Here is a 60,948-nt window from a genome sequence, read left to right as displayed (position 1 = left end):
AAAAAAAAAAAAAAAAGCTGGCAGGTAAGCAAGGGCTAATGGAATTTGTGAGAAACACAGGGACTCTGGCAAAATAGAATGGAGTAAGGACTTTGAACTTCTCCAGTCCTCGGGAGAGTGGCTTCTGTTCACCAGAGGGCAGCACCATGACCAGCAGGTTGGGAGTGAAGGGAATTTCGAGAGGAGCTTCTGTGAGGAAGAGTTGAAGAGAGAGAAAGGGGACGAGGGAAAAGAAGACAGATGCAGGCGGGCCTGGGCAGAGCGGGAGAGGATGACGGAAAGAGAAGACGAATGGAAGAAAGTATGTCCTGTAAGAAGGCTGACTAGTTCACACACCCTCTGTCTATCTGTCACACTTCATGACTGCAAACCTTCTAGGTCCTTTGTCAACAGCCAGGCTGAAGTGGGTAAGGCTCGGGACAGGCACAGTGGAGAGAACTATTTACAAAATGAAGACCTAAAGCAACCTCGCGTGGGCCCGTTCCTAGAGTTTAGTCTTCCTGTCACTGGAGAATAAAGTCACTCAAAGTGACTGAAAAGTCCTGGGACTTTCCATAGAATAATAGCATCTGGTACCCACGTGAGCCAGGGCAGCTGTGACAGCAGAGGATGCAGGATGCAGCCCTCATCCAATTGCCATTGTCCTTCAACTCCATCCTCAGTCTCAGCCTCCGTTTATGTTCCTACCTGAGCCGCAGTGTTCAAGACCAGTGGGCACTTCCTGAGTGGCCATCTCATCCCAGAAGGGGTAGCAAGCTCTCGGCGGGTGATAAGTGGACTGGAAACCACAGGCCATTCGAGGATCTTCGTAAGAGCTGAGAGGTCCCTGCCTCTGTGATCAGGAAAAAAAGGAAATACATTAAGATTCCCTAATGGAACAGCAACTTCATGTCATCCATAAGTAAGACTCATCCACAGATGATAACAGAATAGAACCAACTATTGATCACTACCTCCCATCCAAAAAAAAAAAAAAGACACAGGGAATAGGAAGGGTTTCTGACTTAGACGATGTATACATTTATTTTCATCCGTTTCCCCAAGCATTTGAAGAATTTTTTAATTTTCAAATAAGGACCCATGGTTAATAGCAAGGCAGAATCTTGGTCATCTTTACACAATCCTGGAATTTTTTCTTTTTTATGTAACCTTACTCTATAAAAATACCATGAAAGGATATTCCTACGAGACATTCCATTATCATAGAACCAATAAGTGACAAATGCCAAAGGAAAAAAAAAATGGACCTAAATGATACAAATCACTCCTTTTTCAGTTAATCAATGTGCATAGGTTTTAACAATATTGATTGGTAGACTGGAATTCTCAGTTTTTCCCAACATTTGGGTACTTGTGCAACTCTTATCAGTTTTATAGAATCCACAAAATATACTCTCCACCCAGTACTCTCTAAGTAGGACAAATACACTATGTGGGAGACCATGATTTGAAGTGTTTAAGACCCTATTCTTTGAAGCCACATATACATGGATTCAAATCCTGGCTCCATCACTCGCTGATGGGGGCCTGGGCCTGTTCCTTTATCTAAACCTCAGTTTACTCAGTTATAAGATGGAAATAATAATACCTACCCCATAAGGTAGGAGGATTGAATGAAATAATATGTGTAAGAAAATAATACATAAAGCAAAACAAAATATGAAATACATGTCATAAAATTATGTATTCCTACATTAAATGCATGTAATAAGGAGTGTACATGGAGCCTAATATAAAGTAGGTATTAATATGAGACCCTTAACATTCCTGGGATTAAGCAAGAAGGTTAACAATTAAGACACTAAAGAAGGAGCAAATTCATGGAAAGAAGATTTCCTAAGAATAGGAGTCTAGTCTACACTGGCCCACCCTCAACTTTCTTTTCTTCTTTTTTATTCTTTCTCTCTCCTGTTTGGCCCCTCCACCTCCATAAAGACCCCAGTTAAGAAAATGGAACTTTGCTAGACTCTGATGTGATTAAAACTACCAACGTTAAGGTGCTAATTAATGAATGTAACCCCTCAGGTGGAATTCTCATCCCTGAAGAGTAGCTTGCTAACCCGCAGTCAGAGCCTCTAATTGGAGAACCCCTTACATCCTCTCTCCCCTTGAGCGGCAGCCCTATTACGTTAGAGTCAATCATTCACTGTCTACACTCTCTTCCCCATTTTGCAATCATCCATTCGCTTAAGCTCAGTAAAAATAGCATAAGAGGGTATATCGGCACAGAGAAAAATGGCAGTCAAGACCAAAATGTAAAAGGAGGTTCTGTGCACATTAATTTACGTGATATTTTTCATAATATTCATAAAATCATTCAGACTATGGCTGGATGAAGTTTACTTCGGGGCTGCTCCTCTTCCAGGTGGGTTAAAGGTGCTGAGAATGGAATAAAACCCTGGGGACTGAACGGAGTCACATTGAGTTCTTGTCTATCAAAGGCTAACGTCCTTGGCTTCCGCTACCAGGAGGCCCTGGTGAGAGCCACAGGAATACAAACAGAGCAATGGCAGTCCTGCCGTTTGTGTTTGGGACCGAGATTTAGGGAAAACATCAGAAAGAACGCTCAGCTGAGCTCCGGTCAGAAAACGTCTCCTTAATTCCGGCATAAAGCCATATTGCTGACATTGTATTTTAATACTGTAAGCCTGAAGCAGCTACATTAAGATTTTCTTTTCGGATCCCCAACAATCCTTTGCAACAGAATCAATTTCAAGCACATTTCCTAGATGAGCTGTGTGCTCTCAGTGTCTACCCCCATTTTTTCATATAGAGTATTTCTCAAAATTCAGTGTCAAGTATCAGAGTTGTAGGAATAGGGTCTCGCGCGAGGAAATTTTGTACTTAAATGGCATAAAGGAGCACTCTAAGTGACCTGGCCCTGTCTTCTCTGGGAGCAGTGTGTGCATGGCTTGCCTAAACCACAAAGTCCTTGTAAGAAGGCAGTAGGTGGTACCAGTAGGATCCTTGTAGACAGGTGGTGGGTGGTTTGGTGCAGGCCCTGCTAGGATGGTGGGGACAAGAGGAGAACTTGAATTCAGGTGAAAAGGTTGAGGCTTTCTCTGCTAAGGAAAGGTCACTGAAGGTGAGGCATGATTCGCAAAGAGGTGTTTAAGGAAAATGATCTGAGAGCGCTGTAGAGGGGAGATAGAGGGTGGGAGTAAGTGGTGGGTTAGGGATAAAGCAATGAGGTTCCAGACCCAGGCGATGACCACGTGACCATACAGCGAGTCAGCACACAGCTTTGACCAACAACCACGTATGGCATCTCCTTGAGTTTCGTGATTGGCATTTTTCGTGGAGTCTCTCCAGCTCCCACAGCAGGCTCTTTGTTGTCGGGGAGGGTTCACTTATTATTTTATACAGGGAAGTCAATTTTTAAGACATCTTTCCTCCTCAGCTGTCCTCAGTGGTGCCAGGGGAACCTATTTTTAAGAAGGAGAAGGAGATAGTGCACCAAGCTTACCATGAGCCACGAACATCTTTGCTCACAGATGCTCCTGGGAGTATCACGACCCTGGTCACCTAGACACCTGCCTGTTTATTAGACATTTCACAAACTGACTGAATACCTATTTCACAGAGTACGAAAATGACATTTTTACTCAAGAGAACCACAGAGCCAGTTCCAATTCATTATGAAACCTTCTCAGTTGAGGAGAAAGAAGCTGCTTATTAAGAAGTCAGAAATCTGGGAAGCAAAGCACCCACCTCCGTGCTTGACAAGGGCACCACCCAAAACAAGTTCAACCTCTTCCTTTCCTGGCTGCTGGAGAATGGAGGTGAGTTCAGGAGATGCAAGCAAGCTTCCTAGCCCCCATCACAGTTTAGGGAACCCATCTGATGGGTCCTCACTCGTTCATCCCACAGGAGATTATTGAAAGGAACTAACGTACGTCGCACACCACCCCATGCCCATCAGTGATCTAAGCATGATGGAGAGATGGTCACGTTTAATCCTCACCATAGCTGTGCAAGATTGGTATTCTTATCTTCATTTTACAGAAGAACAAATTGAGGCTTTCAGAGGGCAAGTAAATTTCCAAAGACCACACAGCTAGTAAAATAATGGGGATAGAATTCTAGTCGAGGTCTACCTGATTTCAGATCGTCTTTTTCTGTATCTGTGCAATGTGAACCTTGTGTGGCTCGGACTGCTCAGGCAGGGAGGCTGCCATCCCATGGTAAGTACTGGATGGATTACGATAATGGACACTTGTGAACAAATCTGTATCACACAACTAGTCTGTGCCAACTATTATGTTAGATGCTAAGAATACGGTATGAGCAATATATGAACTTTACCCTCAGCAGTGCACAGACTAGTAAACAGGAAATTACAGCAAGGAGATGTGACAGGGTTAAGTACCGATGTGTAGGGGGAGGAGAGTGACAGCAGGTAAGACTTCCTAGAGGAAGCAGATTAAGGTAATAACCGAAAAGTCAAGTAAGATTTAGCCTAGAACATGAAGGTCTAGAGAGCAGAAGAAGATGACACACCTAAAGGTGCCAAGGAACGTAGATGGCGATGTAAGGAAGGATCCGAAAGACTCGGCTTGGCGATATAGAGAGATAAAGACTGCTGTTTGGAAGTGACAAGCATGAGGGGAAAGTGTGCTCATGGCAATGAGAACGCTTGCAATGGAGAGCAACTAGCAAGAATGAGAGCTGGAGGGACAGTGTTGAGGGTCAGAAACACCAGACCAGAATTTGGCTGCAGGAGAAAGGCATTAGAGGTTGTATTAAAGCTAGTAAGAGTGACATGGTGACTCAAGATGTCCTAGAAGGACCCATTTGATAGCGCTAAGTCAGATGGACTTAGCAGGATCAGGTGAGGAGGATGACAAGGCAGCCGCAGTGCCTGCAGAGCCAGGTCACAGCCTGAGGCGTAAAGGGAAAAGTCAGTACTACCGATCCTAACTGTATTTATTTATATTAATTTATTTTTTAATCAATTTATTTTTGGCTGCGTTGGGTCTTCGCTGCTGCGTGCAGGCTTTCTCTAGTTGCGGCACGCGGGGGCTACTCTTCGTTGCGGTGAGCGGGCTTCTCACTGTGGTGGCTTCTCTTGTTGCGGAGCACAGGCTCTAGACGCGCGGGCTTCAGTAGTTGTGGCTCATGGGCTCAGTAGTTGTGGCTCGCGGGCTCTAGAACGCAGGCTCAGTAGTTGTGGCGCACGGGCTTAGTTGCTCCGCGGCATGTGGGATCCTCCCGGACCAGGGAATGAACCCCTGTCCCCTGTGTTGTCAGGCGGATTCTTAACCACTGTGCCACCAGGGAAGTCTCCCTACTGCATTTAAATTTTTTAGTTCATTTAGTAATTTTTGCATTCATTTTGAATGTCAAAATTATTGCATTAAGATTTACGTAGCTTGAGTACTGCGTTTGGGGGCCACACTTTGCCCCACTTGAATGCTTCCCCTCAGTGCTGGTGCTGAGCAGTGGCCAGTTACGAAGAGCTGGATTAAGGTCATGAATGCAGAGGTGAAGAGGAAACAAGAAGTGTAAGATACCTTTCAAAGGAAGAGTCAACATGATTTTATGGCTCATAGGAGATGAAGGCAAGGGGGGATCCAAGATCATGCTTAGATTGCTTGCTTTTATGATAGTGAAAATGGTGAGTTTAAGTACGTAAGTAAGGAGGTTGGAAGAATATTTCTCTTTTGGTTGTGTTCAGATGGAGAGATGGCAGAGCAATTTGGTGCAGAGGTCCCTAAGGTGGCAGCATGACAGGAGAAGACAGGAAAGGATACAGTTAGATCTAGAAGTGTAAAGGATCTAGTTAAAGTATAGAGTCAGGGAAAATGGCAGTTAAAAAGAAAAGAGAGGGCTTCCCTGGTGGCGCAGTGGTTGAGAGTCCGCCTGCTGATGCAGGGGACACGGGTTTGTGCCCCGGTCCGAGAAGATCCCACATGCCGCGGAGCAGCTGGGCCAGTGAGCCATGGCCGCTGAGCCTGCGCATCCAGAACCTGTGCTCCGCAACAGGAGAGGCCACAACGGTGAGAGGACCGTGTACCGCAAAAAAAAAAAGAAAAGAGAAAGGATCATAAATGTCTCTACCACACCATCCAGCCATTGCATTTCTGGGTATTTACCCAAAGAAACCAAAAACACTAATTTGAAAAGATATGTGCACCCCAATGTTTACTGCAGCATTATTTACAATTGCCAAGATATAGAAGCAACCTAACTGCGCACTGATGGATGAAGGGATAAAGATGAGATACACACACACACACACACACACACACACACACACACACAGAAATACTACTCGGCCAAGAAAAAGGATAGAATCTTGCCATTTGCAACAACATGAATGGACCTAGACGGTATTGTGCTGAGTGAAATAACTCACACAGAGAAAGACAAATACTGTATGATTCCACTTACATATGGAATCCAAAAAACAAAGCAAATGAACAATAACAAAACAGAAACAGACTCACAGATGCAGAAAACAAACTGGTGGTGGCCAGAGAGGAGGTGGGGTGGAGGGATGAGTGAAATAAGTGAAGGGGATTCAGAGCAGTTATCAGACAAGTAAGTCATGAGACTACAGTGCACAGCATAGGGAATATAGTCAGTAATATTGTAATAAGTTTGTATGGGGACAGACAGTTACTAGACTTATCGTAATGTATAAAAATATTGAATCACTATGTTCACTTGAAATTAATATAATATTAAGTCAATTATATTTCACTTTTGAAAAAATGGATCTATGAAGTTGCCTGTCGTTGGGAGGAAAAGTAAGGGAGAAACAACAAAGAAGGGCCAGTTAAAGACACAGGAGGAAAAGCACAAAAGTGCTCGGTGTGGGAGACACCAAGGGCAGATCTTCAGAACCGTGTGGGTCAGCAAGCGGCTGCTAAGGAGAGGGTGGTATCCACGCAGGCTTGGAGGGCCTGGGTCCCCTGGGTGTCTCAGGAGAGTGTGCACTCCTGCCCTGCTGTGTCACACGCTGTGAGGAGCCTCCCCACCCCATCTCCAGGGACCAGCACTGCTGTCCTTGTCCTCTGACAGGCTTCAGAGGACTCGAGCCTGCAGCCTAAAGGCTTTGCTTTCCGATCCTGGAAAGAAATAGCATAAAAGCCCTGAAGTCTGGAAACTACTAGGACGAGGGACACGCACTTGTCTCTGCTCCAACATGAGCCAGCTGTGACGTCACCTCCACAACCGACCACCGCCCCCCTGCTGCAGTCAGGGCTTCACGTATGGTATTATGTCCCCCTTGTTGCCCTGTCCTGCCGGTTCCCCTCTCCGATGCTTCCACCAGGGACCTCCGTCTCCCCGCCCCACCCACGCGGCCCCCTCCCTGCGGCTACTCTTCACCTACCCCCCAGCCCTGCCAAACCTCCCAGCATTGCCTCTGCCCAGAGGCTTCCTTCCCTCCACCCCCTCCAAAGACCCCCCCAATTGGAAAAGAGGGAACAGGGGAGTAGTTTTTCAACACTACATCGCAAACTGATGGCGGCCGCCTTTCTGTAAGAGTTCGTTTCTGTCTTGAGCCAAGCAGTCTTAAATGTCCAGGCATTTGCTCCGCAAACCCTTCCTGACCCTCCTCGTGTATGTGTCACTCAGAGCACAAACTCTGCAGGAGTGCATCTGTCTTTCCCTTAACCGACTTCAGAATTTTAGGGTTTAGCCTTAGTACCGGGCCGTAAACATATAAGACACATAAATATTTCTAGATCCTGCTGCTTAAAAAAATATACATGCCCAGACGCAAAGCTGAGTTAACACTGAATGGATGAGTACAGGGGTTTGCCATCCGCGGGGATAACTCCGCATCATTCTAGGCCTGGCATAGACGTTCATACCCTCTGGTAGGAAGACAGGAGACTGGAAATCAGGAAGCCTGGGTCTGAGTCCTGCTCTGCCCCTAAGGAGCTGCGTAGCCTCCAGCCCATCTCTTAACCTCCTTAAACCTTTGCTTCCTGAGGAGGTTGGCCCCAGTGATCACCAAGTTCCTTTCCAACTGCAAGTCTCCTTTCTGCTGATCCATCCACATTCTTTCTCCTGATCTTGTAACTGACAACCTTCATTTGATTTAAAAAAAAAACCACCCCAGGGTGGAAAAAAAAAGCCTAGAGAACCGGAAGTTGTCATCATTTAGATTCATGACATACAAGGTCCCCTTGAAATGCATTAACACCTTCATGTCGGTCATGCCGTTCTGCCACCACCTTTCCCATTTTTCAGTAGAGAAAGTAGAGTTAGGAAGTGCCTGCCTAGCTGCTGAACCGCCCAGGGGCTCTCACATGCGAGGCGCCAGTCAGTGCAATAAACGGGGAACTTCTCATCTTAAGACCTTTCACCTCGTTGCAGGCAGTTGCCCTCCCAGGCTGGCCTGACCGACTCCGCAGACCTGTCATCGAGTCTGGGCTTCCTCATCCTCGGAAGATGCTAGACCAGTCAGCACCTCTTTACATTCACGGAGAAGCGCTTTGGCATCGCTGGGGAGGAGTCTGGGGCAGACTGTATCTGGGGCACCTCTGCTTCAGGGGGGCACACGCATTCTGCTCCCTCGAGAAAGGAAAGAGGCAACACGGAAACACCCCTCAGCTCTCCCACCAAGGGGGAGGGGGCGAGGGTGCTGCAGCCACAGGAGAGGCAGGAACAGACAAAATAGGAAACCCTCAAAGGGCGATTTAATTTTAGACTCAAGGCCAGGAAATTCTTTTTAAAACAATAAGAGTGATGGGCTTGGGCCTTGGCGAAAGGGCAGGCCAGACCACTGTAGGTTTCTGAGACAAAAGAGAATCTGAAGCACAGAGAGAACAGAGATGGGAACAGCGGATTCTGCTCTCCATGAAAAGCTGTGTTTGGCCTCCACACGGGCCACGTGGACCACAGCTGAGGCCACCCTGAGACGCCCCCAGGCCTGGGGCTGCAGACCAAGGTGGGGGAGGGGGGCAGTGACTGATGCTGCAGCTTCTCACGCCAGCCTGAGACCACAGCCCCCTCCACTCAAGATATTACTCGGTGGGACCTGCCCCAGTTCTGGGCGCCTGGACTTGACATTCTCTTGCTGAGAGATATGGGGCGTGATGCGTGTCACACGTCAGCTTCCACTCGCTTAGCGGGAAGCCTTCAGACTCCCAGCGACTCCACGGGGTGCCAGCCCCAGGCATCCATCCCAAGTGTGGAGATGGAGGGTGAAGGTGGCTCAGAGCCTCCTGATAGGACATTGGGAGAACCTCCCATGGTGGAAAAACGGGGCAGGAATTTCGATTTGCTCAGCGCTCTACAAAATGGAGCTCTGGGGCTTTTTTGTCCTAAATTCAATTCAGCATGAATAAAGCATATGAATCCATGAATTGTCATAAATTCTCATCCATCTCCACATTTCTTAAGAATGATCAAGATGCGTTTGATGGTAAGGAGTTTCCTAAACCAGGAGCCGGGAGAGCTGGACCATATTCCAGATCATACTTCTAAGCTCAGGCAACTTAATTTAACCTCTCAGGACCTAGATTTCCTGATATTAGGAGATGGCCTCTAGGTTATAGTCTGGCTCTAAAATTCTCCAGTGTGTGCTAACTAAACACAGTATCTTAGAAAATCCCCACTTTCTAAGATGCTGGAAAAATACACATCTCTCTTTTTTCCTTCACATTTTCTGACTCCCACTAAGAGTCACGGCTATAGATCATTCCTTAAACATAATGTTCCAGCAACCTCTCCAGAGGCAAAGCCATCACCACCCCAAGTGACAAGAAAACATTTTCTTTTCCAGTTTCCATTTACATTCTAAATTTCTTTTTCTGTATTCTCATTGCTCTAATCTGGAATACCTGATCCACTGCTCTCCAGGATTCCCAGAGAGAAGGAAAAGGCATGTGTGCTAAGCTTCATAGAAACGAGCACCAGCCCTTCCCAAATTCCCAAGAAGCGCAGGGACTGCACAGACACCCCTGTGAACACATCCTAAGGCATGTGGGGTGGAGGTGAAGAGTGAGAACAGCACTGGCTAAGAAGGGAATTGCTTCCCAAGGAAGCCCAATTAAACTGCAATTACTCAAGATAAGAGAACCAGGTCTGTTTACACAATGGGGTTGTAAACCACCAGCCCATTACAAGAGAACTTTGATCTGGTGGCAGGCGAGCTATTTCTAGTGCAGGGTACTGATGAAGCAAGGAGGTTTCTCAACAAGAATGTCTCCATCTTGACCCCCATAGCCCCATCTTGCTCTGGAAACACCCTTGTATGGGCAATCAGTGGAACCATCTCCACTCCTCCCTGTATGTGGCCATCTCACACGATCAAATAATCCAGAGAAAAATAGAGAAGTGATGGTAAACACAGGGAAAGGGAATTAGCTGAGGTCATGTTTGGGGCTGGTATCACAATGACCTGCTATGGTAAGTTACACTCTGTGCTTATCTTACAGATGAGGACATTGAGGTTCAGAGGGAGTAATGTGCCCAAGGTCACATGGCTGAGGAGTAACAGACCAGAATTTAACTCAGGTCTTTCTGACTCCAAAGCCTAAGTGCCTTCCATGGTACTTGGCCCAGCTGTGTCCCACAGCTGCCTGGCCCAGGATGGAAGGCTCGGAGCCTTCCATGTGGTCTGGCCCCCTGGACAGTTACTTGCCCGGCATATCGCTATATTCCCAAAGGCCTGAGCGCTGAGAGCAGGTGAGTGGGCGGTCGTCTATTCCTTCTCTCTGTACAGTTCAAGGTGCTTCCTAAGCTCACTTGGCTCAGGAGCCATCGATCCTCAAGGACCTCCTCCGCATCCTTCTTGCTGGGGAGGTAGCCAAGGACAAGGACGTGTTTGGTCAAAATGAGGGGCAGCCCATCCTCCAATGCCGGCCCTCCCCCAGCTCTGCGGACTCAGCAGCATGAAGGGGAGGATGACACAGGAGAGGACCAGGGCTTCGAGGGACTTCCAGGGCTCACGGCGGGCTCACTGAGCCAGCATAACAGGAAGGAGCGCTTCCTCCCCTTGGATGAAAGGGTCCCTGACACACAACCCATATAAGTACCTGAAAACGTCACCCCCTCCAACACAATGGCCAGACAACTTCCAGAAGTGTCATTTCCCTGCCACCCCAGCTGTGATATCACTTCTTTCATGAAGGTCTCCCGAGAGGCTGACCTTACAAGGGAGAGAACTTGTGTCCTGCTTTTGACAAAGGGGTCCCGAGGCAGATAATGTGAGTTCTGTGTACAATGGCCAGTACCCGAAGTATGGGATGAATTTTACAACTGTTGCTGTGATTATTTTAAGGCTTCCCCTGGTACGGCAAATGATCGAACCACACTAATGCTACCTCTAACACACAAACAAGGAATCTGAGATTTAGCAGTCTTCAGAGCCTGGAAAATATCCGTGTCCTAGTTTAGAAGATTGTTTCTTGGACAACTAAAGCAGCCTGCTTAGCAGAGCCCCTCATAACATGGATATAGTCTCACTTTTTTTTTCTTTTTTAAGATTTCCCTTTCTAACGCAATAATTACAAGTAAATACACACAGTACCACCCCACCTTCAAACCTGATCTTGTGTGTATTCTAGGGCAGGGCTTCTCAACCTCGGCACTACTGACATTTGAGGCTGGACAATTCTTTGTCATGGGGAACTGGACCGTGCGGTGCAGGATGCCTAGTTGCATCCCTGGCCTCTACCCTCTGGCCAAGAGCACCCGTGCCCGTCAAGTTTTGACAAGCAAAAATATCACCAAATATCCCCTGGGGACAAAATCGCCCCCAGATTGTAAAGCAATTATACTCCAATAAAGATGTTTAAAAAAATCAGCCCCAGATTAAAAACCCACTGTCCTGATGGTTTTCCTCTCACCCTCAAACTTCCCATGCCTGGGACAGTTTCTCTTCTTGGTGGCCCAGGCTAACTAACCCAGAGACCAGGGCGCCGGCCAGGAGGACCTGAATGATCAGATTAAGCACCACTGGTTGAGCTCCAGACAGTGAGGCCCCAACAGAACTGAGAAGACTCAGGTGCCTGGGACGTTAACGTTCTTGTCTGGGAAAGTCAATGAAGCTGTCCTCACTCCTCCACGAAACCTTAGATTGGGATTGAGAGTGTGAGGTTTGCTAGTTTCTCTCATATGCCGATGTCCCAAAGTTATATTCTGTAGACAATGTACAAATTCTTTGACTGTTACAACAGCCGAGCCTAAAGTTGGATGGAGGTTGTCTGTAGGAGCTGGCTCATTGAACTTGAGCTTGTACTCACCAATTTTATTTACCTTTTTTTTTTTTTTTTTTTGCGGTGTGCGGGCCTCTCACTGTTGTGGCCTCTCCCATCGCGGAGCACAGGCTCCGGACGCACAGGCTCAGCGGTCACGGCTCACGGGCCTAGCTGCTCCGCGGCATGTGGGATCTTCCCGGACCGGGGCACGAACCCGTGTCCCCTGCATCGGCAGGCGGACTCTCAACCACTGCGCCACCAGGGAAGCCCTATTTACCTTTTTTTTTTTTTAATTAAAAAGGACGTCAGTGAAGAAGTCAGAGGACTTTTCTGCATGTTCTATGGTTCTGAAAATTTGCCTAACCAGTTCCAGTGATGGAGAAACTGAGGCCCACAGAGAAGTTATGAGCAAAAGTGCTAGAACAATGACATAGAAGTTCTCCCATGTAACTTTCTGCTATTACCCAAGCAACTCTGAAATATGGGAGTGAAAAGGATCCCACGTGCTGATAACGTTTTTCAGGTATGGCTGCTGGGTTTGGGGATAAATGGGTTTTTTGTTGTGAAACCAGTGGAAACCATTCAAAAGGCCTTAAAAATATCCAGGGTATTCAGCCAGGGCTGGGGTCTTCAGTTGAAAATACACACTTAAGAGTTGTTCTTGGTTTTTTTCTAAATCTCATACAATTTCCAGATGCCCTGTCTAGGATAACTTAATATTATACCTGCAATGTATATACTCGTAATAAAATTTATTTCAGTGCCTAAAATAAAATAAATGCAAATTCGCATGACATCGCTTTTTCCGACAGGTTATTCAACTTTTTTAATTGGATTACAATACGGGCAAAAAGAATTAGGCTGGCATTTTTTTTTTTTTAATTCCTGTCCTGTCCCTAGGTTCATCAGAATCATTGTTTTTAGATTCCATACATATGTGTTAGCATACGGTATTTGTTTTTCTCTTTCTGACTGACTTCACTCTGTAGGACAGACTCTAGGTCCATCCACCTCACTACAGATAACTCAATTTTGTTTCTTTTCATGGCTGAGTAGTATTCCGTGGTATATATGTGCCACATCTTCTTTATCCATTCGTCTGTCGATGGACAGTTAGGTTGTTTCCGTGTCCTGGCTAGTGTAAATAGAGCTGCAATGAACATGACTCTTTCTGAATTACGGTTTTCTCAGTGTATATGCATAGGCTGGCTTTTAAATCTACTTTTCCAAGTCAATGACACATTTTGCCCTGAAATCACAATATCCTTGTTTATTTTAACAAACCTCTACAAAATCACCTTTAAGAAAACTTTAGTGTCATTTGTGCTGACCTTAGACGATAACCTTTGTGTGAGAAGCAGAAGGAGCCTTTCCCTGGCAATGCCTCCAGCCCTGTGGACCTCAGCAAGCCTCTTGGCAATTTCTAAGCGGAATGGAACAACTTTTGGTCTGGACTTGTTGTGTGTGTGTGTGTTTTACACATATTTCTGAAGTAAATTGTACTCTAAACGTTTTCCTGATTCTAATTTTTTAATAGTGAATGGCGTTTATATGAAAACAGAAGCCACTTAAAAAAGAAGAAATATGTATTACAGAACAGCCAGTGAAGAAAGATGTGTTAATCATTCCTTGAACATAAAATACCTTTTTAAGTAATTATTTTTTCAATACTACAGAAAATAATTTTCAAACACATCAGATCTTTTGATATACAATTACAGTGAGAGGTCAGGGCAAACTGAAGGGTACCAGTTAAAAGTTCTGCAGAACCTCAGACTGGACAAAGCCTGCAGTCAAAAAAGAGCTCTGGTAGACTGGAGTCTATATAGACCCATAAACGTATTTGGAAGAGTTAACAGTAAACTTATCTGTCCATATCCAGATTAAGTAAAAAAAGTTCAACATTTATGCTGGCTATCTCTATACAAAAACACGCAGAATTTATTATCAATAGTTAATGATTCAATGCTAATATTAAAAGTTCACTTAACATTGGAATCAATGAATGACAGCATTACGGGATCTCTCACACAGTAAATTTATAAGAAATTTAGCTGAATATTTCAACTGGTCAGCACATAGCTTGGGTGAGAGCCTTCTTCCCTAAGAGCAAAAAACCTTTAGTCCAAGTTTAAAGTTCCTTTTACCCCTCTTATTCTAGGACTCAGGAATTTTTCCTACTAATTTGTTGTTGTATTTTATTTCCAGTTTCAAATTCTGTTATTAGAAAGCTTGCATATTTTAGCTTTTATGTATGAGAAGAAAAATAAGTTCAATTATGCTAAGAATAGGTGTAAGGTACCTCAGTGTGTGAAAAACCTTCACCAAATGAACTGAGCTGTGAAAAATCACCTGGCTTTAACCGTTACTCATGTTTGAGTCATATTCTCTGCAACACAAAAATCTTTCTCAGTAAATCTATCAGTCTTGGATGTTTTACTTTATACGGTGATAAAAAGACAGATAATCTCACAATGTAGCCCCTCCAAAAAACTCAAAGCTCATTCCAACTGTGGAGTTGGGTCCCCAGCTGCTTCTGTCTAGGAGATCAGAAAGCAGGAACCGAGGGAGGAGAGGGGACGGCACGGTGGGCAGGGGGAGGGCAGGGAAGGGGTCCCACTTACCACTGCTGCAGGTCGCACTGCTGAGTAGGGGGCAGGGCCACTCACTGCAGACTCCACAAAGTAGCTCATCACGCCGTCAGCACCTGTGTGGGAAAAAGCATTCACTGAGCCACTGGGTGCAGAACATGTGTGGACCAGCGACCAAAGGAGGGCTCGGAGCAGGTCTCCTTAGGAACCATGGCGTTCACTTCTTTGTATTACAGAGAAAGAAATTAAAACGTAGAAAAACAAAGTGGCCAACAGAGAGTAAGGCAGACCCCAGACAGAGCCAGTCCCCTGACTGCAAGGTAGCCTGGATGGTGACGGCTGCTGCAGACAGTAAGCAGTCAGAGTCCATAAAAAGACCCTTTAGGGGGTTTCTGGGCAGGAATGGGTCTTGTGTGTCTTTTTAAAAAACATTTCCATTCCTGTATCTCCCTCCCTCCACCCCAACCAGGTCTGGCCCTCCATACGAAGTGTGGCATTTATCAACTGATGAAGGACGGAATAGAGAAAGGATTGGAGAAAAGAGGGATGGAAAACCTCCATCGAGGAGGCATGTCAACCAGGACCCTGAGACAGATAAACAGAGAGAAGACCCGAAAAGGGGAGTGAATATTATCCATCTTGAAAAAGGAGAAGGGCTAATTAAATGTCTTGTTGAGAGCTACTATCTCCATTCAAAGTCTGAATGACCATCACGTTTGAGGAATGCTCTAGCAGAAGGGACTTTCCAGTTAGCTGTCGGTCATCAGGAAAATCGTTTATATACAAACATTTCTGTTGAGCCAAACGCTCTCTAAGGTACACTAGTTTACACACTTTCATAAGTTCAATATTACACACTAAAAAAATGCCTTTCTTGAATGATTTAGAAGATTAAATTCCTAGATATGTCATTCAGAGGCCAAATTCCTATTGTTAGGGAGTGCATTTGAGTTTCCACTTAGCTACTTTCCACTTTGTATTTGTCTGTCCTTTTCCTTTATTCTTGGGAATAATTAAAGCCACTGACCCCATTTCAAGAACTATAAAGAATACGATATGTCTTATGTTCAATTTACAACTTTGTTCACCATCTTGATACAGCTTGACAGCCAATGAGCGTATATATCTTCTCTCATATGAAATGTATTTAAATAACATAGTTAAGGGACTTCCCTGGTGGTCCAGTGGTTAAGACTCCGTGCTTCCACTGCAGTGGGCATAGGTTTGATCCCTGGTTGGGGAACTAAGATGCCACATGCCACGCGGTGTGGCCAAGGAGAAGAAAAAAAAAAGCTAGACTTCAAAAATAAATAAATAACATAATTAAAGTTCTGCACTACAAAGTTATACTAAGGGCTACCATCACATAGCAACTAATATCATACAGTTGAGAAGTAAGTTAAAAATCTTCTGAAGACGTAAATTATCCCAGAGCTGTGCTTATTGTTTTTAACTAAAACGGCACCTTTTTATGATGTCTTTTCTCCCCAAAGTAGAAGCCGTCAAATTAATATTAATTTTTAAAAAGTAAAATAGCTAAGGGTACCTATGTTTCTCAAGATGTTGTCTTCTAGTTTTTCAGGGACTTGATTGCCAAAAATGGCCCTTAGGAAGAATTCCCAGGTGGCAAAGCGGAAGAGTAGAAAAAGATCAAAGTCTCTAGTCCAAGGACACTGTTCCCATCTGGAGCCGTGGTCCCCTCTTCAGTGCTTCTTTCTAAAAACAGTAAGCAGCTACCAAGTATCAGACCCCGCGCTGGGTAGAGGGCCTGGAGTAAGAAGCAGCCGACCACAGGTCGGTGTGGACACCGCCCATATACTGTACAGAAGCGTTGCTGCTTTTCGTCTTAAATTCAAATTTTAAAGTCCTAATGAGTCATCATTCACCCATCCACCTGCACTTCACAGTTTTGGATCTACTCAGAGATGAGACTTCAAAGTTGACAACATAGATTGTGTCATACTGAGAACGGCATAACCAAGATCTGATTCCCTAGGGAAAAGTTGCTCATCCCTCCAGGGACCCACAGGGCAGCCTAAACCTTTGGGAAATGTCCAGGTGTGGCAGTGCTGCTTTGCGCAACCCATCCAGCCCTCCAATTTCCTCCAAAAAAGCCCCCCCCCCGGGCCCCCTGAGTCATCACAGACCCCAATTATTTATTCAACAGGCACGTCAAAGGCTTCCTTTGCCGGGAACTTGTTAATCATTCAGTAAATAATTACCCTGTGCCTGCTATGTGGGTGCTGGAGATACACAGGTACACGAAGACCCCGCACCTCTTGGACCTTACGTTCTATCAGATCCGGGACAAAGCTGAGACAGACAGATCTCCATCTGCAGGCAGTGGGGAAGACGGGCTCCCACAGAACTAAAATACAAGGTGGTGAGGAGGTTACCAACAATATGGAAGAAAATAAGCAGTCCGTTTTGCCAAAGGCTGGGGAACAGGAAACCATGGAAGACTGCACAGTGCGAGGTGTGACCACATGGCCCTATGGGTCCTCCCTAGACTCTCAGGAGCAGCAGAAGACCTCTACCCATCTGAATTCCTGTTAGACTTACACCTTTGTAAAAGAAAGCACTTTTGGAATCAGCAGCCTTGTCCTGAAGCCCAGCTCTGAGGCAACCAAGAGCAACCTTCCTCCTCCTAACAACTCTCCTCGGAGCTGGGAAAAAGGTTTAGGGGAAACGTGTTTTCTCTTTCGGATGGACAGAGTGAGTGAGGAACCCCGTGGGCCCACATATGGTCCGTCCTGAGCTGGGCTGAATTCTCGAAGCTTCATGCTCTGTGACTGACGCTCCCCTTGGGGAAAAGTCCTTTGCCCGTGGAGGAAGCTGGAAAGAGGGAGTTGCCAGGGCACTCAAGGGTTCTCATCTCAGGAAATAACTCTGGGACAGAAATGGATGACCGCTTCATTATTTTCTGGAGAAAGAAAAAAAGAACCCACCCTGTTTCCACTTGTAGGTGGTGACACAGACCAGCTGCTGTAGATGTAAACCCTTTCAGAAAAACTGTTTGGGTAAAAAAAAAAGTTTTTTGACGTGTTGGCCGAGGAGAATTCCCTCCCACATGACAGCTATTTGGACATCGGCTGGACAGACTTTTTTGTCTTGGCATTATAAACATTTATGCCTAAACACAAAACAACTGTGTGAGTTCAGATTTACTCCCCAGCCTAAAGGCATCCAGAGGCTTGTCTGAATGCAGAAATGGTTTGAACCCTTGGTAACAGAGAGCCGTGAAGAACTGCGTTCATTTCCTTGAATGGGACCAGCAGTGCCGGAGCAGCAGAGTAAAGTTGTCCTCAGTGAGTTTGTGCTTAAGAGGCAGCTGGGCTCCCAGCTGTGGTCCTCCCTGGCCTCCAGGACCCAAGTGGTCCTCCCCGGCCTCCAGGACCCAAGTGGTCCTCCCTGACCTCCAGGACCCAAGTGGTCCTCCATGACCTCCAGAACCCAAGTGGTCCTCCCCGGCCTCCAGGACCCAAGTGGTCCTCCCCAACCTCCAGGACCCAAGTGGTCCTCCCCAACCTCCAGGACCCAAGTGGTCCTCCCCGGCCTCCAGGACCCAAGTGGTCCTCCCCGGCCTCCAGGACCCACTGTAGCTCCATTCCTCACCACCGCACTGATGTCTCCACTCCTCTAACTAGAACTCTGTTGTTTTCCCTGTGTTATGTCTCACGTCCCCGCCCTTCTCCCCCGATCACCTCTGTTAGAAACGCCTTGCTACCCTCCTGCTCCTCAGGACTAACTAACCCCTTCTCCTGAAGCTTTTAGATTCATCTCAGAAGTTTTAGCCACCAGGGATCCTTCTTGAACTGCTGTTCATCCCAGCCTGGGCTGGCTGTCCCTTCTCTGTGCTCCCCACGTGTGTTTCCCTCACTGCGCACAACACACTGTTTTATAAATGCCTGTTTCTACCCGCCTCTCCCACTCAACAACTCAGAGCTACCTGAAGGCAGACACTATGTTTTTTTCATCTTTGTATCTCCAGAATGTAAGACAGACTGAGGGGTATCAAAGAATTTTTTTTTCAATTAGTGAATGAATGAAAGAACAAATAAATTGGTCTCGCAAGACTGAACATGTAAGAGATAGATCAGAAGTAAATGTATTCGATTCTCCAATCAGAGGCTCTGAATAGACTGCAGATCTGGATGGAGATTCACTGGAAGTAATAGGTTTGTTTCGTGATTCCTTTCTAAGTGAGAACTCTTTCCCTTTATTCACTAGCCGTTCAATGTCGCCTCATCCAGAAGCCTTTCAACCACCTCATGTAAACAGCAGCTTCCTGCTCCTGGTCTGACACTCGGCTGCTTCTTTCTTGTGTCCCCGACTCCTACCCCACTAGAAGTTAAGTCTGTCGAGGACAAAGTTTAGTGTATTTCTTCACTCCGAATCCCTAGATCCTAGGCCAGTGTTGATAGGCAGCTGGCAGGCAAATAACTGTTGAATGTGAGAGTGTAAGTTACAAAATTTTTACAAACACCTGAACTCATTTAAGCCCCTTTTTTACGGGGCTGGGGCGAAGACTCGGGCCAAGCTGAGACTGACACTAGTCCACCAGCCACCTCTCCTGTCTATTCTCACCACCCTGGACTTTCAGGATAAAAATAGGCAAACCGGGCAGAGGGAAAAACAGGTAGCGGTTTGGTTTCCGTGGGCATCTCACACCCAGTAAAGCCTTTGGGACTCTGGGGAGATCGCGATTCTTCCTAAAACACATGATCGCCCCCCGGAGACTCCTGCCCCGAACAAGCCCAGGACCCAGGCCAGGATCTACAGGCTGACACTTCCTTCCATCCAGGTCTCTCCAGGGGCGGGGAGGGTGATACACAGAAGGAAGGGAGGGGGGGACTTGGAGGGGTGTTTCAGGCCAAGGCAGCAGAAGAGCAGGGAATCCCAGAGACCAGGCTTAGTGGAAGCTGAATCCAGTTCCTACCAACTCTGCCCCTGCTTGGCTGCCTGTCTAGGCGATAACTGTGACATCACTTAAGGGTTTTTCATTGGGGTTATATGCTCTTCAAAGAAAGACTATGCCTTTAGGTAAACAACCCCATAAACCACACTTCAAAATGTTTTCTTTTGAAAATAATTTTTGCCAAAATATATATATTTATTGAGAAAATTACAAGAAAAATACAGAAAAGTCTATCACGAATGTCAAAATCACCTGAAATTCTACCATCTGGAGATAATTGTACTGATACTTTATTCAACGTTCTGCTGGGTATTTTTTAATGTGTCCGTACACATATACACACGATCAGAATTTTACCTTCACGATATTATTCTCTACCTGCTGTTCTACAATCTGCTTTGTTCACTGACATTTGCATGATGTTACGGATAGTTTTCTATGTCAATAAATATAGTCGTACAACCCAAAGTATCCAGCTGTCGAGGATTCTATTGTATGTATGCATCCTACCTTTCTTAATGAGCCTCTTATTACCATAAAATTTATTTGTTCCCAATTCCTCGTCATTATAAAAGTTCCTAAAATATTTCCTACTCCCATTAAATGACAAAAGTGGTATTTTGGGGACAAAGAATATGTACAGCGTACAGTCTATATTTGAATACATGTTGACAAACTTCCTTCCATGAGAGAGAAGCCAGAATTATAGTACCACCAACAAACCCCTTGTGATTTAAAATTGACCTTGCCCTCTCACCTTTGTGTTAGCCTATAGGTCAAGAATTATGGCTATAACATAGGAAGCCTGCACGCAGGGAATACAAAAGTGCAATAAAGCTGTCACAGAAAATACAGATGATGCATTTTTTTCCTCTTTGCAAGTTGGACTGGAATGCAGGAGAAAAAGAATTCGGTTTCCAATAGGACTAGCCATTCAAAGGACACTTTCTCCGAATGACAGCACCTTTGCCAAACTAAAGACAACAGCGTCACCCACGTCACCGAGGCAACACCTTTCATGTGCAATGGAAAGAGTTTGAATTTCTTCTTTCCAAATGACAGGTAAATCTGTTTTTAAAGACTCAGACTGAGTGTTACCTCTTTCAGGGAGCTTTCCCTAAAACTTCTTGTCAGTTAGATAGACATTCTCAGTCCTCCAGCGGGGGATTCACTTTCACAAGGTACCGACCAAAGTTCAGAGTACTTCCTGCATCTCAGTTTCCGCTCCTGCATCATGAGCTGCTAGAGAGTAGGGACCGTGTGTCTTTAGCTGCCACACCATAGACGCGCAATACTCCTGTTGACTAAATGAAGGAAAGACCTGTACGTGAAGAGTTAGAACGTGAAGAGTTATGTCTCAGTGCTTGAGTTTATCCAAGACAGTGAAGATATCTCTGGGACCAAAAAAAGGGACATCACCTGTGATGACATGTGTCCGTATGCAACCCCAAGGTTAGATTTCTTTAATGTTAACTGCAAGCACGATCATACTTTTCTCTAAACTAACAGACATACCCCATTGACGAGTCGATTGTCTTCCAGTATCTTCTTTCTAATTCTCTCGAGTAGTCCATTTGTAGTTTGCAAATCATTCTAGATCTCTCCCTTGATCTGGCAGTGTAACAAAAGCTACCGAGTCCTGTTCTCCAAGAACTCAAATGTAAGCAGCTTAGATAGCTGAACAATCCTCACTCCCCCAAGGAAACTCTGCGGTTACCATAAGTAGAAAATAAACTGTTAAACAGAATTGAAGATGGTTTCTCTCTCTCTTTCCTAACTCTGTAAGAACCTCATTTTCTTGACTATTCCAACATGACCCTAATAAACATTCCTTCTTATTTCAAGGAGCCGGCACCCACCCATAGAGGCCATGTTCTGATCCATGTGCTATTGGCTTCTGGGTCTTAAAGTCAATCCACCAACTCTTTCACTAAGTTTATGAGGCATCAACTCACAGATCAGTGAACGTGTCAGTCTTGTTTCTCCCCGCCTTTACTGCTAACAATCCCCCAACTCTTACTTGAATAGAGGCTTGAAAATGACTCATGTCCATCTCCTATTTCTCTGAAAACTCTCCTCTCCTAATTAAGCATAACGCTTTCAGGTTCTGTATGAATTGACATAGCTCAACTAACCTTTCTTAGAATACTAAAAATGGACTCTTGTTATTGTAATATGACGAGTCACTCACTAATATCTCCTGAAAGAGACAAAGAATATAAGATGGTTTTAAAATGCTGAACCATAACAATCAGGGGATAAGAGTGCCTCGTAGACTATTTTATGTTTCCTCCTCCTGGAAACAAATCCCTCTTCGTCACTATGCTGGAATGGCGCTGTCAACGCTGGGCAGAATGGTGCTATCTGTCATAAACATCAAGGGAATACATTAAAACCTGTCCAGGAATTTTATGAGCACAATGTCAATCCTAGTCTCTGAAACTTTTCAGAAACTAATGCTCTGTTGTTTCTAATGTGGGAACATCTTTTGGAAAACTAAAGGTAACATTCAATCAGCTGTTTGACTGTAGAAGTGGCCACAGCCTTGTCTTCAAATGCCATTCCTCAGATCCTCTATCGAACCATGAAATTCAGCAAATAACCACCATTGTCCTTCAGACGTACTCCAGGGCCACGCACATAGTAGGCACTCCACAAATAACTAAATAAAAAATTGGGATTTTTATCTAGCTAGCTGGTATTGAAGAGCTGCTCGGCCCTGTATTAGGTGCTATGGTAATTCCAAAAGTGAGAGTAATTCACTTTTCTTCTTTACATAGTTATTTTTCTAGTTGATGAGATGAGAAAAACGATGACCTTGCTACTCAACAGTGGGGTCCTCGCAGACCAGCAGCATGGACAGCACTTGGGAGCTGGTAGAACTACAGAGCTCAGGTTCCACTCCACGTGGTTCATATGCACATTAAAGTCTGAGAAACCCTGATGTAGGTAATGTATTATGGGTACATAAAAGATGAAGAAATGACTTACGGAAGGATGCTAAGGGAAGACTTCAAGAGAAGGTGGCGCTGAAACGGGCCTTGAAAAATGGGTAGCTAGAGGTACGCACAAAGATTCAGAAGCGAGAAAACAGTAGATTAGAGAACAGGGAATAATCCAATAAGCAAATAGATTGTGGGGAAAACGGGACATGAAATTGAAAGATACTTTAGGGCAGATTACCATACCAAAAGCTTGGGCTTTTGTAGTATAGATATAAAAGCATGATTGCTTGAGTTTTAAATAGTAATAATAATACTAATAGTAAAATTAACAATAATACATTAATAAAATTAAAGTTGTAGTATAAAAAATTGGAATTGTTTTCTTACTAAGAAACTAGAAACAAAAAAGAGCAAGCTGGAGGAATGACGTGAAGTATCTTGGCTTCACGAGGGTGGCTATAGCAGAGGTCATGGTATATGAGATTCTTGGCCACGTCGAACCCAGAGAAGACCTGCAAGCTAAATGTCAACTCTTACCCCATGGTGGCTGCCAAAGAAATCCTTCAGGAGCCTAGAAGTTTAAAGAGTTACTTTTCAACTCACAGTGTGTGGAGTTATGTCAGATATAATCTAGAATTTAGATATGGTTCTGGGTCTTAAGAAGCTCTCAACAAAACTGAGAGATGCCCTAAATATAGAGATAGCTATTGAGAGAATGAATGGTGCCAGGAGAGTTTTAATAATGCCCTTTAACATTGAACTAAAGCACACCAGCTGCCTGAACTCTCTCAAATCCAGCGAGCAACTTCTTGCACTATGTCTGATGGTCATTTTTCACAGTGAGGTTTCATTTGTTCTATTGCCCAAACTGTAAGTTTCAAATTTCCCAGCATACTGCTAAACAGCTTCCTGGCATACTTATATAAAGAGGGATTTTGTAAAGTCAATGAATTTGGGAATTGGAAAAATCTCATGAAATCTGCCCATTTTCTTTTTTTCTTTTTTTAACATCTTTATTGGAGTATAATTGCTTTACAATGACGTGTTAGTTTCTGCTTTATAACAAAGTGAATCAGTTATACATATGCATATGTTCCCATATGTCTTCCCTCTTGCACCTCCCTCCCTCCCACCCTCCCTATCCCACCCGTCTAGGTGGTCACAAAGCACCGAGCTGATTTCCCTGTGCCATGCGGCTGCTTCCCACTAGCTATCTATTTTATATTTAGTAGTGTATATATGTCCATGCCACTCTCTCGCTTCGTCCCAGCTTACCCTTCCCCCTCCCCATGCCCTCAAGTCCCTTCTCTAGTAGGTCTGTGTCTTTATTCCCGTCTTACCCCTAGGTTCTTCATGACCTTTTTTTTTTTTTTTCCTTAGATTCCATATATATGTGTTAACTGAGCCCAGAGAGGTTAAGTGTTTAGCAGAATGATAAAGAACTCCAGGTGACAGACTATGCGTTGACTGGGAGTTCCTTACTGAGTGTGGGTCATGGGCAAATTTCTTTATCTCACAAAGTCTTAATTTCCTCAACTCTAAAATGGAGATAATGATACCAACCCTTTCAGAATTATTGAGGAGGGTTAGAGAAAATAAAACCCTTGCATATTACTTTATACATGATAAAATGGTCAATAAATAATGGTTATTATTATTGTTGTTGCTATTTTATCACAGTGCCTGGCATTAGTAAGCATTGACTAATTAACAGTAATAGTGGTTTTTATTTATTATTATTTTACTGCCCAAAGTGGCAGAGGTTATTTATTCAGATATTAGAGCCAGAACCCAGACAGCCTATATCCCTTACCTCTTTTTCTAAAAGACTTGCATTTAAATAATCAAAAAAGGATTCCCTTCCATAATCATAGGTTGAGTAGCCTAATCAAGAAATTCACAGGAGAAAAGCGCCACAATTTCTATTGAATGGCAGTCTGTTTGTACCATTGTTATGCCTAAAACCAAGAAGTAAGCATTCTTCTTACAGTGAGGAGCAAACTCATTGAAAGATTGCGTAGCACATATGGGGAAATATTGCAGCTTCCTGAGATAAACCGGTATCTTTTTGATAGAAATGTGAATCTTTCGTGGAGTAACACTTTGGCAACTAGATATAAATATAAGGAAGTTATAAGCTGCAACGGAAAATATTGCGAGAGGATTTGTTTGTTGGGTTTTGTTTAAATTTGTTTTGGTTTTTTTTCTGCTTTTTCTTTAGAACGGTGCTTCCCAAACTGATTTGCATAGGAATCATGTAGGAATCACCTGAGAATCAGGTTACAAGGCAGAGACTGACCCAGCAGGTCTGAGGTACAGCCAGCCTGACGGTCTGCACTTCCAGCAGGATACCCGGACATGCTCATTTTGAGTAGCGAGGCAGTGCCTGGACTCACTTGGTTAAATTCATGAGTGGTTATAACAAGAAGGTGTTTGGATGGCAGAGGCCACCGAGGAACAGGCAAGAAGAATCCGGGCCACACGCTGAGCAGAGGTTTGATTTTTATCTTAGCTGCGACACAAGCCCAGCCAGGGAGAATGTGCAGCTCAGCACCCGTGCCCGCCTCTCAAGCCACGTGCCAGGTAATGGCTGCATCTGACAAGGCTTCCTGCCTTTCCTAAGAAGCCAGGGTTTGAGTTATTTCACCTCTTATGTCAAGAAACTGGCATCGCTGCTCTTCCCCTACCGAGAGGAAACCTTTTGGATTAAGGATCACTGGAGAGCACCAAAAGGCACTATATTTTTCACAATTTTAAGGGACTTAAATCTTTTGGAAATTCTTTGTACTATGTTTTGCAACTCATTATGCACCTCAAATTATTTCAAAATGAAAAGTTAACACATTTTAAAAATGCACAAAAGACTAAAACCCTGGGAGTTTCTACTTTCCCACATCTCTTGAAAATACGGATTGCATTTCCCTCATTGAGAATATTTTCTTGACATCTTCACTAAAAGTTTGCTGCTCGACTTCATTCTAGTAAGTACTGTCCAAACTGTCCCCTCTGTTTTCTGGATGCAGCACACCAGCACGTGGTCAGCAGGAATATGGAATCTACCCTCTTCTCCGAGAATCAAAATTGATCAAAAAGTATCCTTCCCTCACTGCCCTAGGTAACTTTTTCTTTTCCATCTGCTCTCCCAAAGCATTCACAGACTGCATCACATCACTTAACAATTATCTTTTATTTTTAATCTCTTTTCAGGTAACATCTTGCCTCCTAAAATAAATTATGTTGATTCTTTTTTTAAATGAAACATATTTCTCCTTCTGTGTCTGCAACAGCGCCCCACGAGGCTGGGCACGAGGGAGAAATTCAATCAATATCTGTCCCTTTGAGGGATAGATTTGCTGATCCCGTCAACCTGACCTTGTAGCCTTTCTTCAGAGTCTGTGTCTTTCTAACAATGAATCATTAATCCACAGATTCCCCTTTGGAAAATTGGCCTAAGCCGCAGTCTTCTCCCAGATAAGCAAACCATCACTCTAAGCAGAAAAAGGTAGCCTAAATTTGTGGAAGTGCCTCAAAGCTACTGAGGTTCCTATGAGATATGACTCCAGCCACAGCTCTGAACTCACATGCCTTTGCTTCTAATCAGGTCCCACCACCAACCAAGTCGTTCATGGTACCAAACCTCGGAGTCCTCATCTGCTAGATGGGGATAACAAGACAGCCCACCTCACAGACTTCATTGTAGATTAAAGAAGGAACCCATGCAAAGCACCAAGGGCCCTGAAACATACCAAGTGCTCAGTAAACTTCGGGGATGAGCGTCCTTCCTTGGGTGGAGTGGAGAAGACCAGGTATTATATCCAGAGAATCATCTAGATTAAAAAGTTTGAGTTCCCTAAAGCTACATTTTCAGTAGAGCAGGGACAAAGAAGATGAAGGGCAAAAGAATGAGTTGTCTTCATACCTAAGTTGGCCCAGGATTGAAAGACCTCACAGGATTCCCCTCAAATGCCACTAACTTGCTGTTCACCCCATTTATTTTGCTCAAATACTAAGTACATTTTAATTCCCATAAAGAAGGAAAGAGAGAGACAGAGGAGGGAGAGGAGGGAGAGGAGGGAAGGGGGGAGGGAGAAAGGATGCTCCAGCTCCCTTCTGCTGGTTGATGCAGAAGTGGGAGTTTTGAGTGGGTAATTAGAGAAGGAACATTGCTGTGGAAAACAGATCTGATCACCAATCAATAAAACCATGAGGAATGGCAAACTTTAATCAGTAAGAAATCAAGCAAACACTTTGAGGCAATCAACAAGGGAAACGGCTGTGGCAACTGCTTGTTTCCAGAGCATTTGTTTGCCCTCCAACTCACCCTCCCTGGGCACCTGCACCCACACACCCAATTTGTTACAATGTTACTTCAGACCGTCCCTCAGCCTTATTGGCAGTATTCTATTCTTCAAAGCTCTATGCTATTTACAACTATTCTCTCATCTTCATGAGATAGGTGGAGCACAAATCATTATTCACATTTCTTTCATTATTCACATTTCAGAGATGAAGAAAATAAGGCACAGTCACGTCAGATAACTTGTTCTGGGCTTCCCTGGTGGCGCAGTGGTTGAGAGTCCGCCTGCCGATGCAGGGGACAGGGGTTCGTGCCCCGGTCCGGGAGGATCCCACATGCCGCGGAGCGGCTGGGCCCGTGAGCCATGGCCGCTGAGCCTGCGCGTCCGGAGCCTGTGCTCCGCAGCGGGAGAGGCCCGTACCGAAAAAATAATAACTTGTTCTCAGTTCCAAAGCCAGTCTCTAACAGAACCCAAGCACACTCTACTTTCCTGACTCCAAAGCCAGAGCTGGTGCCAGTTCTGACCCTCATCTCCTTTGAACTCCATTATCATCTGAGGCAGGGAACTGGCCCAGATCCATGCTGTCAACCCGTTCTCCAAGGTCACAGCCGACTCATGTTGAAGGGTTACACCCTGTTACCCACCCTCCCCTAGGCTCTACTCTTGGACCTCTTCGCACCTCTAACAAACTAGCACCTCGGTGTAAGGAGCCGGTAAGGCAAAGATGCCCTCTCTGTAGTCAGGCCCTCAGCTTCCCACGTACATCCTCAGCGGCAGAACCAGGACGGAAGAGGCTGCCTGGCCGCCTGCACTGTTTGTTTTTTCACTACTGAGTTGGCAAGGATGTTGATTTACAATTACAAGCAGCACGCTTCTTCAAATATTAATATTAATAACTACAATGTAGAACACATGAAAAGGTCTTTTCATCTTCAAAGCACTTTGCAGACATTAACTCATTAGCTCTCCCTCCCCTCCCTTCAGAAACAAGACGTAAGGAAGAATCTCCACAGTGATAGTGGCCACCCAGCGCCCTCCCTGCCCGGCCCACGCCTGCAGAAGCAAAGGGGTTTCTCTTTAGATAAAAAGAAGGCAGGTGCTGCCATCCAGAACCATAGTTGTTGAAAGAGTCAGAGCGCCAGGCATTTTACAGATGAAATGGAGCTATCAGAGTTACCGTTTTTAGAACCTGGATTTCCTGTTGTTTAACAAATATCTCTCTTTTCAGTTGCACGGTAATGGTATGAAGTAGGAGGGAAAATGGCCTTGTGATTTGCAAAAAAAAAAAATCTTACCCAAAAGGTAATAAGGAAAACCTGCAATCGAATGCCTTGATCTTGGTAACCCAGCATCTTTTGAATAGTTCGCCTACATGAAATGCAACTTTAAAAGGGGGTAACAGAGATGCTTTAATAGTAGAGGAAAAGCCCCCAACAAAGTGAGATTGCCAGATATAAAATAACCAATGGAGGAGAGCGGCCCTCCACACCCCCTGCTTGTCCATAGTGCTGCCCAAGGATTCAAGCTCTGTGGTGGAGGTAAAAATGACCCTCCTTGACTTTCAGAATCCCCCTGCCTCAGGTACAAGTCCCAAGGGAAAAGTACAGTCCCTTGGAAAACTGTGAGTCACAGGACAGGGAAAAACACCAAAAAGGCTAGTTTGACCTCAAATCCGTAGCAATTTCCTCAAAATAAGGGCAATTAATTAAGCTACTGAGGTTAAAATAAAAATTTAAAAAAATTAAAAAGTAAAACAATGGCTCACTAGGAGTGTAAGAGAAGAAAGGAAATGTCAACATTTAACAACAGCTTTATTTCTTTGGAAGTGCTCCAATATGTGAAGAAAATTCAGTTTCTGACAAGTGCTCGGCGAGTGCCTAAAACGTGCATATGCTTTTGCTCTTACAAAACAGGGGAAAGAGAGAAAAGGTCTTGATTTCAGACTACTCTAACAAGGTTAGGAAGTATTTTTGAAAATGGTTATTAAACAATTGAATTGAAAATACAGAAAAATGTGAAAAGAGAAAGCCGCTTGTATCCTGAAAGTCCCCATCAGTTTACCGGTTAATTCCACCAAATGAAAAAAAAAAAAGGAAAAGGAAAACGGACTGCAAAGTTTTACGCAGAAACTCACACCCCACTTACCACTTTGCCGGAGAAACTGGGTGAAGAGTAGGTCCTGAGTGAGCTTCCCTCAATGTCTGTGGTCTCTTTCCAACTACCTGCGGGAATCCTCTGCTCGGAGGCTAAAGAGGATGCAAAGACCATAATGTTTCTAATAGAGCTGCCTCCTTAAATTAGGGGGTGTGGTCAAGCCCAGAAAAGCTGGAAAAAAGGCAGTGTTCCACTGGCCCCTGACTCCATGGAGGCAGCCACTAGGACAGGCTCTGTGGTCTAGATGGAAAAGCAAATCATGTTACTGGTTAAGGTAACACCGGATCACAGCCTTAATTTATATCATTGAAATTACCCTTCTGTTAAATGTAACTCAGCCACCGAAAGTAGCCGGGAGGGAGACGAGCAAAAGAGAATTCCCTCAGTGGGATAACTCGTGTTTCAGCCTTTGCCATTGCTTTAGATTTACCCTCTACTGAATATTTGAATATTCATGACTCACATTTCTTTGACCTTCTCCTCCGAGCCCTCATTTAACCTAGGTCAGGGGTCAGGAGAGGGCTATAGCCTCAGGGCAGGAAAGACTCAGAGAGCAGACTGTCTACCACCCCATCACCTGCTGGGCTTATCTCTAGTAACCTGGCTTATCTCTAAAAACAATAACGTGATGTGAAGTGTGATGTTTCCTAAGGAAAAAACTTAATTCTAAGGAAGAATTAACTCTCTCAAAAATGAGAGCTGGGGGGCTTCCCTGGTGGCGCAGTGGTTGAGAGTCCGCCTGCAGATGCAGGGGACACGGGTTCGTGCCCCGGTCCGGGAAGATCCCACGTGCCGCGGAGTGGCTGGGCCCGTGAGCCATGGCCGCTGAGCCTGCGCGTCTGGAGCCTGTGCTCTGCAACGGGAGAGGCCACAACAGTGAGAGGCCCGCATACCGCAAAAAACAACAATAACAACAACAAAAAAAAAAATGAGAGCTGAGGATTCTGAAAATTAAGTCTGGCTTTAGGTGATCTCTAAAATAGATTAGTTGTAGTGACTCTGATTCCTAGTCCCTGGTGCAGGAATAAAAGGGCAGAAATATTCATATATTCCTCATTTAGAGAAAATATAAACAATGTGAAAATCTTGTTCTAGGTGAAAATATACAGCACTTTATATCCACATGTTCAGAACCGTGGTAAGAATATTACAGTATAATATCATTTCTCTGAATAGGATTATTTCATTACAGAATTTTTTTTTTTGGAAAGTCAGTATCTGGCTTTGTAATTTAAGGCTTTTATCCTAAAAGTTTCCATTTACTTTGAGCAATGGATGGGAGTTAAAATGTGCCATGGTTGACTCCTTTCCCTTTCTAATGAAGACACAGAGGCTCAACTTTGAAAAACTGTGAAAATATAGTAAGTGTCCTTCAGCGCAACGTCATCCTCACCCTTCACTGTACAAAGGTAGCAATGCAGTGAAGATGGTGTTGTCATGAAAACAAGATTTTACGGCTCATCTTCTGCCTTTGCACATTAAAAGTCTTAGAGAAAAGGAAGAGATATCGCTATTGGTTCAGTTTTGTTTAATAACTGTCTGTGCCAGGCACTGGGGGAAATGACAAGTCCACACTGGAGTGGGAAGACAGACAGAGAAATCAACCATCTCGATCAAATGTAATACATGCTATGAAAGAATCTGTGAAGAGAGCTACGGAAGCTTCAGACTGTCCCCTGCAGCCCGGTCAGCTCCAGCACACCACCCCATTTAAAAAGTCCATGGGCAATTAAACCAATCACAACCAATTATAATTGTATTCACTATGTTTGCAAGAGAGTTAAAAAAAAAAAGCAACATAGAGAAGACCCGGATTCTTGGCTTACATGGGTGTATAGTGTGATTATTGCAGACCTCTGGGGTCTGGCATTGTCTACACAGAATTCACATAGACAAAAACCCTTTAGAACCTTAGGGCCAACCTACCATGGTGGCCGAGAGCATAGCTAGAAATCTAAAGAGTGTAAAATAAACCACACCCTTGCTGAGATGGCCTAGAGAATGCCCAGGAAAGCAGCAAGTTTTGTTTTAAACAGTATCTTCGAAAATATAGCATTAGATGAATATCTACACACAAAAGAATGAAGGGGGACCCTTAACTTACCCCTATACAAAAATTAACTCAAAATGAATTAAAGACCTAAAACTATAAAATTCATAAAAAAAAAACATCGATGGAAACTTCATGACATTGGGTTTGGCAATGATTTATTGGAATCACACCAACAGCACAGACACAAAAAAAGAAATAATAGATAAGTTGGACTTCATCAAAATTAAAAACTTTTGTACATCAAAGAACACTATTAATAAAGTGAAGATGCAACCCACAGAATGGGAAAAAAATTTCAAATCCCTTACAATAGATTACAGGATATATAAGGACCTCTTACGACTCATCGACAACAACAAATAACTCCATTAAAAAATGAGTAAAGGAAAAAAAAATTTTAATTAAAAAAATAAAATTAAATATCGGGATTTCAAATAGATGAAAAAAAAGTGAGCAAAGGACTTGATTAGATATTTCTCCAAAGATATACAAATGGTCAATAAGCATATGAAGAGCTTGTCAACATCACTAACCATTAGGGAAGTGCAAATCAAAACCACGATGAAATACCATTTCACACTTATGAGGATGGTGTGTATCAAAAAAGTAGTAAAATAAATAACAAGTGTGGGTGACAATGTGGAGAAATTGGAACACTTGTTCATTGCTGATGAGAATGCAAAATAGTGTAGTTACTACGGAAAACAGTAAAATGATTCCTTATAAAATTAAACATAGAATTACCATGGAATCCAGAATCCACTTCTAGGTGTATACCCAAAAGAATCGAAAGCAGGGACTCGAACAGATGTTCGTTCATAGCAAGATTATTCACAACAGCCAAAATGTGGAAACAACCCAAACGTCCATCAACAGATGAATGGATAAACAAAATGTGGTCTATACAAGCAATGGAATATTATTCAGCCTCAAAAAGGAATGAAATTCTGATACCTGGTACGACATGGATCAACCTGGAGGGTAACGTGCAAAATGAAATAAGCCAGATGTGAAAGGACAAATGTTGTATGATTCCACTTATATGAGCCATCTAAAATAATCAAATTCATAAAGACAGAAAATACAATAGAGGTTACCAGGCTCTGAAGGGAATGGGGATTGGGGAGTTAGGGTTTAATGGAAACAGAGTTTCAGTTCAAGATGATGAAAATGCTCTGGATCTGGGTGGTGGTGACAGTTACTTAATGCTACTGAACTGTACACTTAAAATGGTTAAACGGTAAATTTTAAGTTATGTATATTTTACCAAAGAAAAAATATAAATATACTTTTCTGAAGGAAATATGTATAGCATTAGGGTTAAGGAGACCATCCGCAGAGAAAAGGCTTTCTCCTCCACGTGAATGGTACAGGGCAAAGGTAAAGGTAATGATCCTCCAAAGAAGAGGGTATTGGGACTTCCCTGGCTGTCCAGTGGTTAAGACCCCGTATTTCCACTGCGGGCGAGGGGTGCAGGGGTGGGAGAGGGGCACAGATTCCATCCCTGGTTGGGAAATTAAGATCCCTAATGCCACGCAGCCAAAAAAAAAAAAAAAAAAGCCACCATGTGGCAACAAGACCTGAAATGGCCTCTGTTTAAAAAAAGAAGAAAAGAAAAAGGTCTGAACTCACAGGAGGAGCACGGGTTCTCCCTCCACCTCACAGAGCCCTCAGCTCTGTCATCCATCAAACAGGGGCTAATAACACCAGCCCAACCACATGAGGTTGTTGTAATCACTGTATAATTGGATGACTATCGAAACAGTAAACTGGAAAGGCAATATTGGTTGGTCTTTTCCATGCTCTGCTATATTACATTCTATGGAGAAGGACCTCAGTTGAGATGACTCTATAGTTTAAGATCTTCAAGAAAAATAATTAAAGCCCCGTGACCTCAGGGACATGTATACCTGTGGAACTTGAAAAAGAATAGATACATGTATATGTATAACTGAATCACTTTGCTGTACGGCAGAAATTAACACAACATTGTAAATCAACTATACGTCAATAAAATATTTTTTTTTAAAGAATTGTTTACTTACCTGAAAGAGCATCTTCATAGCCCAGCCTAAAGGATGGTAGTTTCAATATCATTTAGACCCAGTTGGAATAGGGCCTGAATGAATGTAGAATAATTACCACCAAGCTCTTTGCTGTTTTTACTGTGAAGAACTCTTTTTTCTTTTCTCAGCATAGCAAGCTGCATTGCAAGTTAGTATCTCCTAAGAGGAAAAATGTGGAATTGAATTCCCAGAATCTCAGCCTTGCCAGGATGCTCAGCCCTTCCACCATCAACCTTCCCTGCCTCCCACCCCAACCCCCAAAATGCAGGAATGCCCTTCACAACGATCTACAATGATTCTTTTTTTAAAATTTTATATTGGAGCATAGTTGATTAACAATGTTGTGTTAGTTTCACGTGTACAGCAAAGTGATTCAGTTCTACATATACATGTATCTATTCTTTTGCAAGTTCTTTTCCCATTTAGGTTATTACAGAATATGGAACAGAGTTCCCTATGCTATATTGCTTAGCATATAGCATATTCCCTATGCTATATGCTATGCTATATTGTTGGTTATCTATTTTAAATATAACCGCTTGTACACGTCATATACAATGATTCTTTACACCACTGTCAACGCACAAAAAGAGGTAAGTCTGAACTGAACGATGGCTTTCAACGTAATGAGAAACAAAACGACATCTCCCTTTATCGCATTCACATATTATCTCTTCTTTCTTTCCATCTCCCTTGGAAAAAACTTCTGATGCTTCAGAAGACTCCATGTACACAGGGAAGCAGTACCCAAACAAATCACAAAGACTGAGTAGGGGTGAAATCCAGATACCTTTACAAATGCAATCGCCATCAAATATGGAAGAGGCCGCAGACTATAAGATGAAAGGAAAGCAAAGAGCAGAGAACCTTTGTCTATTCGCGCTCCAGCTCTGAAACTTCTTATCCTGCACTTTGTAATGAATCTATCTCCTTTCCGTAATCAGAAGCCAAGTCTTTGTCTTGCGCCACAGACGAATCAGCTGTGGCACACGTACGGGTACATGCACATCTGGCCCCCAGGTGTGGGTCTTTCTGTGCGCCAGGGAGCCTGTGGAGAGGCTAGGCTTCTTGGCAGGGTCCTCCCAGCACCCCGCACCCCTGCAGGGTGGGGCCACTTCAACAGGGCTCGAACCAGCTTTCTGTTGTTTCCTAGCACTCGATGAGGTATTTGACATTTGGAGCTGCGGTAGGACCCCAGATGGACATCCTGCAAAGTAGCTTCGATAAAGCTTGTGGAACGTGCGGCACCGAACTCGTTCTCTTGGACCCACCGAGCATCCTTTAGATGCCATAAATTCACAAAGTTCCAAGCATCCTTTAGATTCCAAATTCACAGAGAGCCAGAGTGCATGGTTGTATGATACACTACAGACCACTGAAAACCCATCTCTAGTCACCTCCTTCTTGGACTCTATTCCTTTCTCTGTATATTTGTCACTCTGCCCCCGTTCCCTCCTCCGTCAAAATACCTTTACTTTTTCCCTCTGCCAATCGAACTCTTACCAAGTCATTTTTAAATCTCAGTTTTTAATCACAAAATTAATATGTGGTCCTAGCTTATTCAAACAATACGGAAGAGGTTGAATTAAAAACTGGAACTCACCATCCCTGCCCCCTTTCACCCAATCTCACATGGAAAGGTTAACTATTGTTTACAATTGGATGTGCAGCCCCCTAGACCTTTTTCCTGTATGGTTTCCGTGTATAAAATACACATTATATGTATTTTCCTGCAACTTGCTATCAAACACTTGGCAGTGCATTTACTGGGGTCAACTTTCTACGTTGGCCCCATCTGAGTGACCTCATTCATTTCAGCAACCAAGTCTTAATGCTTCCTCATATCTCATCAGTTCCAGCTCAAGTGTTTTTTCCTCTGTGTCTCCCTGACACCCCAGCCTTCTCTTCCTGCACTTTTTCATGCAGAGATCATCTTGCTCATATGTTGTCACACTGTGCTATGGAAGTGTTCATCTCTCCCTCTCATGTCTTTCCTGCCTTATCTCCTCAACTCGAATGGGACCCTGGAAGGGCAGACATCCCTATACGACATAAAGTGCCCCCTCAGCAAACTCCCTTAACGTAACGCACATTCATATGGACTGGATGAGTACACAGAGTTATGGCTTGACAGGTCAAAATATCCTGCAGGATGACATCATTTTTTTGAGATCTGCACAAATCACCTAAGTATTAAGTAGTCATTTCTGGTGGCATGGGAGACTTTTTTGTTTTATTCTTGTTATATGTCTGTGTTTTCTGATTTCATACACTGTTCTGTTCCATTCAGGTGAAGGAAAGAAGCACATTTTATTTTTAAATATGTGACTTTATTGGTCTAAGATGACAGGAGAGCACAGTGTGATAGCAGAGACTCTGAGGTTAAATTGCTGCGACTTAAATCCCTGCCCTTCTATGTTACCATGGGCATTTCATTTAAAATTTCTGGTCTTTGTTCTCCCCGTATGTAAAATGAAGACAGTGATAATACACCTCAGGGTAGCGAGTGCTAAGTATTGAATTCATCGAGGTTTTACTCAATAAATACTAACCATCATTATCAACGGCAAGGCCAGGGCTAGACCCAAGGCTTCTATTTTCCAGCCCAGCGTCATCCTCCCCACATGCCATGAATCCTCAGAGGAAAGCCCAGAAGCTGATTTTTCCTCCTGGCTGGAATGCCGGGGTGCTGATCAGGAGAAAAGCAACTGATGCAGCACCCAGTAATGCAATGAGGACCTGCCTGATGAGAAAGGGATCCTCCTGGGTCTCTACAAGCACAGCGGCAGCTGGGTCTTGGTGGGTCACACCAAGTAACATTGACCACATTCATTTTTCCCTTTGAAACTGTGTAGTGATTACAGATCAAGCCCGGTCTTGGAGTCAGGGCCACCTTCCCAGGACTACTACAGGGTTACTCTTTGAAGCTTCCAACCATGTTTTCTAGTCCTGATTTAGAAGGCAAACCAATTTCTTTCTTTCTTTTTTTTTTGAATGAAAGATTCCTTGAATTCTACAGCACTTTACAATCTTCAAAAGTTTCACACACATGATTTCATATCATCCCATAATAACACTAACATACTAATTTGAAAAGATACGTGCACCCCAATGTTCATAGCACTATTTACAATAGCTAAGGTATGCAAGCAACTTAAGTGTCCATCAACAGATGAATGGATAAAGAACCCGTGGTATATACTAACAATGGAATACTACTCAGCCATAAAAAAGAATGAACTTTTAGCAACATGGATGAACTTGGAGGGCATTAAGCTCAGAATTGTCAGACAGCGATAGACAAACACTGTCTGATATCACATGTGTGGAATCTAAAATATACAATAAACTAGTGAATAAAGCAAAAAAAGAAGTAGACTCACAGATACAGAGAACAAACAAACAAACACAGATACAGAGAACAAACTTACCAGTGAGGAGAGGGAAGGGAAAAGGGCAATATAGGGGTAGGGGGGAAGAAGGGTTAATATTGAAGGCAAACAACTTTCCTTGGAGGGACGCTGAGCCCTTTAATACATTTCCTGACCTATCAGGATAAAGTGGCCCTAAACTGCCCCCTTCATGGGAGGCTGTAAGGGCTTCTGTAAGGCAGCCCAAACTCTGCTTTCTCCAAGGTGCTCAAGAAGTCAGCACCAACCTCCCACTCTCTTTGTGCCTTAGACATCTCTCTTCCCGTGCCCTATGCCTGGCCTAACTCAGCAGTATCTGCTCAGACGAGATATGCTTCCCTGAACAGAACTATCATGACCAAAAATTCTAGAAGCCATAAGTTCATGAGCTGGGAAGGATCTTTAGGGATTCTGCATCATTTTTTAGGCAAGAATACAGAGTCAGAGAAATTAATCTCTTGGCTAAAAGAATGCTAACAGATAAATTCCCCATAAATCTTCGAAGCTAAATGATTAGCCTTTCTGTAGGAACCATTATCAGCTGCATAGTAAGCATCTTGGGTGAGTCTAAGTCTAGGTTTGCAGCTAGAGGAACCAGTACTGAAGAAGCAAAATTCAGGTTAATTGAACAGTTGATGGAGTAGTTCTCTCTTTTTCACACCAAATGCCTGGGGATTCAGTTGATAGCTCAGTCGCCAGTAAACCAGGGAGAGGAAAGAGCAATCCATGTACCACAAAAATCATCATGGATTTTGCTGTTTCAAACCATGCTTAGGGGGCTTCCCTGGTGGCGCAGTGGTTGAGAGTCCGCCTGCCGATGCAGGGGACACGGGTTCGTGCCCTGGTCCGGGAGGATCCCACATGCCGCGGAGCGGCTGGGCCCGTGAGCCATGGCCGCTGAGCCTGCGCGTCCGGAGCCTGTGCTCCGCAACGGGAGAGGCCACAACGGTGAGAGGCCCGCGTACCGCAAAAAAAACATGCTTAGGAACAAAAGTCCAGTAACCACAGTCAGCCACAGCCATAAAGGCATTGAGAAATTTATGGAAAGCCACATTCATCAGTTGTTAACGTACTCATTCTTTTGGCCTGGTGCTCATGAATGATTAGCAGTAGATTGGTTCGTTTTTGAGCTTTTTTTGGAACACCGTTTCAACCAAATGCCAGCTTTGCGGCGGACATCTTTATCCTGGATACTTCCCTTTTTCCTCAACGTAGCCAAGACAGTCCCTGAACTCAGGGACCAAGGAGACAAGCTAGGAATATCCAGATGTCTCAGACATTCATCTACATCTGGTTTCGACCTGAATTCTACCTCTGCAAAGAGGCTTTCTCTGACCACTGGCATCTCCCTTCTCTCACTGGACTATGTCATCTCATTATATATTTGAACAGTGTACCACTTTCTCATTTGTAGCAAAACTTATATTGTAATTATTTGTGTAACGTCCATCTTCTTTGTTTATTGTAAAATCATGGGGGCAAGAAATGAATCAACCTCATTCACCCTGTTCCTGCAACTCTTATCACTGCCAGAAATCTAAAGTGAAGGCTATATGAGAATCCGATGGGGAGATGAATGAATGAGTGGATGGATGGATGGACGGATGAACAGATGGATATATGGATGGACGAATGAGCAGATGGATGGATGGGTGGGTGGATGAACAGATGGATAGATGGCTATTTGAATGCTGCCTATATACTATCCAATTTACCCATAATTTCTTAACTTTGGTTCTTTGATCTTTAATTTTTCTCCCATTGCCCATTGCTCCTGCTGTCGTCACAGAACATGATACCAAATTCTGTCACCCAACTCTGTCCCTAGAGTACACATCACACCACTGTTTCAACATGAACTTCTTTTTCAATCAAAACAAACATGTCACAAGAATAATTTATCTTTTACATAGCACAGAGTGAAGTGAAGAACTGACAATTAACCAGAAGACTCAGGCTGTATAAACAGACAGAATGAGTCACCACTTCACACCAGATTTCTTTCTGTCTGTTATCTGGGTTAATTCAGTCTACAGCTGGTGTGCTTTTCCTCTACCATTGGAGTAGTTGCCACAATACATCCTTCATCTTGTTTTTCCTTAAGAATAAGTAAGATGGAAGCAATTGACTTGTGATTGCTCGACTGAATCTAGACTTCCGGGTTTTATTTCCCTCCTAGTTTGTTTTCTAAGAGTTGCAGATCTAAAAAATCCCTGAAGCATCTCACTCATTCTTAACAATGGCTATTGGACACAGAAAACCCTTCACAGCACAGAGGTGTGTAGAAACGGGATCCCAGTGTTAATTTGGAATGGGATGAGCATGAAGAATGGAAAGAGATACTTTGGTTGTACAATCCAGTATTCTAACTCCCCAATAAGCATACAAATGAGTTACTTATAGCACCATTTTTTTTTATCAAAGGGCCAGCTAAGGAAATCACAAAAGCTTGAACTCCATCTTTGCACCATCCAGAAAGCGTGTGGACTAGCAAAGATGCTGACCTTGCTCCCAAGAAGAGGCTTCTGACTGGAGAGAATCTGGCTCGTTATCTAATGAAGGGCTGTCTCTTGCAACCTACATCACAGCTCATCCTTGACCAGAGCAGAACAGGATACAGTGCACCACTTCTTATCTTATTTTGGTGGCATTTCAAAGGTGAGTTTTTAGAAATGTTGGGTGTTTGGATAACAGATACTTCTAAAAAGGGCCAAAAGAAACAAAAACAGTAAAAGTGAAAGAAGCATTGTTACTTCTAGCTCAGAGTAGGGCAAAATCCTCTGACGGGTCAGAGTTACGGAAGGGCTGGTACTTGTTCAGATTGTAGAGGTCCGCTCTCTCGGTGATCAAAATTCAAGGAAGCTTAGAGTAAATAATTTATATTGAAAGTATGTTCTTACTCTTAAATCGTTCTCCAAGATCAAACTTCAAGGACTTTAACCTTGACTCCAAGAACAATTCTTCCTTCTGTCTTTTCCCAGGTACTTATTATCCTTTTTAATCCGAAAGTAATCTATGTTTACTGTTTAAAATTGGAGAAATATGGAAAAAATAAAAACAGAAGATTAAATTTATCTATAACCCTCCCCCCACTTCCAGAGATATCCAGTAATAACATTTCCATGGATAATTTCTTTCCAGTCTTTCTATATAGATAGGTATTTTTTATTTTATAAAAAATAAACTAGATCATATTACACATAGTATTTTAGCCCATTTTTTCTTAACCTACTTCTAATGCCATAAACAGTTGCCTTTATAGTATTTTATCTGGTATGTTCACATGTATTCCTAAAGAGTCTAGAAATTTAGCATAAGATTGAGCCTTCATTTCATACTGACTCTTCTAGCAATGAAAAGAATCATAAGATCTGGATTCAATTCCTAGTTTGACTAACTAGTTGTGTGTTTGGAGGAAAGGTCTCTGGGCATTGGTTTTCTCATCCATGAACTAAAGATCATATACTTCATTTCTAGAAAGTTGAAGAGGAAGACTTCTGACACATAAATCATACAACACACAGTTTAACTGCTCCTCATTGCTTACTATGGACACTCCATATGAGAGGGATTTCCCCTTGTCCTTCATTCTTCGATTTGCTTTCCCTTTATTTTTCCATTTCCTTTCCCCTGAAACAATGAAATGTGATGCCTTTGATCTGCTCATCAGAAGATGCGTGGTTGGCCTCTTCCCCACTTCTGCAAACTCAGGACCAGTCTCCTGCTGTACAAGGTCTGTTCTGAGCCCCAAACACAAGGCAGGCACTTCTATGTGTGTTCCCACCACCGGGCTCATCTGAGCTCCGAGCCCCTGGTGTAGAAACTGACTCCCGGAACTTGAAATAAGTCTCTGCTTTCTCGAAGGCTCCAACCAGAAGTCTATGAGAAAATGTAAAAGGCACATTTATTTTCTTTGGACCAGAAATAGAAACATAAATCTCTTCCTCTTTTAAAGGGCCCAGTAAAGATTTTGTGTTCCACATCAAAGGGAAGCTAGGAAGAGACAATGTTTTTCCACTGTAGCCGATGAAAATGGACGGGAGACTCGATTCACCCGTGATTGGGAATCTAAAGGAATCCCTGAGGTCTGATACAGTAGTTCACAGAAAGGTGTGCCAGGTTTCCTGAATTCCACATACGATCCTGCACAACTGAATTCTTAAGGTATTTCTCATGCCCATTGCCTGAAAGAAAGGACAACCCGCTTCCCTTCAGGTCTAACCAAGCTGCTCATGTAACTGGCCCAAGACCAACAAAGATCAAGAGATTGAATACAGATTAGAATTTTATCTCTGCATATTTCTGGAGTCTGTTAATTTGGGTATCTCAAGAAGAACGAGCATCCCAGCAGAGAGCCTTCTGTAGCATATCTATAGAGAAGATATGAAGACGTGTCTGATGTTTAATTTCATCATGAATGCCATTGACCCCAGAGACTTGTGACTCTGGTGTGAAACAGGAGCAGAGTGAGGAGAAGCCCTGGCGCACTGCATTATCTTGAGGCGCTGATATTCCCACGTAACAGCAAGCAGGATTCCAAAGAGTGGCGGCATCAGAACACTGAGCACCTTCCTGCTTGATTATTTCTCTCCCATCCTTGTTACTAAACGTAGCAGTAATCTTCAGGGAACTAGGCATCTCTCCGGGCTGTTGCCTACGGTCTTTTCTCATTGAGATGCTGAAAAATAAAATGAGATAATAGAGACAGAAAATGCTTTGAAAGTGAAATGCTTTGCATATGAAAGGGACTGGAGAGTTTGTTTATGATAGCTCTGATGAATCCTGCCTTGTCTCCCTGCAGCAGACGTTATAATATTTCATTGTTGGAATTGAAATGGCCACATAATAGACAAGTGTCACAGAACTTGGATCAGTAGATAAACATTACAGGGAAGCATATTTCAGATCAAAATGATGAAGTGCTTTTGAGCATTTAGAGAGCTTTTGAACGTGTGGAGCCATTCAAAAAAGAAATGAGAGCCTGGAAAAGCACTGGATCCGTAGGACCAGCCAGCAGGGATGCTGTAGAGAAGTTTCTTCCACTGGACCAGATGATAGCTAAGGTTCCATCCAGCTCTATGTGATTCCACTATTACAATGATCTCTACTGCTATTTTTAAATATGTAAAGGGCTGTAATGTAGAAGAAGAAGTAGTTCATTTCAAATGCATCAAACTAGGTCTAGTTGATAGAAGTTATAGGAAGGTGAGCATTGGCACAGCAGAGGAACAACATTCAGATATTTGGAAATGTTATACAATTAATTGTTTCAAACTCAAGTAGATGTAACTATGGGAAAGTAATCTGACCAAAGCCACCAGTGTTAGACCACAAACTCCTGATATTTAATCCAGTTCCGGGTTCTCTGTCTCACATGCCTCCCCCAATCCAAGGCCACACATACTTGGCAAGTATATATTTTAAAAATCAGGGAGTTCCCGGGCAGTCCAGTGGTTAGGACTCCATGCTTTCACTACCAAGATCCCGGGTTCAGTCCCTGGTAGGGGAACTGAGATCCCGTAAGCTGTGTGGTACAGCCAAAAAATAGATAAAATAAAGATAAAAATCAGAAGACAGCCATGTATAGTGACTGTTTGCTGAGAGTCCTCCTCTGGTCCTGCTACGTTATAACTCCTTTCTTCTTAGGCTTTCTTTTTCAGGGAAAAATTAAATTAATAGGCTTATGCTACTCTGAGGTCTACAGAAACTAGACTGCATTGAATAACATCTCTTGACGGGAATGCTCTGTTTGTTTCTGGGTATTACACATGGTCACTGCCATTTGGAATACTCTCCTCACCTTTCCCTTAGCAAAATCTTATTCAATCTTCATCTCCTCTCCTCTCTGAATCTCCCCTGCCAGACTTTACCCTCTTACCAGTAGCATCACTACAAGATCAGGTATCACCAGTAGCATTACTATGGGATCAGGTATTCACATTCCCAATTACCTTGTCCATAAATCCAATAAGCATTTGCTGTCTTACATATTAGTTATTTGTTTACACTCAGGGTAAAGACTATGACTTATTTATTTTTGTATCTCCAGCAACTCGCTTGGTGCCCGGTCCTTAGGAACTTCTTAGTATAGGTTTATTTGGTTGAAAATATGCATACGTTTTCATTTATTTTAGAGCCTAGAAAGTTAGTTGCAAATCCCGTGACAGTCTCCAATGCAACGAAACATGGGTATCTTAAAATTTTAGATATATTTATGAATCCCCCCCCCAAATGCCTTTTTGGGCTACTATGGAAAGGGGTCAGAGAGCAAGGAAGCTCTTACCTCAGGGCCTTTGCACTTGCTCTTCCTGCTGCAGTTCCATGAAGTTCCCTCCCTTGCTTCACACATGTCACATGAAGATGTTCACTCTTCAGTGAGGTCTAGCCTGACTATCCTATAAAATAAAACCATCCATCTCCATCCTCAGTATTCCCTATCCACCTTATTTTGCCTTAATTTTTTCCCTAGTACTTTCCATCTGACATACTATGTATCCATTTGTTCATTTGTTTATTGTTTACCTCCTCTCTCATCAAAAGGAAAGATACTTTGCAGGTTTTGTTCATTGCTGTATCCCCTAGAAGAATGCCAGGCACATACCAAAGGCTCAACAAACATTTACTAAACAAGTGACTGACCAATGAGTGAATGAATAAATGAATTGTTGAAATTAAAAAAATAGGATTGCCCAATAAAAATGTCAATTACATGCCTGAAAAAAGTCAAAGTCTCTTGGAACAAAGAACAAAAAAATGTAAAGAGACATGAAATATCAAATAATAAAGTTAAGAGACATAGAATATCAATCCAGGATGTGCAACATTCACCTCATAAATTTTCCCAAAATAGAGGAGAGAAAATAAAAGGGAGAAACTATTAGAAGAAGTTTATAAGAACTTAAGAAAATCACCAATCTTAAAATCAAAGTTTCAGCCAAGGATAAGAGAAGATACAAAAAGCTTTTAGAAAGATGAAGGCAAGTCATCTACAAAAGAATGGGAGTAAGATTGGCATCAGTCTTCAAATTAATAGCACTGGATGCTAAAAAGTATTAGTCATATCTTAAAATGTTTGAAGAAAAATTATTTTGAACCGGAAATTCTATACCTAAACTATCCATCAAGTATAATAATAAAATAAAAACAGTTTCAGACATACAAAGAATGTGAAAGTTTACTTCCCATCAAGCCTTTCTGAAGAAATAGGATGTAGAGTCACCCTTCAGTATCTGCAGGGGACTGGTTCCAGGATCCCCCATGGATACCAAAATCCACTGAGGCTCAAGTCCCTTATCTAAAATGGCACAGTATTTGCATATAAATTATGCACATCCTCGCATATACTTTAAATCATCTCTAGATTGCTTACAATACCTAATACAATGTAAATGCTATGCATATAGTCGTAAACACAATGTAAATGCTATGTAAATATTTGCTGGCTTGTGGCAAATTCAAGTTTTGCTTTTTGGAAATTTCTGGAATTTTTTCCCAAATATTTTGGATCTGAGCTTGGTTGAATCTCAGGGTGCAGAACCTATGAATATGGAGGACTGACTGTACTTTAGCAAAATAGAAATTGAAACAAAAAAAAAAGAGAAGAAAATGAGATCCAAGAAACAGTGGACCTTATCCAGGAGAATGGTATACAGTAGGTATAGAAAGCAATCATAGAACAAGAGAATGTCTTTAAAAGAAGGTAGATTCCCTTGTAACATAATTATTAAAAGTTTGGATGAAAGGTGAAAACATAAACTGCTTTAACTAATAAGAAAAAAAAGCAATCAGCAACACTAGGAAAAACAAAGAGCTATATAAGAAAGTCATTATGAAAAATAGAATGTGATCTCATTTTAACGAATTCATGGAACATAAGAAAGAGAATTCATTTGATACTAAAACTTGGAATATTTTTCAAGTTTTCAATATTTTTCATTGGCACACAAGTTTAGTGACATAGAATTATACCTCATCCTATAAAGTCTAATTACACTACTTGGTCCTGTGGTGAACCACCTGAATATGAATACATAGTCATCTGAATAGAAATGGGTTTTCAATTTTTAGAATCAATCTGTAGATCAAGCATGAATGACTTAATTATGATAAAAATTGAATGCAAATATTATAACTTTGGCGATATTAGGAGGTAAAGAGTATGTGAAAAGGTGGAGAGAAACATAGGCGTGCTAATGTCTTCATTTCATATGACATGAGGTCAGAGTTGTTGTCCCAAGATGATGAATCAAGAAATTAAAAATTGAGGTGTATTATTCAAAGTTATAATGATAACTAAAAGACAACTAAGAACTAAAAAAATTATTTAAACGTTGGGAAATTGATGGGGTTGGGTGTAGTGTAAGTGAGCTACATGTTTTATGTTTTATATTGATGGTCAACTGGTATGGTTTAAAGTGATGAAATCAAGAAATAGCAGAAATGTATTACATATAACATGAAATTAGCTACCAAAAAACTAAAAATATGAGTAGTTGTCACTTCTTGGGAGTGTGACTAGCTGTGGGATGAGAATGTGGACTTTCACATTTTATTTCATAACGTTTTGTCTAGTTGGACTTTTCATTGTCACATGAATATATTATTTTTATACTTAAAAAGAAAAACAACTCTACCTTTTAAAAGAGAAGACCATTTGTACTGGAAGATGCTGGCCTGTAATCATTTCCCCTATGACATTTGGTATGTCAGGATGAGAAAAATCTGACCAAGAAAATTCTAAAAATACAAATTTGCCTTTATTTTTCTCTGATTTGGAGTTCAAGGAAGCTATGAGGACCTTTGGAAAGACGGCAGAATTTGGAATCAAAAGAAAAAGTAATCCTAGAAAAATCTTTTAACAAATTTCTACGCCTCCATGCTCCCACCCTTCGATGGGGTCTTTGCGCATAGCATTTTACTCCTTTATTCAGGGTCCCAAGGGGATGAGACTCGCAAACCCTAAGCTATAGGAAGCACTGCCAGTGTTTCCTACAGCTTATATGAGCCAGGAATTGTGGAGAAGAGCAGGGTAGCTCTTCTGAATTTCAGGCATGCAAATGAATGTGCCCATGTTTAAATGACTCGGTAAGATTTCTAAGTCAACAGCTCCAAAGCCCCCTGTGGCAGAATCAAACTTCTGTGTGAAGGTCTTCTGAGGAAGCTACTGACTTACTGAACACCCTGCAGCCAGCCACCCACACAACTCAGAGCACACCTGGAAACATGTTGTTTGGGGGGGGGGGTCAGATGGGGAGCTCCCCACACAGGGACCTGCAGCCAGCCTCAGCCTCCTTTCTCAAAAACCTGGATTCTAATCATTTGTCAGCAGACTCTGGGTAACAGCCATTCTACTGCCCGGGGCTCTGAGAAGACAGTAAAGGTGCCCTGCAGAACTCCTCCCCCTTCTCCTCTAAACAAAGGGCTCTCCAGTTCCCCTCCTGAGAGTGACGGCGTTTCCACGGGTGCACTGGGCCAGGGATGGGGGTGGACAGGAAATATACAGAAAATAGAAAACAAAAATGATTTGTGCAAATCCTCATCTGGGAAGCCTGCATTCCTGGTTGCCTGCATTTATAATATTAAGGGGAAAATTACAAATAAGGCAGTCAATGAGTTAGTATGAATCAGATCTTTGTTCCTTGGCAAACCCCCGCCTGGAAAGCTGAGTGCAGGCTTCCCATTGACTTGCAGCATCAATTTAATAGAAATGGCTTTAAAATGCGCCCGACGCCCATTCTCTTCCCAGGAGGGCAGAAAGAGTAAGAAAAGGTGACCCCACAGCTGGATTCCCTGTGGTCTGGCTTATGAAAGGGGCAACCTCTCTGCAGTGTCTATGCACTCCCCCCAAACTGGGAAGGAGTTGAGAAAATGGTGCCCTGGAGGGAGCTGGGAATAGAGAAAGGGAGCCAACAAGAGCAATCGTTCTCCTGGCTCCATCGTATACCACCCACATCTGTGGGTTGGATACTCTCTCTGAGGTCAAACCTGCCCTCCCCAGTTACCCTTCAGCCAAATGAAGCAAAAAGAGGCAGCCAGACATCCTACAGTCCGGGCAAGAAAAAGAGACAAGACCGTGGGTTTGAAAGAGAGGGAGGCCAATCATTTCATCCGTGTGTCAATTCCTGTCCAGGTTCAAAGTGCTCGCAATTTTAATTCATTTGTCTTCCAGGTAAATTTTGGGGGCAAGCCCATATTTTCTCCATTTAATAAATAATGACATCAAAGCTCAGATTTGATTCAAGTCATAGCCAATGTGCACAGATAGGACTGCACTCTGTTCCTTGGCCATCTTGTTTTGTGGTCTTTGCCCCAGGCCACTTTACCAGTAGATATCATTATGTGACCAGAAGACAAGTGCTTGACAACAGAAATTCTAGCCACTTGGCTGGAAGTTAAGGTCTGGGGGGACACTTGCTAGAGGGGAGACTTGAGCCCTGTCTTCCCCACACAGAGCTGGGGCACTAGATCTCATCACAATGACTACTTCCTTTTTTACAAACACTCAATGACGCCAGCATTCAGATCTTCTACTTCACTGAAGCCCTGCCACCAAAACAATGGAGGTGTTGGACTACGTGTTTTCCCTGCAGACCTAAAATATAACTCCAAGGGGGTTATTTTTATATTATTATTGTGTATCATTTTGTTTTTTGTTACTTATCCCCTCTGGTCGTGAGTTGGCTACACATCCTAGAACAGGTGGGTTTGAATACCTCCCATTCTAATTTTAACTTCCACATGAACAGATTAAACCTGGATGCCTTGATACCTCATTTTCCTGTGCTGATGGAAAGTAAAAGTCAACCTTTCTCACACTGGACAGCTCGCTTTTTGATGCTCCTGCCATTACTGACATGGCAGCTGTCAAAGCAGTTCGCCACGGAAAGACCCGTTAGCTCATCTGATCCCATCTCTCTGCCAGGACAGGATAGAGGCCCTAAAAATGCTTCCTGGTCTAAGGGCTGTTTAGGGGGTTATTCAGCCGAGGTTACAGCAAGCACGGCTTCAAAAAACAGGAAATAGAGTCTCACCTAGGTGTGCAGCGGAGGTTTTCTTCAAGCCAAGCTTGCACTCCCGTGCAAGGCTCTTGGAACCTCATCTGCCGTCAGGGAGCTGAAGTTGCAGCTCTGACAACCCTCATAGGACCTTAGGAGTATTGCATATTCCTCCTCACATCACATCAGATGCATGCCTGATCAGAAATAAAGAAAATGATATCAGCTCATGAAGTTCCTAAATTGGTCCTAACTCACAGAGCTCCTTGTGGACAAGTAAATTGTCTCATTTGTCTTTGATTGTGACCAACACTTAAAACACTCAACAAAACTTTAATTAATTAAGACTGGGTGAAGAGGAGCTCAAGTTTATCAGAGAGGAGGGTGAGGAAAAAAGACACGAAGATTCTGGGTTCATTAGTATGCGAGTGGCCAAGGTGAGTAATGTCTCAGCTCAAATTCAAGAATTTCCCCTCCTAATAACTACATTGTTGATATTAATAACAGCTAACACTCACTGCGTACTTACTACTTGTCCAGCCCTGAGCTAAACATCTGACCTGCATTAGCTCATTTAACAGCCCCTCGGGGAGATTTTATTATTATTATTCCCATTTTGCTGAAAGAAAAACAAATGAGGCTACAAGAGGTTAAATAATTTGCCTGAGGTCACATCCAAGCAAATATGAATTCAAATTCAAGTTAGTCTGACTCTTCAACCCATATTATTGACCACAATATGATACTGTCTTTCTGCTCTTGGCTTATTTTTGGAGGAGCAGTGCTTTCAGAGAAGTGAGAGGCAGTATCATTGCTGTCATCCATCATGTAATTTTAACTCTGCCCTCGCTTCTGGGAGGTACCTGTCCTCCTTTCCCACCCGCCTTGGTCCTCACCTGACCCTCCCCACGGCTTCCATTGCTCCACTCTCTCTTTCTTTTTTTAGCGTGTTTTCTACCCAAACTCTGAATGATGGGTGAACTAGAGAAACTCTAATGACAATCAGCACCTGCCCACTCACGCCCTCCTGACGTGGTGGTCCACTTCATCTGGTGGATTTCAAGATCCTCTCCCTGCGGCACTGGTGTCGTTCATGCAGGTGAAGAGGTTTCTATGAGATCTCACGTCCATGTTGGGCATAGGATTATTCTTCTCCTTGCACGTAAACCACACTTTTTGATTTCCTTTGATCATTTCTGCATTGCTTTGAACATTATCTTGATATAAAGGGGAAAATATGAGGCCTCAGGTATCAATATAAAGTTTATTGAAAGTCTAAACACAAATACACATCTGTAAATACAGGGTATGAAGAGCATGAAAGGTGATTCATAAGACCTAGGTTCAAGCCCAGATTTCCCAGTCAGTTCTAGGAAGCCTTGGGAGGGTCTCCTAAGCTCTCGAAGCCTCAGTTTCTGCAAAGGAAACAACAGTGCTGGGTGGTAGGTCCCTCTAGGGCCCTCCCAGCTTTAAAATCTCAGTGTTTTTGGACCCCTGGCCATGCTGACCCTGATGCGAGCAGGGGAAGAATGTTCGTTCTGAATAATTGATGTTGCCGAAGCAATAGCGGAAGAAGATGGTGTTTTCTTCCCAGGATAGCCAGGTGAGAGGTGTAGGTAAGAAGATGCCCAAGGAACAGAAGATGTGCGGCGGAGCTGAGTTAGAGCGAGCTGGTCTGCTTGGGAAAGGACAGAAATGCAGAGACCCTTCCCCCAAGAAAGTCTCCTTGGAGCCCAGCTGACGATGCTGGTGACTCTATGTTGGGTGGTCCTCACACTCTTTCTTGTAAGAAACCTGTTACACGATGGGCTCAGCCGGATTAACTCATCCAAACAACAACTGGGTTCCAGATATTTTATAAGAACTGAAAATAAAAGATAAAGTCAGATCTGTTCTTAGAGATGGACGTTTATCAGGGGAACAAGGAAGAAGATGATCTACATTTTTAGTGGAGGCTTGTACAGAGTTAGAGGCGGGAAGAGTTAGGGATACTAAATCTGGGAGAACCCTTTCATCTCTAAAATTTGTATAATTGCTTTTTCTATTTGAACATTGCATTATCTAGGGCATTTTGTACCGATCAAATTCTCTTCATTTGCTTCCTTGGGGCCTGAAACACTGTATCTAAAACCTACTATCCCCCGTGCCCCATGGTTTACCAGGATATATTATTTTATACCCACTCATAATGTCCTTAACTATTTGATGTGTGGTAAGTCCTCGTTCCCCAACACCATACAAAGCTTCTGAGGACAGGATTGGGACTTTGTTCATCAATACCTAACCTAAAATGAAGTACATCCAATTTATTCACCAAATATAGAGGGCAGTTTTCCCAACCTGGGCACGAGGTAGAATCTCACTTCCCTGCACCCTGGAAATTGGGAGTCGCCTTAGGACTTGCTTTCAGTGATGAAATTCGAGCCCTCTGGCAGAAACCCAGAGAACGCCTGAAGAGTTTCAGCCATTCTGCTTTTCTCTTGCGTGTGTGTCAGGTGACAGCTGCGGAGCAGCCAGCGGCCCAGAGTGACTCAGATGCCATGGCACAAATTGCCTGCCAACCTGCGATGCTCCAGTAGCCTGGTAGGAAGTGTAGCTTGAAGCACTGAGGTTTGGCCCTTGTCACCACGGTGTCACCAAGCCCGGCCCGACCGGTACGGAAGTGCTCCACAACTATCCCCTAAGCTCTGTCCCAGTGGCTCGATCATAGCCCATAAGTAGGATGTGAATCAACTAGGTTGGCAATGCCCTGGGGAAAGCTACCTCCACTGGAATAGACTTTGCTAGGTCTGCCTCATATGCCCTTGTCCTGTTTCTAGAAAATAGCCTTTCAAAGCCACTGACATTTCATATTTTTCTGCGTGTCTTCCTCTTTGAAGCTACTTTCCCTTAGCAGGGAAGGTCTCTGTCTTTGCCTGCAGAATTTAAAAGTCAGAATAAAGAAATGCCATGAATTGTCCTAGAAGAGGGCAGAGAACCTTGGGGAGAGTTAGAAATAGATTGTCTGAAGGAGTGTGCAAAGATTGGAAAGGGAGGGTTCCACGAGAGAGAGCTTCCCAGGGACCTTGGTCAGGACCCACTGAGACACTGAAATCGATGGTGTCAGCCCAGTCCCAGCATTTCATTCACCTACTGGGTGACTCTGGGCACGTTTCCTCAACCTCTCTAGCCACTCAGGTTTCCTCATCCGGAAAACAGGGTAAGAATAGAAACCAGTTCTTGAAGACATAGAAGATAATTGAAGACACAGAAGATATCGTTCCTTATTAATAAGGAAAAAAATTATGTGCTTTTTAAAACAGTCTTAAATAAAGAAGATAAGTGAGATCATTTTCTAGTGCATTTTAAGTGTTCAAAAAAAATGATAGCTCTAAGGATAAAAAAGGATATGGAAACATTCACCCAGGGCCCTGGCACATGAAAGGGTGCTCTGCTGGGGTCCAGCCTCCAAGAAACTCTAACGTGTTTGCCCAGAGTGCACTGATGTGGCCATGGGCCCTCACACAGGTGACGATGATGCTTTTTCAGATAGCAGAGCTTGCCTCAACCTCCGCCAGCTCTCTGGAAAGTGCTCAATAAGGTCTTGAGAAACAAGGGAGACCGTGATGAATGACGAGGTCAAATCAAGGGAAAACCTCATTTTTCCTGGGCTGAGTTCCTGGACTTTGCAGAAAGTTAGAAGCCATTGGCCTTCATTCTGTTCACCTGAGTTTGAGACACTGGCCAAAGGTCTCAGGACAAAGGGGAACGTGGAAGGTTATTTGTTTCTCACCTGGGGCCATGCTTGTCCTCTTGTTCCAACTGGAAGTGGCCCCAGAAAGGGGGAAAAGTTTGCTTTTAGTTTCCCCACCTTCCTTTTCTGTGCCCTCACCGGGTATCCTACCTGGACCAAGGCAGCTGAGGCTTTCTTAAATATGATTCCCTCCCATGGAGTGGAGAAAACCAAAGGTTTTAATTAAATATCTGAAGCTGATCACTCTCACATCAACTCTTTTGTTCATTGTCCCAAAGACTTAGTTTCCTGGAAATCGTAATAACCACTTCGAAGTATAATAATCACTTTATTACATTATAGTAGTAACAGATTTTAGTTCTACTTGAACAGCAAAGACCAAAACAGATTCATTTCTGCTTCTGTAGGTAAAGTAAAATCTTTTCAACTGGATAAAATTCCCTTGCTTGCTCACTCCCTTTAATCTTCATCAATCCCTCCGCTCAAGAAACATTTATTCTCTACATGGTATTAACTGAACCGGGCTAGATACTGAGGACAACAAGGTAATTAAGACAGAGCCCCCAGCCCTCCTGGAGCTGACAGCCTGAGGAAGGAGCTAGATACATAAATAGATTGTAAAGCCAGGCAGTAAATGCAGTGTTTGAAATACACAGAGGAGTGTGTATTTCACACAGAGGAGGAGGAGTGTATTCTCCTCCTCACAGAGGAGGCCCAGCAATCCACCCTGGAGAGTTCAGGGAAGGCTTCCTGGGGGAGGAAGCGCCTGGCCTGAGTGTGAATGAGACCTTAGAGTGAAACAGGTAAAAGAGGCAGAAGGGGAAGGAAAGCAGGGGTGGGATAGAGGAGGAAAGGTTAATTCAGGCAAAGGGACACAAGGAAGCGAAGTGGGCAAGGAAGAAAGCATTTCCGTGTTGCTCCAAGAAGGAGCTGGGGAAATGACAAAACAGAGAGATTTTCCTTGCACCCAGTAAACTTTCATTTTAGAAGGGACACAGTAAAGTGCACCCTTCCTCCCTGGAACCACCTCCGTATTCCATCCTCCATGGATTCCCAGGTACATTTAATTCAGGGTGAAAATGGAAGAAAAAATAAAACGTGATTGTCTAAATGTTCAAAGCTCTCTCCACCTCTCTGTCTCTCTCTCCCATTTTCTGTTCCCTTTGTGAGCACCAAACCCCCAATGGTAGGAAGCATTAGTCTAAAAATAGCCCCTCTCAAAGACCCAATTTTTTTCTGAGTTTCATAAAACATCTGCTGAACAGTTTCCTATAACTGTTTTTGGCCATTAAATCAAAGCCGGGAGAAACAATGTTCTGTTTCTGCCTTGAAAGCAAAGAACCACCATCAGGCCTTCCTCTCAGACCCCTACGACAATAGGCCAGAAATAGACCAGGGAGGCTTTGAAACACCTTAAGGCCTGCGGTCTGAGCAGGGAGTTACTGGGGTCTTGTTTTTCTTTCTTTTTAAAGAGGCAGAAAGAAAATCTCTTGCTCGTCTCCCAAGAGCAGAAAAGAGACTCACATAGGCAAAACCTCACGGGAGAGGGTACACTCCCCCATGCAAATTGCCACCTGCAAGAGCAGGCTGGTGAGATGCGGGCAGAGACGTCAGATATGTGGTTCCGGGTCGGCAGGAACAGCCGCGTGGGGAGCAGAGGGTAGGGAGGTCGGCGTCTGACTGTAGGGTCGAGGTTGGCTCTGGGTTCTGTCTACTTGTGGGGCGCCCACGGGTTCGTGTGGCACAGACGTGGAAGTTTGCTGGTCCAGGGGGGAAACTCACAGACACAAGGTCTAAAGACCTAGTAGGCACCGTCCAGACTATGCTTCCAACCAGCCCAGGGTCCTGGGCAAGACATTTCACCTCTCTGACCCCGTGTTTCTTCTCACCCAGGAGGTTCGAGCTGTTCTAAAGTGAACAAGCATTGGTGCAATAGCTGCTGGGCCTGACAATCAAGGCAGACGGAGGAAAGAGGAGGAAGCCTTGGGTGATGCAGTCGGGGAGGCTGCCCGGGGCTCAGCTCAGCAGCTGGGGGTCAGGCTCAAGTGCAGCTCGGTGCTGGAGGGCAGCCGAGGGGCCGATCTGGGCAGAGCCAGCAGAGCTAGCCGTGCTGGGCGCTGAGACTCAGAGCTCGTGTACAAGACCTAGCTGGGGGCTGGGGGCACAGAGAGCTCGATCCAGCCCCCCAGGGGAAGAGGCGGCCAGGGGCACCTCCTCTCTCTAGGAGAGGCCTGCAGTCTGTGCGGCCAAGTGCAGGATCAGTCCCAAAAAAAAAAAAAAAAAAAAAATCAAGGCAGCCTCTTGGTGCCAAGGGACGGTTGGAACAACAGGCGAGAGGACCTGTGACCCCGCCGTTCACGGCACAGAGCGCTCACCCATGGTGTGTCTGCTGGCCTCCCTGGATGCACGCTTTTGGCCTCAAGACGTAATACTGCCTTAAATCAGGTGATACTCAGTGCCACCTTCGGACTAGCTCAGAACAGAGACGGCCCGGGGACCCAGCTGCAAGCACAGGTGTGCGCGGGTGGGCCCGAGGGGAGTCCGTAGCGCAAGGCTGACAGGGGGCTGGGGGTGGTGAGTGTGGCCCTTCCCCTGGATCCAGTTCCTTGTGGGTCTGTGTGCTCGCTCTCTGTTTGGGCAGAATGGCCCTCGCAGGTTTGGGCTGACACTAGATTCCACGTGTCATGTCCATCAGAATTTGTGATGGGCTCAGAAGGCCGTGGAGGCTGACCTGTCTAGTCTGTGGACACAGCTGGGTGGATGCCAAGTCTGGGATGGTCAGAGCAGAACCGGGAACCGGAAATGTGTGCCCTTGTCATGGTTTGTGGGCTCGTCCTGAGCACAGAACGGAGCCAAAGGGAAGCAGCGCTCTTTCCTTTCTTCTCTCCTCCTTCCTCTTTCTTTCTTCTCTCCTCCTTCCTCCCTCCCTCCCACCCTCCCTCTTTCCTTCCTTCTTTTTTTCTCTCTCCCCGCCCCCTCTTTCTCTCTCTCAGTAGATGCCAGTTGGTATCGGTAGCACTCTGGGAAGAGTTTAATTAAAATGACATCGATTAAGATTTTATCCCCCCAGATGAAACCAAAAGCCAATTCAGGTGAAGAAACAATCCCAACTCAGTTGTAAACCCTCATGGAATCTGCCTGAGCGCCCAGGATCCAGGAGATGCCACACCCACACTAACGCTGTGAAGCCAGCCAGCGTTTGGCTTGTGAGTGAAATAGTTTCTGCACACTTGTCACTTTCCAAGGCAAAGAGGGAGGTCTATTTATAGATCTATATTTATTTGATAGAATAAGCGACAGCATTGAACTGTCTGCTTTAGGGATTGCCTGATGCAAATTTAGTCTGTGTGTGCGTGCGTGTATGCGTGTGTACATGTGTGTGTGTGTGTGCGCGCGCGTGCACTCACATGGGCCAAGCTGGGAAGCAGTGAAGACTAAGTCGGGCTGTGCTCGCAGCTCCTGAGCCCCCGCCTCACTCTTTCCCGGCCACTAAGCATGGAAACCTGGACCTGGGCTTGGCTCTCCGTAGTGTTACTGACGAGCAAAGAGTATCTACTACTAGTTAAGCAAAACCAGCTCAGCTTGGGAGAGGAAAGTGGCTAAATGTCAAATGGGTCATACTGGGGGCTCCCACATTGTAACTGGGGGAAAAGCGTCATAGATAATAATTTTTTAAATGAGTCTATTTAATTTACCATTTTACTCTCACCTGCCTGCCCAGGGAGACAAAAGAGAAGCCCTCAGCTTCCGTGTATCAGGCCAGGCATCACCCGCAGGGTCTGGCAATAGTCAGCAGATCCCTGGATTTGCCACAGTTTCTGAACCCAAGTGCCTGTCATCGTCCCAGTCCTGCTGCGAGCCCTGGGGAGCCGCCCTGCCGCAGGTGGCATGGTGACTGCCATTCACCCGAGGTGCCTGGGGGCCACCCGTGAAGTCCAGGGACAGGCCCAGGCCCACCTGGAGAAACGGCTCCGGGGGTGCTGTGAGGTGAGAGCTCTGCGCCGGACCTAACCCCTCCGGGGTAAGGGGCTCGTCTCCTCCAGTCTCTCTGCCCTTGGCCGGGGAGGGGAGGGCAGCCAGTGTCCTTCCTGCTGCTTCTGAAACCCCCGCTGTGCACCCTCTTCACCCTCTCCCTTCCTGTAGAAAAGAGCCTCGGATCCTTGTGGGACGCAGGTGTGAGCCTGACACCTGCTGTGGGCGGGAAGGAACGGGGACCGTTGGGGCCTCTCAGCTGTGCCCACGGTGGGCTCGCATCACGGGGTGAGGGCAGCTGGCTCCTCCTGGGCCGCGGGATCTGGACAGGATGGATCGCGTGGTTGGAAGAGGCTCAGGTGGCTGCCTCTGTCCCCAGCCTCCCAAGGCCGTGTGCTCGGTGCCCAAAGAGGTGGGACTTCTAGACCTTTGTCTCCTTGGAGGCCGTGGGTTTGGTGGGGCTGAGAGGGCAGCAGGTAGTCACGGGACCTCACAGAGCTGGGCACCGGGCCTCCAGAGTAGGTTTCTTGAGAAAGAACCCAAAGTGTAGGGAAGGAGTCTCTTCTGGCAGTGTTTACTGGGCCGGGGTCACCGCAGAAGCCAGCCGTGGATGGACAGCCCTCCCTACACAAGGATGCAGCTGCCTGCATAGTGCAACACTGGGGAGACACACACAGACACGCACACACGTTGGACACACACGCACACACGTTAGACACACACACACAGACACGCACACACATTAGACACACACACACGTTAGACAGACACGCACACACGTTAGACACACACACACGTTAGACACACACAGACACGCACACACATTAGACACACACACGTTAGACACACACAGACACGCACACACGTTAGACACACAGAGACATACACACACGTTAGACACACACACGCACACACGTTAGACACACACACAGACACGCACACACGTTAGACACACACACACAGACACGCACACACGTTAGACAGACCTCGATTCAAGCTTGGCTCGTCCACCTGGTTCTATGCCTGTGGGCCAAATACCTCCCCGAGCCTCAAATCAAATAAGATGACACGTGAAACGTGTGCTCACATTTACTCAACCAAAATATCAGGAGTCCACCCTCTGCAGGCCTGTGCCAGGGACTGTGAAAACCACAGAGAACAAAGCCAACACGCTGTAACGGGGTCACAGCTGGGGAGGCAGACAACAAACGCGTGAGCAGACCCGTGAACGTGAACTTACAAGTTGTGACAACAGGCCTGAAGGAGAGGCCTGGCAGAGAGCACTGGGGGGGGCCGGGGGAGGGAGATCCTGCTCTGTCGGGAATGCTCCCTCAAGACGTGGTGTTTGGCCACGACCTGTGGGTGAGAAGACGCCAGCCTCCAAAAGCAGCAAAGCTCCGTCCACTACAGAGCGTCTGCAATGTGTCACCAGGCTCTCGGGACTGGACGACAAAGGTCCCTCCGCTCCCGGTGAGGGAGGGTGGTAGTGAATGCCATTTGCAGCAACATGGATGCAACTAGAGATGATCATACTAAGTGAAGTAAGTCAGACAGAGACAGACAAATATCATATGATGTCATGTAAATGTGGAATCTAAAACTGGACAAATGAACCTACTTACGAAACAGCAACAGAATCACGGACATAGAGAAGAGACTGCTGGTTGCCAAGGGGGAGGGGCTTGGGGGAGGGATGGAGTGGGAGGGTGGGATTAGCAGATGTAAGCTTTTATATACAGGATGGATAAACAAGGTCCCACTGCATAGCACAGGGAACTATATTCAATATCCTATGATAAACCATATTGGAAAAGAATGTATACGTATGGATAACCGAGTCACTTTGCTGTACAGCAAAAATTAACACAACATTGTAAATCAACTATACTTCCATAAAAAAGACAATTTGATTGAAAAGAAAAATAGAATTTTCTTTAAAAAAAGATAATAATGACTTAAGCACCCGAGGCAAATAAGAGCGCGTGGTAGGGATGGGGGAGTGGGGCGACGGGGCTGTTGCCAGTTCACGTAGAATGGTCAGGGCAGATGGGCTGTGGAGGCGACATTTGGGCAAAGACTGGAGGAAGGTGAGGAAGAGAGCGGACGTCCATCCAATCTGGCTTCCTCCGTGAGGCCACCAGCAGGGGCCGAGCGGGGAGGTGGCGAGGAGGCCCTGATCGGGCTCCAGGCAAGAGGAGATGGGGCTTAGCCTGAGGGTGGCGGAGATGCAGGGGACGCACAGCAGCAGGGCACTGGACAGAGCTTAGGAGTAGAGGCAACATTCAGCTGAGCAGCTGAACGTGGGTCAGGAGAACCAGAGGTGTTAGCAGGGCTCTTGAAGACCTCGGCTCAGACCCAGAAGCAGGAAGAAGCTATGTCGGGAGAACCAGTGTCCGGTTGTGGCCACAGGAATTCTGAGACATCCATGTTGTGAGTTCCACGTGTACCTGGATTCAGAGGGACTTTGGGTTGGAGCTATCAGTGTGCGGTGGCCAGCTCTAGATGCTTCCAAAGCCGTGAGACTGGCTGGATTCACCGAGGAGGAGAGGAGGATTGAAAAGAGAGCTGGGGACCCTCCAAAGTCAACAGGAAGCTCAGAGGGGCTGAGTGGAGACCAGTGAGGCGGGAGGGGGCCCAGAGGGAGGGCATCCTGACAGCCCAGGGAAGAAAGCACAGCAAGGAGGGAGGGGGGGACCGTGTCCCACGGCGGTTGAGTGGAAAACAAAAACGAGGACTGAGAACTCACATTCTTCTTTCACCTGAAGGGGTGTCCAGAACCTCCCACGCAAACAGCTCCCCAGTCTTGGCGGTACCCTCCCCACCCCCATCTGACACTCCAGCATAGAAGCTTCCTAGGCACAGAAGCACCAGTCCGGGCAAGGGGCAGCGCTGATGGAAGGTCTGTTCCAAAGCTGCAACCAGCCTTCGTCTGTGGACTCATGAGTTCATGAATGTAAGGAGGAGGGTCGCAGAAAGTGGAAAGAAGCCTGAGGGAATGGGGCCGCTGGCAGGAGCATCTTGATAGGAATGGGATGCAAAGCAGAAACTAAAGACAGACCTCCACAGTCCCTCTTCCCGAACAATTTCTAAATTTCCATCTGATGCCTACGCACCTCTCAGCTAAGGGCAGGAGATACGAAAAGAAGCCCTGCTTTAGCATCAAGACAGCAGCATCTGAGGTCAGAGAGGCATGGAGGGAGCACGCAGGGCAGCATCACCTGAAGCCCTAGGAGCAACCTTCCTGCTGCCCCTCTCCAGGCTGTTTATGGATAGGAAGGCGGCAGGCTGGGCCACAGAGAAGAAAGCCAAGGCCCCTCTGCTCGCTGCTGATAACTGATTCTACAAGACAAGCAGAAGGGGTCCAGACTGAGATCTAAGAAGATCCAGATGCTGGCGCAGCGGCCGGTTCCGGAGGTATGACAGCTCCTGGGGAGAGGGCCCCTGCTGAGCGCCCCCAGCTCAGAGCCAGGCCCCTGGGCAGAAGAAAGGACCATGTCTATAACCTGATCTCCACAATCCTGGCTGCTTTCACCGCACCCTCAAAGGCATGGCCCAGGCCCTATACAGTTTGCAGAATCAAATGTGAGGGGTTCAGCACGTGCGTACTAATTGGAATGAGAAGCGTACATTCAGCACCCAGCCAGGTGCTTCAGATACCTTCATAGATTCTATCCTCACACACAGCCTCAGAAGTCAGTACTAGTCTGTCTTCATTTGACAAACGAGAAAATGAGACTCAGAAGGAGGAAGTAACTTTCCCAAGGTTGCATAGCTAATAATGGCCACACTGTGGTTCACATCCAGCCCGTGCTATTTCCACAGTACCCTCAGGCTTGCTGACTTAGCGGACCACTGAGCTTAGATTCCCTGATAAGCAGGGGAGAAGGACCATTTGCACATTACATGCAACTTTCCTGCTCCTCAAGTATTCCACATCAAGAAAGAAAGGGAGAGAGGACTTAACAAAGCTTGGTACCACTTACCAAAAAGCACAGTCCACATGTTTCTGGGTCCTCCCATCTCTGCATCCTCCCTTCTGCAGAAAAAAAAAAAAGTAAATTGCTTAGTTCCTTCTCCCATGATAGAACAAAGACTAGAGGACAAAAGCCGGGAATGATGAAGTGACAGGCACAGAACTGTGGCATATCAGCTTGACCCGTATCAAAAAGGTGATAATTGAAACGAGATCTGTCCACGTGTCTGGAAAAAATGAGCTGCCCTAGGAGGGAGGCTCTCCTTCCTATCTTGTAACCACTTGTCATCCTGCAAGACAGATGGGACAGAAACACCAGGAGGTGAGGAAAGAGCCAGAGAAGAGAAAGAAACGGAGCAATGGAAAATGAGAAACAGGAGGAGGAGGAGAGAGAGAGAGAGAGAGAGAGAGAAAATGAAGATCAAAAGACTGGGCATGCCTACTTCTAAGTTATCTTCCAACCTTCCAAGTTTGTGAGACCTAGTGATTTAGGGGGATGACCCAGAACCTGGAACTCCAGGGATTTCACTGCAATAAGCCAACTGAAAAAGAAAAGGAAAGCTTCTAGGTTTTCAAACTTCTTGATAAATAGGAATGAAAGACAAGACCAAACACCGGCAGAGAGAGAACTTGGAAAACAGAAAATCGGGATGTGAATATATGAGAGTGGATCAGAGATGAGCAAAGAAAGAAAAGTCATTGACGGACAGAACAACTGGTGGGGTGGAGGTGAGGAGGCAAGATGAACCTGATCACCTTAAACTTAACCCATCCTGACCTTCAGATCCAAAGCAGGGACCACACAGTTCCCTATCCCAAACCTTGTTGCTCCTTCCTGGCCCTAAGAGCCACCCGTAATCCGTGGTTTGCTGACCTCTTCAGGGTTCTGAGTCCCCTGATAGACTGTGAGCTTGGTGAGAACAGGAGGGGTGGTGGGTACTCAGTAAACACTGGTTGGAAGGGTGGATGGAAGGATGCACAATGGAGTTTTTTTGCCCAACGTGACGGATCCTCTGCAGATACGTCTCAGACACCACCCCTGTGCCCTAGGCTCCGAGCTACCTTTCCCAGGGCTGTGCTCCTGTTGGGGTGAGAGGCTCCCGCAGAACAGGAGACAGAGAGGAAACTGGCCCAGAGATTCGACGGGCAGGATTGGCAGAAGCATTGTCTTTTGTGTCCGTTCATCGGCCAGCCTCCAATCTGTGCCAGAGTTGGGGGCAGTGGGGAGATGGAGGAGAGGAAACTTTGCCATGGATATTAGAAGAATAGAGAGTTTGAGCCAGACCCGGACGTTTTGTTGCAAGGCATGAGAGAAAATGTAGGAGGGCAAGGACGGCCTCTCCAAGCTGACGCTTGGCTCAGCACAAAGTCAAACAACTTTGTCAAACAACTCAGTGTGTTTGGAAGGCAGAATCCTTGGGTCCTGGACCAGCCAGACCCTAACTCCCAAGTCAAATCCAAAACACATCTTCTGTAGTTTTTCAACAAAGATCTTCTACTCTGAGCCAGACACTGTGTATTCTCCATGCTAGGGACAAAGCAGAAAATAATACCAGCTAGGACCCCGTCCAAATGGTGCATACAGCCACTGGGGGAAAGTGTGTAAACAAGGAAGTAAGCACGTGATTGCATGTGTGCTAAGTGCTGTGGAGGAAAGCATAGGACGTTCTGAGGGCATCT

At 44.7% G+C, this 60,948-nt stretch overlaps 1 long non-coding RNA gene across 1 annotated transcript; it reads right to left on the bottom strand.

Moving 5' to 3' along the window:
• Positions 1-629: 629 nt before the first annotated feature.
• Positions 630-29,123, bottom strand: LOC132429418 (uncharacterized). Its single transcript, XR_009520341.1, has 3 exons — positions 29,059-29,123; positions 14,786-14,868; positions 630-832 (listed from the first exon to the last, which is right to left on the bottom strand). It is a non-coding gene; the product is annotated as an uncharacterized lncRNA (long non-coding RNA).
• Between the last annotated feature and the right edge of the window lie 31,825 nt (positions 29,124-60,948).

This window comes from Delphinus delphis, chromosome 8 (assembly GCF_949987515.2).
Source record: "Delphinus delphis chromosome 8, mDelDel1.2, whole genome shotgun sequence".
NCBI lineage: Eukaryota > Metazoa > Chordata > Mammalia > Artiodactyla > Delphinidae > Delphinus > Delphinus delphis.
Note: the sequence above shows the minus strand (reverse complement) of the source record. Positions and strands in the feature narration are given on the sequence as shown.